General features: G+C 35.5%; 1 protein-coding gene across 1 annotated transcript; it reads left to right on the top strand.

Annotated features, from left to right (window-relative positions):
• The first annotated feature begins 25703 nt into the window (after window positions 1–25703).
• Window positions 25704–69621, top strand: LOC131150908 (magnesium transporter MRS2-2). The gene is made up of 11 exons (XM_058101980.1): window positions 25704–26244; window positions 26375–26404; window positions 27500–27656; window positions 27867–27988; window positions 47070–47144; window positions 52752–52979; window positions 53060–53104; window positions 68438–68482; window positions 68590–68619; window positions 68774–68893; window positions 69003–69621. Exons 1-11 carry the CDS (start codon window positions 25999–26001, stop codon window positions 69087–69089), a joined length of 1185 nt encoding a protein of 394 aa, XP_057957963.1. The 5' UTR covers window positions 25704–25998; the 3' UTR covers window positions 69090–69621.
• The last annotated feature ends 2468 nt before the right edge of the window (window positions 69622–72089 follow it).

Genomic DNA, 72089 nt, shown 5'->3' with positions numbered 1-72089 from the left:
AGGAAGTTGGGTGTGATGATGAATCTCAAGTTTCAAACGGTGAACCTATAGCTCAAGAGAAAGTGGATCATGTGGATAGTATTAAACTGACTGAAGGTGGGGACCAAGGTTTGCATCAGGAGGAATTGGCTCGGAGTTATTCATCCGAGAGGGAGGAAGGTGAAATATCAATTTTAAAGGGCAAAGAAAAAATGTATGAGTTTGATATAAAGTAGAGATGGATTTCCATAAAAAGTTCTGTGAGGAAATCTCAAAGGGTTCTCATCCGACCGCATAAATTAAATTTATGACTGATACAATTTTTTTTTGGAATATTAGGAGGGTGGGCAAGTCTAAAGGCAGGTTAAAGAAGTTAATTAAAAAGTTTAATGTTGATTTGTTTTCTATTTCAGAACCTTTCACGGCTGAGGAGCGGATAGTAATGTTGGGTAATTTTCTGAATTATTACCATTTTATATCTAATGAAAATCAGGGCGGTAAATCGTGGTTGTTTTGGAAGGAAATGAATGCCTTTGAGGTGATTTCAATTATGACTCAGAATATTTCTGGGTGGTTTTTTAAGGACGAACAAAGGATTTTGATGAGTTTTGTCTATGTCAAATGTTCTTATGTTGAAAGAAGAAAGTTATGGCGGCAACTAGAGTAGTGCAATCAGATTTCCCTTCGTTGGTCCTGGGTGATTTTAATGTTATTCAAACAGATACCAAAAGAATTGATGGAAATCTAAGACCACTTTTACCTATGATGGAGTTTAATGACTGTTTACATCATTGTGGTCTCTTAAATTTATCAAACACAGACTCACGTATGTCGTGGTGCAATGGCCATGAAGGGATGGCTCGTAGTTGGCCTAAGCTTGATCGAGTTCTTATGAGTAATGTCTTTTCTAACCTATATGATTCGGCTCAATTTAAATATCTGAGTTGAAAATCCTCAGATCATATTCCTATGGTGGTTTATACAAATACATCATTCTCTCAGTATAACCCTACCCTATTTCGGTTCCTAAATATGTGGAGCTCGCATGATATGTTTTTGTCATGCGTTAAAGATGCCTAAATTAGGAATGACTCGGCCACGAGTCTTTTGAAACTTGTTATTCATCTTAAGAGAACTAAAGTTGTTTTACGTGCATGGAATAAAAATGTCTTTGGGAGAGTGGGAGAAAACCTAAAATCTCATGAGGAAATGATGGAATATCTAGAAAATCAGTTGCAAGCAGGTTTTTCTGAGGATGTCAAAGCCGATTACTTGACTACTAAGTTGGAGATTCAGGTGCGGGAGAATTGGGAAGCATCTCGCCTAGGACAAATTGCAAAAAAATAAAATAGTTGGTTGAGGGGGGATCAAAACTCTAAATTCTTCCATTTAGTTATCAATCAGAGAAGGAATAAGGGTCGTATAGACCATATGGTTCTGAATGACAGGAGGATATTGGAGGGTGTGGAAGCAATTCATAATGAAGTAGCTGTTTTTTTTTCTCAGAAATTTCTTTCGGAGTCTTCAGTGGTTGAACCATGTGATCTCTCCGAGTTAATTCAAAGGCAAATTTTAGATGTTGATAATAATTTCCTCTGCGCCGAACCGACAGAAGAAGAAGTTAAAAGAGCGATGTTCTCTATTCCCAAAGAAAGTAGTTCGGGACTAGATGGATTTGGCTTTGAATTTTATAAATCTTGCTGGGACATTGTAAAAAAAGATGTCTTGGATGCGGCAAAGGATTTTTTTCAGGGCACTACTCTTTCCAATTTTTTTTCCTCTTCATTTATTGTTTTAATTCCAAAGGTGGATAATCCTTCTAACTTTGATAAATTCTGGCCTATTAGTTTATGCTCTATGGCTTATAAAATTATTTCCAAGATTATTGTTTTTAGACTAACTGAGATTGTTGATAAGTTGGTCTCGCATGAACAAGGCGCTTTTATTTCTGGACGTAGTATTTTTGAAAATATTACGCTTGCTCAAGAAATGGTTCATTCTTTGCACAAAAGAATTGCTGGTGGCAATGCGATGGTAAAACTCGATATGGCTAAAGCTTATGATAGAGTGAAATGGAATTTTCTTCTGGAGGTTCTTAAAGCTTTTGGTTTCTCTAAGAAGTTGTGCAAGCTAATAAAAAATTGTGTGGAGTCCCTGTGGTTTTTTATTATGATGAACGGAACCTTTAAAGTGTTTTTTGCATCTACGAGAGGCTTGCGATAAGGAGATGCACTCTCTCCTTATTTATTCGTCATAGGAAGAACTATGAGACAGGTCGTATTGGTCAATTTAATCATCCGATTGGGGCCCCATTGGTTTCGCATTTGCTATATGCATATGCGGATGATATTCTTATTTTTGCAAATGGTGGGAAAATGTTTATTATAAATTTGGTTTATGCTCTAGAAATGTATGAGAAGTCGTTGGGTCAAAAAATCAGTAAGACAAAGTCAGCGTTATTCCTTTCAAAATTCATCACTTTTACTCGGAAACCTGGTTTATTGAGAATCACAGGTTTCATGGAAGGTAAATTTTCAATTACATATTTGGGTGCGCCTTTGATTTCTGGAAAATTGTCTTCCAGGACATTGGAGCCTCTTCTGGAGAAGATTAGAAAGAAAATTGCAGGGTGGAAATCTAAGTTGCTCTCACAAGGCAGAAGATTTATTTTATTAAGACATGTGTTGTCTAGCATGCCTATTCATTTGATGTCTGTTATTAAGGTTTCGCAGGTCACATATTCTCACATTAACTCTCTTCTTACTAATTTTTTTATGGAGAGAGGTCAAAGGTAAAAGGAAGATTCATTGGCGCTCTTGGGAGAAAATTTGTAAACCTACCTCGGAAGGGGGTATGGGCCTGAGAGATCTTAAGGAAGTGTAGAAATCTCTTCTCATGAAATTTGTCTTCTGATTGCTCACTTCTAACAATCTATGGGTAAGTTTTTTCAAAGCTAAATATTGTAGAAATGATCATTTATTAATAAGAAAGGAGAGACCAAATGACTCTTGGTTCTAGAAATTAATTATGACCACCATTTTGGAAGTTATGAATGATGTTAAAATTTAGGTGAGAGGTGGGAACTCTTCTTTTTGGTTCAATAGGTGGCTATCATTAGACCCGTTATCTGTGAGCACTAAGGATATTGTGAACAAGAAACTGTGTATTAAAGATTGTTGGCTGAATAATGATTGGAACTTTGATTTATTATTGGAATTGGTTGGTGCCGATAAAATAATGAAAATTTTGCATCAGGTGTTAGCTGGTAAAAGTGAGCAGGATATTTTCGTTTGGAAGCCTACCCCTGATCTAAAAAAATGACTTGGGAGGCACTGAGGAGTAGAAGTGATAATTTAGTGTGGAATAACTGGTTTTGACATTCTTTATTACCCAGAAGAATCTCAATGTGTTTATGAAGAGTCTGGTTTAGATGTTTGGTTGTAGATGATAGAATCCAGACCAAAGGAATATCGATGGTTTCGACTTATGATTGCTGTGTACAGAGAAGTTAGGAAAACATTGATCATATTCTTTCTTTAGGCGAGGTGGCTTCAGAGGTTTGGCATCGGGCCAGTGTGGTGTTGGGGATTCCTTTCCAACGATCCCTTCCCTGAAAAAAAACAGAATGGCAAATTGGTTCCACTATGCTCAAAAATTGTCTATTAAAGGTATTTTAATCAGGCTAATTCCGTGTTTAATTACGTGGTGCCTTTGTAATCAAAGATGTAAAGCGAGAATGGAAGGAGTTTCTCAAAGTGCATATCAGATGTGGAGAAGTGTTCAATTCTGGGTTAGTTTTATAGCTGAGGGCACCACTTCTTTTCAAAAATTGAAGAATTCAGACATTATGATTTTAAACGAGTTTCAAATTAAGCATCAAGGAGTTTATGACAGGCCTGGAAAATTTTTTTCGTGGGTTAAACCTCCAGTAGGGTGGATAAAACTTAATTGTGATGGGAGCTGTAGGGGCAATCCGGATACTTCAGGAGGGGGAGAAATTATTCGAGATTGTCATGGCATGGCAAAAGTGGCTTTTTCAAGATATTTTGGTAATGGTACGAATAATAGTGCAGAATTAAAAGCAATCAAGGAAGGAATTCATTTGTGAAAACGATTGCATTAGTTTAATGTGATTATTAAAAGTGAATTACGAATTGTAGTTGATTGGCTTCGGAAGGTAGATGTACTTTATAGTATCTTTAGGATTTTTGGGAGGAGCTCGTGGTGGAGCTAGAAGGAGTGAATGTCATGGTGACACGTCAATATAAGGAAGACAATAGTGCAACTGATTTTCTTACTAAAGAAGGAGAAATGGGAAACAATGTAATCTACGAAGAACAACGCATTCTACCACTGTAATAACTCGAAAAAAATTAGAAGGGTTCTCGTCAATGAACACTGGGGATTCGTCGATGAGGATATAAAAGGAGCTCGTCGACGAGGACAGGTTTCGTTGACGAGAAAATACTAAGAGAGGTTTTTGGGCAGTCTAAAATTCGTCGACAAGGGAGGAAGTTCGTCGACGAAATTTCTTAAGGACTCGTCGACGAGATGATGTGTCTCATTGACGAATCTGGGGTTATAAATAGTGAAAACTTGGATTTGTCAGCAAAAAATTAGCGTAAATCTTCCTCTCTCTCTCTCTCTCTCTCTCTCTCTCTCTCTCTCTAAAACATCTCCCACTCCTTCTCTCTTCGATTCTGGGTCTGTTTCTCGCCAGATTGAAGATCTAAGGCCACCACGACGCTCTTAGCAAAGCTCTCTGCAAGTCTGCTGGAGCTAATTGTCAGTGGTGTTAGTTTGGATATCATCCCAAACTCAGGGTAAGGTGTTTTATTTAGAATATGCTTTCCCTGTAATTATAGAAAATGCTGTTTACAGGAAAATACTAATGTTTTGTTCTGGGGAATGTCGTTTTCAAGGTATTGAATGGAGAACCCTGCGGGTGTAGGGCCAGAGTTCAGTAGGAGTTTTTAGAAACAAGGTAAGGAAAATATGCTATGCTAGGGGTTTTACAATATTAACAGAGATTTTATATATATCAATTTATTCTCCAATATTTATAGAATAAGAGTTTTCAAAGCTTGTGTGGCCTGTGTAGATATTTATTTGATATGGAACCTATATAGTTTTTTTACAGCATATCATACTATACAGTATTTATAGATAAAGATTGATGCTATCACAATATATTTCAGGACAATTTATTATAAATGTTTATTCAGATCAGTATACATATATAGAAGTTTATTTAGATTAGTATATTACAGTTTATTCAGAATCAATACATTACAGTTTTTATACAGATCAGTTTATACAGTAATTACAGTATGCCATGTTTTCCTAAATGCCATAACATTCAAAGTATACAGACAGATTATACAGAATAGCATCAAGATGCTACAGATATACAGACATTACAGTATTTACAGTACAAAATTATAGTGTTATGGTTATTTTGGAAACATGATAAAAACAGTAAAAGAGTATATATGAAAATATATAGTATCAGATCCCTGTGAAAAGATTACAGACAGATACAGATACATAATACAAAGCACGGTACCGTTGCTAATATAGATAGAGTGTAACCACATATCTTAGATAGTGTGTGGGTATCGTCAATTGTGTTTGGAGAGTATGCAGCTCCCCAGTTTGTTGGGTTGAGGGGGCCAATTTGATGAGGTAGCAGCCAATCCCGTACCTAGGAGAGTATCCAGTTTGGTCGGGCTGAGGTAGTGTAGAGTATAGTGACTTATCTGGAGGGCCGACCAGATTAAGTCCCGCCTACAAGCCGCACAACCCTGTCATGACATGAGGGGTCAAATCATGACATACAGAGTTCCAGGGATAAAGCATAGTTATGTATATGTATACAGTTTTACAATATTTGATAAATATAGTATGATATTAGTAGTATGAAAAGTAGAAAACTCAGATGATACAGTTATGTTTTAAACTGCGAAAAATGTAAGATATGCTTTACAAATTTATCCTTTATTACAGCTCATATGTTATTTAAAGTATATGTAACTTAATCGCCACACACTAGTAATAGCATATTTCCACTTACTAAGTGTCGTCTCACCCTATTATTCTAACATTTTTCAGGTGAGCCAGTTAGGCGAGCAGATCAGGCTCGCGGATAGAGATTTCTTGGTTACCCTTGTTATAGGGTAAGATGGTGTAGAGTTTTGTATTTTTGAGATAGATTTTACTAGGGAGAGATGTATTTTGTGACTATGTGATGGAAATACTGAGTTCTGGTATTGTATGTTATATGAGGTTGTGTAATTTATGTTTTCACTGCGTAAGTATGATTATTGTTTACAAGATTACCCCGGTGCCTTCCATGGCTCGAGTTTCATAGCAGGGGTTATCAGAATAGTTCATATGTGAAAAAAAAAATGATTTAATTTTGAGGTCGTTACAACCACATTATCTGAAAGGTATTCTTCGAATTGATAGGTGGGGTCTCACTTCCGTTCGTCGTTAGTTTAACCCTCGAGTTTTGTTGGTAAATTTTGATTTTTTTTATAATTGTTTTTGTGTCTCTATCTTCTTTGATAGCTTTGTTTAATTTTGTTATCCTGGTTTGGTTGGTTGTTGGTGTTGTTTCTGGGAGGGTTTTATTTTATTTTTCTGTAATCTCCCTTTTGCTTATCTTGTAACCACGGTATTCCTCCGCCAAAAGTGAGAGTTTATTAATAAATAAATGGAGGTGCCGCCCTCTTTTAGTAAAAAATTTTAAAAAATTAAAAAAATTAAAAAAATTAAAAAAATTAAAAAAAAAAAGACTTTTGTCATGATTCATTCATGATTACTTTCTTTAACCATCTCCGTCATTAAGCTCTTCCAGATGTGAGATTTTATCACTCTCTTTTTCTACACAATTTGTCATCTAGTGGTCTCATTTCTTGTTTTTTTCCTTATCACAACAACATTGTTTTTAAAATCTCTATTTCTCACTTTAACTTATGTTTTTCTTGTTTTCACTAATTTCAACTTGCCTACTTGTTAAAAAGACAACTTGATTTTCCTATGTTTTTTTGTTGTTCGTATTTTTATACTTTTGAATTTGCTTTATGAAAGTTGGATTTTTGTAGGTTAGGTGTATGTTTTATTTTTTGTTTTTTATATGTTTGAAACTATTATTAGAAGATTGGATAAATAGACATGATTTCCTATGTGAAGTTTATAGATAAAAATCACTTACAAGAAGTAAAGTTAGAAATTTTTTATTTAGACATACTAAACCTCATAAGGGAGATACTCATCAATTTTTTTAACACAACAACTAAATTATTTGTGAATATTATCAACTTGGCGTTGACTTTATTATATGGTTATTTCATACCCTAATTCATAGCAACTAATCATCATCTATTAAAAAAACAAAAAATTTAAAGTGCAACGAAAAAAAAATATTATATTTGAATAGCATTATATATAAAGTTATGTGAATGAATAATTACATATGAAAATTACATCTTCAATTTTTTTTTCCCTAGGAAAAGTTTGCTCCAATTAGGCATTTGCTGTTTAGATTTTTATATGATTTATTAATGCATAAAACCAAGTTATTAGGTAGAAATGATCAATTATAACTTTCTTTTCTAAATAATTGGACCAAAAACTTACATTCAAGATGAACAATACAATCTTTTGAAAGTTGTTACTTCTAAAATAATTTAACATACCGCGTAATGATCATAAGTTCAACAACTATTAGAGAGACCTATTTTTTAACATTATGCACAACAATATATAATTTTAAGTTAGTAGAAGGTGCCATTGTTAGGACACATTTTGTACCAACTTCTTACTAAGCCTAATGACCTAGAAGAAACAAGAAAATAAAGTTTATTAGCTTATACATGACCTCATCGAAGATGCTAAAGATGAAAAAGAGACTTAGAAGAAATTGTAGATGAAGCAAATGGAAGAGATTAGGAAACTCAAACATGAAGATAGTTGAGCTCAAACAACCAGCCAACTTGTTGGCCTTATAAGACTTAACATCTTGTTTTGATGCTAACAAACAAGTAGAACTTAACATGCTTTGTTTAGTGATGTCTTTTCAAGACTCAATGATGAATGCAAGGTTAAAGAATTCATGAAAGCTTGTACTTCAAAGAATGATGATTATATCAAACTTAAGGCATGAATTAAAACTTGAAAATCATGAGAGCATTGATATTAAAGAAAAAGCTTCAAGAATGAAAGCTTAAGTGATTAACATGGAAAGCTCAAAGATCAATGAAGCTCAAAATCTAAAGCAATATTGAAAGATCAAGAGAGATAAATCTTGAAAGCTCACATCAAATTCAGGATCATTGAAGTTCAGCAATAAAGAGAACTCAAAGCAAAGAAGAGTCAAATGAGTCTTTAGGATAAGCTTTGTAAGTACTTCAAGAATGATTCAAGTATAAATTTTCATTTTAAAGCTCATTAAGAACAAGAAACTAAGAAACCAATTTTCGAATACCTTAAAATATATTTTCTTAAATTAAAAAAATAAAGGTCTCAAATGAGAAGAAGTTTTTAAAGTCAAATTTAGTTTTCTGGAAGCCAAGCAACTGCCCAATTCAAGCAGATGACTGCTCATTTTAGAATTTAAAATATGGTAGACAATAGGGTCCCAAGCGACTACCAGGAACCTGCCAGGCGTTGGGTGGTCAAGCCAGGCACCTACTTGTGCTTTGGAAGGTGACTGCCTACCTTCTAAGTTTCAAGTTTGAACTATGACAGGCAACAGCCCAATCATGGTAGGCAACTGTCACTCGAACAGTATGTTTAAAACTTCAATGGGAAATTTTTTTAAATTTGGTTTCTAGGGCACTACTCTTGTTGAAAACTTGGTACATATTCCAAGTAAACTTGGGAAACAAGTTAGATACTTTGCTACTTCTATAAATACACCCAAGTTCAATTGATTTAACAACCAAGAATTAAATTCAGCATTCAGTCTCTCTCAATTGTTTTCAAAATTCTCAAAGGCTCTCTCACTCTTAACTTGCACAAATTGAGGATTTGCTGATTCCAAATTATCAATCTTGTGCTAAAAGTTCTAATTCTTTCATCCATTGAAAGAACCATTCGGTGATATACTTTTAAAGCATCAATCTGAATTTCATATTTTGAATTACATTGAAGTATATAGTTTTGAAATTGTACTAATCTGCTCTTTGTGAGAGTATACTTGTTCGCAACTTGTATCTTGTGGTTCTTGTATTTATTTGACATTCCAAGGTGTTTGGATTGTTGGCTAAGCGTGGGATATCGCTTAGAGAGGCGGGCTCTAGCCTAATTGAAGAAGTGACCGAGTAAGGGGATATCGCTTGGAGAGGTGGGCTCTAGCCTATTAAAAGAGTATGTAAATGGTGTTATTTTGCCCAGTAAAGGAACTGGTTTTAGTGAATCCTTTGGTGGTTTTCCAAATGCGAGAACGTAAGCTGGGTATAAGTCGAACCTCGTAAAAGTCGTGGTCACACTCTCTCTTTCCCTTGCTCTTTACTTTCAGCACATATAAATTGCATGGATGATTTAATTTCTTAATCATATATACTACGTAAAATTGGAAATTAAATAAACTTAAAGTCTAATTTTGATTTGGATTGCGGAAACCGAAAGGGAGTAAGTTGGTTAATCCATACTCTGTGGAAACCATAAGGGAGTACGTTAATTGGTTAACATCCCAAAGATAAATTAATTAAGAGTTTATTTGAATTATGAATTTTGGATAGAGTGTGAATGTTTTTTTAAAAATCATTTTGAGAAAGCAAATTCATTACCACAGGGCTTGAATCAAACTTTCATACTTACAGGGCTGCAAACAAACAAAAGCTAAATCTTATATCTTCGTTTAGATATTGTGGTTGATTGGAAAATTGATTGGTTTGGCCGATTGATTGGTTACTTGATTGTTTAAATACTTGTGTTGTGGATGTGAATTGAATTTTGTTTTAAGTATTCATTATGTATTTGATAAATCAACAAGAAGTCAAGAATTTGTTGAAGAAAATTAAAAGAAATTTTTAAATCCAATTCACCCCCCTCTTGGGACTACACCTTAGTTTTCACAACTTTGCAGTTGGTCCTATCTCGTTTACAAATCCTGCACACGACAACCATCAATATAAAAGATTATTTCGAGACCAAATTAGCTCGAACAACCATCCAACTTTACAGCTGGTCCTGTCTTGATTACAGATCCTGAACACGACAACCATCAATATAAAAGATTATTTCGAGACCAAGTTAACAAATTTAACCAACCAAAATAAGATTCAAGGTTAGGTCAGACGCATAATATGTATTAGGCAATGAAAGTGTGGAAGAGAAAACATGACCAATATGATTAATTTTCATATAAGAACCATTGGTTGTGTGAATGATAGGTGCAGAGGTGGGAGAGATCGGAGAGGAAAGTAAAAAGAAATCAAAAGTCATGTGATTACAGCAAGCAGAATCAAAGAACCAAGATGTGAATGAGATGGTAGCCAAAGCAGAAGAATTATTAGATAACATAACCTATTTGAGAACACTTTCTAAATATTTTAGAGAAAAAGAAGATTGGGAGTTTGAAGATTCTGAAGATTTAGCAACAGTAGCAACAAATGAAATTGAAGACCTGGAGTTATTCCGTGGTCGAGGTTGATGCCCCCTAGGTTTAGGAGGTCGATTAGGGCAATTATCAACAATATGACCAAGACGATGGCAATATCAACATTTGATTGTAGGACATTTAGAAAGCACATGGCTCTTTTAATAGCAATTCCTACAAAACTTATGACCGGATGTAATAGGAGACTGACCATCGACTAAGGTTGAGGAGTAGTGGCCAAAACAACATCAAGGGTATGAGACATCATTATGCCAAGATGGGTTTCCTAAGAAATGATCATAGATATGACACTATCCAAAGCAAGAAAAGGATGTCGACGCAGCAAGGAAGCACAAATTGGTTCATATTCACAATGCAAGGCCATAAGAAATTGAATGATATGCATTTGATCAATAGTTATCTAGGATTGAGCTAGCTAATTCCAAATAGGCTAAACCTGTGCCAAGAAATCATTGATTGATTGTCCAAATTCCTACTTCAAATTGTGTAGAAGAATCCAAAGTTAATATTGATTAGCAAGACCAGTAGTAGTATATTGATGAGCAAGAAAATCCCAGATCTCATTGGTTGTATCAAATTGCTCAAATTGAATATGAATTGATGAGATTGAAGTGTTCCGAAGCCAAGTAATGACTTGATGATTCTTACTCTCCCAATCATCAATTCATTCAAGAAATTTATCCTAAGACTCCCCTTCCTTTCGTATTGGTGTACCAAGTTCACCAGTAGTAATTCACCAAAGTTTTTGTCCAATAAGAAAACTATGCATGCTTTGAGCCCAGAGATTATAGTTAGATCCATTAAGAATGGTGTGAGTAGGTTGAGAAAACTCTGCTTTTTCCATGGTGGCAAGTTGTGCAAAAGAGTGATAAATAGGAGGTTAGGTACCACTGGAGCAATTAGATTAGAATTCACAATCCGATGTGAACAGGCCTTCAGTGCAGTGGCCAGACAAGGCTAGAAAAAAAAATCACTAGGGCTCTGATACCATATTAAGTCAAGAAGAATAGGAGAAAAATGGATGTATATTATCACTGTAGAAGAGGTATTTATATTTAAGGAGACTATATAAAGAAAGAAAGAATCACTATACAATCTAATCAAATCCTCATAATCACTCCTATAATTAAGACTTATCAAATCCCCACAATTACTCCTATAATTAAGGCTAACACATCATAATTTCAGTTCACCAAATTAACCGAAATAAAATTCAATCGGACGAGGATTATGGTATACCCTTTAGTTCAGTTTAGTTTATTTAAGGGATATAGTTAACCGAAATTTTTTAATGAACTTGGTTAATTCACCGAATTTATCGACCAACCAATTGCACAACTTAATAAAATTGTTTATTTATTCATTAAAAGAGGTCGTGTTATGTATCTAAGTTCCTAAAGTGTGGTAACATATCTTAATAACTAACGATAAAGATAAATATTTTTCTATTTTAATATATATTGTGTAATTTAAAAAACGATAAAATAGAATTAGCTAATTATTGTAATTTTGGACCTAAAATTAAACAGCAAGGATCTAGTCTCGAATTTCCATAATTTTCAATAATTTTACTTTTAATTTGAAAACAAAATGGCTAGCAAGTATGTCACAATTGTTTGTAACAAGAAATTAATGAATTGAATTAGTAAAATGAGATGCCATATTTATATTAAAAATTCAATAATGATAAACTAATGCTTGCATTAGCTGGTTAGCAAAATTAAGAATCATCCGTAATCATGTTCTTTTGGTGTGATCTTAATTCGTAGAAGGAATTAAAAATGTCAGCTTTGTATCTTGGCAAATAAAAAATGTACAAGTGGAATGCTTTTCATAGCTATACATGCATTCATTGTTGAATTAAAAATGTTAGTCTCCGTATCTTTGCAATTAAAAAATGTACACGAGGAATGATTATTATAGCAACACGTGCATTCACTAGTCATCGGTTAGATACCTAAATATTATAGTGTCAATAAAATTCATAAAAAAAAAATTATGTGTTCATTTTGTTAACTTTAATGTATTCCCAAAAGGGGGCTGAATTGGATATTAAAAAATTTTCTCCTAGGTTAAACGTCTAGTAGCAGTAATACACAACTTAGGGTCTTTCTAATCATATACTAATTGCGCAGATAAAGATATGCAAAAATTAAATCATGCGCAACATTCACAGTCTAATGAAAATAACATACATGTGCAGTAAATAAATTGCGAAATTATAAAGTAGACACATGATATGTTATCGGGGTTCGGTCAATACTGCTTACGTCCCCGCCTTGGCTCACAAGCACAAAGATTCAACTAAGGGCTCACTTCAAGGGTAGAGCAACACCGTATACAACCAGGTCAATTAACAGGACTGACCTCAACCTATAACTACACCTTACTAGGATGGTGCACTTAACTTTCCTAAACAGGTTTAAATCAATCCAGGACTTTTACTAAGGCAAATCTCCCTCTTCAGGCCCACACTTGGAATATAATAATCAATATAAATTTGACGTATAAGTAAAGTGCTTCTTAACAAGCAAACATGTACAACAATTCAACACAATATAATCAATGCACACCAATAATGTAAGAACTATAAGCTCAATAGTGTATATGTGCAATCAACACAAAAAGTAAAGATTATCTCAAATTTAAGCACAAAAGTGTATCTACAAGCTAATCTTTGAAACTATGTTTAGATAAAAATCTCAATCACAATTTTAGGATTTCAAAGATTTGTACCAAGAGTAATATGAATATCTCAAAAATATTTTTTCAATATCAAAGCACAAAGAGATATTCAAATCTAAGCTTGTAAAATGATTTTTGCACACACAAAAATATGAGCTAAGGTGTCTTGCAATATGAGTGCGAAGACCCACAAGCTCTAAGTTTTCCCACTCAAAAGATTTATTAAATTAAATCTGGAGGGAAACTAAACTCAACCCTAAATCCAAAAATCAACAATGTAATGAACAAATGAGGGTTTCTACCAATAACACACAATAAATAACACACTTACAAAACTAGATTTCTCAAAGGAATGGTAGTATATGAGTGTATATGGCTTGTATGAGAAAATAGGGTTTAGGAAATTTCAGAAGATTTTTTGCTTAATCAATGTGCTAATTACCTCTTAATTAGAGCAAATGAGCCCCTATATATAGAATAGGTTAAAATTATAACCGTTAGGGATATATAGGGTATTATTAAATTAGAGCAACCGCACAATCACTTAGGAAAAATCCTCATATTCTTACAAATAATATATATATATATATATATATATATATATATATATATATATATACACACATGCAAATCGGGGTAACTTGGGACCAAAAACTAAACCAAATCTCAAGTTTGAAAGGGCTTCGGGCGACCGAACTTGTGCATTGAAAACGCCTCTGTTGATCAAACAGATGAAAAGTCAAAATGTTTACTGTGGCTTAGGTGACCGAACTTTTTTGAACTAAACGTCCACGGTCGACCAAACCCGAGTCTTGATTTTTCCCAGCATCCTCGGTCGCCCCGAACTTTAAGTTCATTTTGAACTCGGGAGACCGAATGTGCAAGTTCGGCGGATCGAACTTATGCCCAGGCAACCAAACTTCGAACAGATTGGAAATTGCCTTTGACTAAGCCACCCGAACCATTTTTCAGGCACTCGAACTTCAGAAATTACTTTTCTTCATGTGTCTGTTTAGGCGACCGAACCTATGTGGCTTGGTCGACTGAAATTTTCGGGTTGGTGAATTTTTACCGCGAGTTAATTAGGGTAAATCATAGTTTTTTTTGTTAAACTCATTTAAAATATTTTTAATAATTCCCCTGATGTCCCCAACGGTCATAATTTTTTGCATATCTATAAATATGGGTTCATTTGCAAAATTAAGAGATGATTAGGGATTTAATTAGAAAATATTTTTTCTGAATTTTTTTGTGAGCCCTTCTTCATACTCCAATCCAAAATACTCCTCCTCTACTTATTCCTTTGCAAATCTTGTTGAGTGAGATTATCTTGAGAGTACCTACAATCCCCTACACAAGCTATACTCTTTTTGTTTTGATTAAGTGTTGATTTTCTTGTGAAAGTAAGCTATAAATTTTTCCCATTGATTTTAATCCATAAATTCATTTGTCAGGAAAATTTTGAGAGCCTGTGAGTCTTTGCACTATTATTGCAAGACTCTTGAGCTTGTATTGTGTTCTTATAGAAAACATTTTTTGCAAGCTTGGATTTGCTAATATCTATTGTGCTTATATTTTAAGAATTTTGAGATATTTAATCACATTATTCAAAAACTTTGAAACCCTATCTTTGGTTGATATATGTTGGTATATTATTTCAAATATAGATTGACAATACACTCTTACACTTGATTGCTTAGTGACATTACATTAAATGGTATTGCACATATTTGCACTGAACTTATAGTTCTTATCTGATTTATGTGCATTGATTATACTGTACTGAATCGGTACATAATCTGTGTTATTTTTTGCTCTTATACTTCTATTTTGATAAACAAAGAAGGAAGGAGGAAAAACATAAAGGGGCAACACAGCAAAACTCGTTGACGAGAGCCCTGTATTTGTTGACAAGGGTATAGTAGAGGTTCGTCGACTAAGGCTCTGAAGCTCGTTGACGAATAATTACCGAGAGCAGGAAATTTCAAACTTTTTGCATCGTCAACGAGAGCCCTACATTCGTCGACGAAGGTTCTTCTTGGTCTCGTCGACGAAGCCCTGTGTTCGTCGATGAGGGGCGCTTGGGCTATAGCAATTTTCTAAAATTTTGAATTTTTTGAACGTTGGGTGGTTGGACAAACAAGGGGAAACCTCTGAGGAAACTCTATATATGTCATTTGGGCATATTTTGAGAGTTGTATTGTGTACATTTTGATTCTCTCAGTGAAATTTGTGTGTCATTGCTTCTGTGGATGTAGGTTTTGTCGAACCATGTAAATCTTTGTGTTGATCTTGTTCTGGTTGTGTAACGACCCAGAAAAATAATAATATTTAAATATTAAGAGAGAAAGAGAGAAAGAGAGAGAGAGAGAGAGAGAGAGAGAGAGAGAGAGAGAGAGAGAGAGAGAGAGAGATGAAAGCAAAAATAGAAGGAAGCTGCCAAGCTTTGTCGACGAACACAGGGTTTCGTCAACGAAGGCTTTAAGAATTTCGTCAACGAGAAAATATCGAGAGGGATTCTGAGGCAGCCTGAATTTCGTCTACGAATACAGGGTCTCGTTGACGAAATTTGTGAAGGACTCATCAACGAATACAGGGTATCGTCGACGAAGTCCCCTGTTATATATATACGGAATCTAAGATTCATTTCATTTTTAAGAAACCTCTCTCTCTCCTCTCTCTCTCTCTCTCTACGACTCTCTCTCCCTTCTCTCTTCGTTTCCGGTCCCACCAATCGCCGGATCGACGATCCGAGGCTACCACGACGCTCCTGGTAGAATTCCCTATAAGTTTGCTGGAGCAGATCGTTGAGAAAACATAGTTGGATTTCATCCCAAATTTTAGGTAAGATCTTTTATTAAGTTTTTGGCTTTATGGTAGTTATAAAAAATGACGTGGGCGGAAAAATAATAATATCTGGGATATTGTGTTTTCAGGAGGTTGATCTAGGAATCCTGCGGGTATAGAGCCAGATTTTTATAGGGGCTTTTCAAAGTTGAGGTAAGGGAAATATGCTATGCTAGGAATTTTCATAAAGTATTCAAAGATTTTATAGATATAGATCCACATCATTTTATTATTTAATTTATACAGAATATGAATTAAATGCTTGTGTGGCCTGAGTAGATTTTAATGAGATAAAGAATTTATATAGTTTTTGTGATGTATCATACCATACTAAGTACATAATTAATAACTGTATATACAGTTTATGTAGCTTTTCCAGTATGTGGGCTTACACAGAATACACAAATATAGATTTATATTCACAGAGAAATATACATACAAATACATGTATATAGTATTATTCAGAACAGTATTTATATCACAGCTTATATAGAACTGTAAATACAAAGTTTAATATGTCATGTTTCCTATTATCATAACATACAGAGTATAGATACAAAACATATAGACAGAGATACAGACAAATATACATATATATATATATATATATATATATATATATATGTATATATATATATATATATATATATATATAGAGGTAGCATCAAGATGCTACGGATACAGTATACAGAAATTACAGAATATACAGAATAGAAAGATAGAGTTATGGTAATTTTGGAAACATAACGGAAAACTGTTAAAGAGTATATATGTATATATGTATATAGTATCAAATCCCTGAGGAAAGTTACACAGACAGACACAGATTACAGAGCACGGTACCGTTGCTAGATACAGATAGAGTGCAACCACATATCTCAGATAGTATGTGGGTACCGTCAGCCGTGCTCAGAGAGTATGCAGCTCCCCAGTACACTCGATTGAGGGGGCCAGTTTGACGAGGTAGTAGCCAGTCCCGAGCTTAGGAGAGGATGCAGTTTGGCCGAGCTGAGGTAGTGTAGAGTATGATGACTTATCTAGAGGGCCGACCAAATAGAGTCCCGCCTACGGGCCGCATAACCCTGTCATGAGGGTCAAATCATGACGTACGAAGTCCTAGGGATAAAAGCACAGTTATATATATTTACAGTTTTACAGTATATGATAAGTATAGTATGATATATTATCAGTATGAAAAGTAGAAAATACAGACGATACAGTGTATTTTAAATTGAGAAAGATAGATATGTTTGAAAGATATGTTTTACAGATTGTTGCATTACAGTTCAGTTGCTATATTTTAAAATACCTTTAACTTAGTTGCCACATACTAGTGATAGCATATTTCCACTTAGTGAACGTTGACTCACCCCTTTATTCTAAAATTTTTCCGGTGAGCCAGATAGGCGAGCAGATCAAGCTCGCGGATAGAAAGAGTGTTTGGTCACCCTAGTTATAGGGTGAGTTTTTGGCAGAATTATGTATGTTTTTGGAATAAATGATACTGGCGTGGCATTTTTGTATAGTCTGTATATTCTAGAATCTGGTATTGTACAGTTTATGTATAAATGGTTTCATGATATATGTTTCCGCTGCGTAGGAATGTTTACTGTATATATATATATATATAAAATGATAAGAATTTTGAGGTCGTTACAGGTTGTGTGTGTTATTTATATTCACTTGTTGTTGTTTATTCCGCTGTGCACTTCATTATATGATACATATCACAACAAATTGGTATCAGAGCGATTGTTGTTATGGCATCGGGATCGTCTTCTGCAAGATTTGACATTGTCAAATTTGATGGAACCGAAAATTTTGGTTTATGGCAGAGGAGAGTGAAAAATATTCTAGTACAACAAGGAATGGCTAAAGCATTGCTTGATACTCAACTGTAAGGAATGGATGAGGCAACATGGGTAGATTTGAAAGCAAAGGTAGCGTCTACAATATGCTTGTGGTTGGCTGACGAAGTTCTCTATTGGGAGATGGAGGAGGATTCTACAGCGGCTATCTGGTAAAAGTTAGAAAGTTGGTATATGTCTAAATCCCTCAATAACAAACTTTTTCTTAAGCAGCATTTATATTGACTTAAGATGGTAGAAGGATCTGGTCTAGATCAACACATTAATGCGTTTAATCAAATCATGAGTGATCTTATGAGAGTTGATGTGAAGTTTGATGAGGATGATGATGTTGTTAAATTCTTTTCCCTTAACTCATACCTACGAAAATCTTGTGACCACTCTTATGTGGGGAAAAGAAACACTTGATTTGGAAGAGGTAACAAGTGCTTTGTTAAATTTTCATTAAAATTTAAAATATGTGATGAAGGAGAAGGACTTGTGGTAAAGGGTTGTAATGAGCGAGGCAAAGGAAAGTTTAAAAATGGGTCTAATTAGGAAATCTCGGAATCAATCCAAGAAGAAGAAAGAAATTCAGTGTTATAAATGCGGTAAAAAGGGGATGTGAAACCGAAGTGTTCGTATTGGAAGAAAGGAAGTGCTAATAAGCATGAGGGGATTTCTAAATCTATGAATGTTGTTCAAGAAGAGGATTCAGCTGATGGTGATGTTCTATCAGTTTCAGTGGAGTCGGATAATCTAACGGACTCTTAGATACTTGACTCAACATATTCATATCACATGACTCCAAACAAGGAGTGGTTTAGCACTTACAGGTTAGTAAATTTTGGAACAGTTCTTATATGTAATGATGCTTCTTGCAAGATCGTTAGCATAGGAAATGTAAAGATAAAAATGTTTGATGGTACTGTAAGAACATTATGCAATGTAAGACATATACCTGAGTTGAGAAAGAGTTTAATATCTCTTGGCACTTTGGATTGTAATGACTACAATTACAAGTCCAAAGGTGGAGTCTTGACAGTATGGAAAGATAATCTGACTATGATGAAAGGGCAGAAAATGGATGGGAATATTTACACGTTGTTGGGAACTCCCGTTGTAGGTGGAGTTGCAACCGTGGATGTTGAATCAAATGAGACTATCTTGTGGCATATGCACCTTGGACATATGGGAAAACATGGCATGAAAGAACTACACAAGAGAAAATTGTTGAAAGGTTTAAAATCATGTCAGTTGAAATTCTACATATTTGTGTTCTTGGAAAACAGAACACGGAAAAATTCAGTTCAACTACTCACAAAACGAAAGGAATTCTTGGCTCTATACATTCAAATGTTTGGAACACAGTAAGAGTTACATCAAATGGTGGACATGTGTACTATGTAAGTTTCATTAATGATTATTCAAGGAAGGTTTGGGTTTACTTCATGCGTCACAAATCTAGTATGTTTGCCAAGTTTAAGATTTGGAAAGCTGAAGTGGAAAACTTGACAGGGAGGTGAATCAAATACTTAAGGTCGGATAATGGGATCGAGTATGCTGATTCTCGGTTTATGGAGTTTTGTGCTAAATAGGGCATCAAGAGACATTTTACAATTCGCCGAACACCTCAGCAAAATGGTATGGCAGAACAGATGAACCGAACTCTTACTGATAGGGCTCGGTGTCTTAGATTGAATGCAAGGCTACCGAAGAACTTCTGGGCTGAGGCAATTAATATGACTTATTTTTTGGTTAACCAATCACGAAGGGCATCACTAGTGGGTAAAGTGGCGGAAGAGGTTTGGACGGGAAATGTCGTAAACTACTATGAATTGAAGGTATTCGAGTGTCCATCATATGTCCATGTGTCTAGTAAGGAGAGGTCTAAGCTTGACCCAATGTCTTGTCATTGCATCTTCTTGGGATATCCAGAGGGTGTGAAGGGGTATAAGTTGTGGGACTCAGTGGCAAACAAGGTGGTGATCAATAGAGATGTAGTCTTTGAAGAAAAGGCTATGATGAAGCGTACTCAAGAGTTTGATGAATAGAAATAGGAGCCAGAAAACTGGGGCAGAGATGAACATATCGTGCAGGTGGAGTTGGAAGCTCAGGGCAATGGAAATGATCATGGTCCTGTGGTTGCAGGGAGTTCTAGCTTGGGAAACCAGCAAGTCGATGATATTCCTATAAGGAGATCCGGAAGTGCTATCAGGCCTCCATCAAGGTATGATTTTGATGAATTAGTATCTTATGTTTTCCTTACTTGTTGCAATGATCTAACTTCTTTTCAAGAGGCAGTGCACGACTAGGAGAAATATAGGTGGATGGGAGCAATGATTGAAGAAATGGAATCACTACATAAGAACAAAACTTGGGAGTTAGTGGAGCTTCTAGATGGGAAGAGACCAATTAGGTGCAAATGGGTGTACAGGAAGAAGGAGGCAATATCAGAAAAGGAAGGTGAGAAGTTCAAGGCATGGTTGGTGGCAAAAGGATACTCACAAAAGAAGGGGATAGATTATGATGAGATCTTTTCTCCAGTGGTCTGACATACTTCTATTAGAGTTGTGTTGGGGTCAATAGCTCATTTCGATCTTTGTTTGGAACAAATGGATGTGAAGACGACATTTCTTCACGGTGATTTGGAGGAACAAATCTACATGGTACAGCTAGAGGGATTCATTGAACCAGGAAAAGAAAATTTTTTTTGCAGATTGGAGAAATATCTTTATGGGCTGAAACAGTCTCCAAGGCAATGGTATAAACGATTTGATTCGTACATGATGAAGATTGACTACAAACTGTGTGAGTACAATTGCTGCGTATATGTGAATAAACTTGATTATGACTCACTTATTTTCTTGTTATTGTATGTCGATGATATGTTAATAGCTGCAAGAGATTTAACTGAGGTGAATAAGTTAAAGGACCTATTGCATAAGGAATTTGACATGAAGGATCTTGGTTCAGCCAAGAAAATACTTGGGATGGAGATTTGCTGAGACGGGACTGCAGAGAGATTATGGCTATCTCAGGGCGGTTATGTGTAAAAGGTGGTAGAGAGGTTTAGCATGGCTGATGCAAGACCGGTGTGTACACCTCTAGCGAATCATTTCAAGTTGTCTACTACAGATTGCCCAAGTTCAGATGAGGAAACCCGAGACATGTCAAAGGTCCCTTATGTTAGTGTTGAGGGGAGTTTAATGTATGCCAAGATATGTACGAGACCAGATTTGGTGCATGCGGTAAGTGTGGTGAGTAAGTTCCTCTCTAAACCAGGAAAGCAACATTGGGAAGCTATAAAATGGATACTCAGATACTTGCGGGGTACATTGGGATATGACATCATGTTTGGCAAGCAATAGGGTTGTCCTTCAGTAATGAGGTTTGTTTATGCAGATTATGCTGGAGATATGGATGATAGAAGGTCTACAATGAGATATGTGTTTATCCTTGTAAGAGGACCGGTATGTTGGAGATCCATGGTATAGTCTCTGGTTGCATTGTCCATGACTGAGGCGGAGTATATTGCAGTTGTCGAAGTTGCAAAGGAGGCCTTATGACTTACTGATTTAGTTAGAGAGTTGGGGTTACAACAAGATAGTGTGGTGCTGCATTGTGATAGTCAGAGTGCCATTTACTTGACGAAGAATCAAATATACCATGCTAGGACCTAGCGGGTTCCATAGAGTTTGGGAATTGATTGCTTCGGGTGAACTTGTGTTGGAGAAAGTTCACACATTTGATAATGCAATAGATATTCTAACCAAATCAGTTACTTTAGAAAAGTTCAAGCATTGCTTGGACTTACTCCATGTCTCTAAGTGATAGAAGGGAGACATACCCAACCAAGAGTTTTTAAGTTCAAAGTGAAGTAGTTTATATTTTTGAGATTCTCCTAATGGGCGTATAATCGCCAAGGTGGAGAGTGGCTCTTATACTCTGTTTTGATAAGCAAAGAATGAAGAAGGAAAAACATGAAGCAGCAGCACAACAGGACTCGTCGATGAGAGCCCTATATTCGTCAACGAGGGTACAACAGAGGTTCTTTGAAAAAGGCTCTGAAGCTCGTCGACGAATAATTACCGAAAGTAGGAAATTACAAACTTCTGGCATTGTCGACGAAAGCCCTGCATTCGTTAATGAAGGTTCTTCTTGGTCTCGTTGACGAAGCCCTATGTTCGTCGACGATGGGCGCTTGGGCTACAACAATTTTTTAAATTTTTGAATTTTTTAAATGTTGGGTGGTTGGGAAAACGCGGGGTGGGGGGGGGGGGGGAAACCTCCGAGGAAACTATATATATGTCATCTAGGCATATTTTGAGAGATAGAGTGATCATTATTGAAGTGCATTGTGTACATTTTGATTTCCTTAGTGAAATTTGTGTGTCATTGCTTCCGTGGATGTAGGTTTGCCGAACCATGTAAATCTTTGTGTTGATCTTGTTCTGTTTGTGCGTTGTTTACATTCATTTGTTGTTGTTTATTCCGCTGTGCATCTTCATTATATGATCTATATCACAATAGTCTGCTTAGTTGAGAAACATTTGAATTGTACGAAAAATTTCATACTCATTGATTGTATTCTAGGCGTGACCTGAGGGGGTTTGATTTAACCCGTAAGGATCGGTAGGGTATTCTCCACCCCGTAAGGAGAACTTGTAAAGGTTGACGTCAACCCTAAGAATTTGACCTGGTTGTAAACGGTGCCGTTCCACTCGTTAAGTGAGTAATAGTGGTAATCCTCTGGCTTGCGAGTTGAGGTGGGGACATAGACAGTATTGGCCAAACCCCGATAACATATCGTGTGTCTACTTTATAATTCAACAATTTATTTACTGCACTTGTATGTTATTTTCATTTGATTATGAATGCTGCGCATAATTTAATTTCTACATATCATTATTTGCGCAATTAGTATATGATTATAAAAACCCTAGGTTACGTAATACTGTTGATTTGGATAAACCTAAGAGGAGAAATTTTTAAATACCCAATTCACCCCCCTCTTGGGAATACACAAATTCCAAAACTCAACCCATTAATCATCCAAACCAATTAAATAATAAATTATAAGCCCAAAAAGGCTAATACCGTTGTTTCACTCCGCTCTACTTCTGCCATCAGCTTGCTTTCTCTATACACGTGTTCCACTCGATATAAGCCACATATTACAATAATCTATATTATGAGTTTCTTTTTTCTCTAAAATTTGGGAAATTTTTTCTTTCCCTCTTAAAATTTTTTAGCACTTGCATTTGCATTTGCTTTTGTTATGCACATGAGAGTTTGAAGTCTTAGAATTGATGAATATAATTCCAATCCTACATATGACAAACCATCTCATAGTTCTTATTTATGATGCAATACAATGACAAGGGAGCACTCTCCCTGCAGGCAGTAGTGGCAGCTTTGATTAATGTTGATCAATGTATGAAATGTATACATAGTGAAGAGACTTGGTGATTATGAATAAGAACTAAATGCTCTTGTTATTATCCTACTAAACATGATTAAAAATTAAAAATATCAAAGTGTAAAATTAATTTTTTGTTCATTGATATGGTACATTTTTTATTTTTCTTTCTTCCTAAATAACCAAATATAAAAAGGGGATTATTCTAAATTTTATTTTTCTTTGCCTAATATTTTTTAAGTTGCAAATGACATTTTAGTGTTTGGGGTTGAGGTTCGGTAAATTTAATAAAGATTTTAGAATTTACAAAATATTTGAATTGTATCTCCATTGCAAATTAATATAAATTTTCACAATTATCATTGATATGAACCTACATTTTTGTGTTGTTTCATTTCTATTTTAAATTCATGAATATGAATATATATCATATTCTTGAAGTTCCACAAATTTAATAAAGAATTAAGAAATTTTAAAATATTTGAATTGCACAAAATGTGTGGGACTGTTGGGCTATTTGCCAAAGAATAAACTAACAATCATGTACATAACACCTATATCGTGGACATCTTTTCTCCTTGAAATTCTATTTATGTATGTGTAGCACAGATAGGAGTTTAAAGTATTCGACACATGAGAAAATGTTCATTGATTCTAGTGCTGAAACTTAATATATTAGGAAATTGGTCTTAAAAATATTTTTATGTTGTTTTCGTAAGATTTCCCAACAAAAAAATTACATGGAGTGAATTCCCACAAAAGAAAAATAAAAATAAATAATTTGAGTTCTTATATCCTATGGCATTCTCAAATTATATGCGAACGGTTAGGTTCATGTGAGTGTAGGGCCCACCCACATGTCTAGCTCGATACTAAACAAGACATAAGAGCCAGTGCACTAAACATTGCCATATTTGGAGTAAATTCACCTTGATTCCATTAAGTTCAATGTCTAAATTTTTGTTCTCTTCATATTTTACATACATCAATTACATTTTGTTCATTAAGAAACCCTGTTATTAATAATTATCAATTTTAATTTTTAAATATACTATTTTGTCATTTTCTTCTTAGCAAATTTAGTTTCAAATGACTATTATATATATGTATGTATGTATGTATGTATGTATGTATGTATGTATATATAGTGTTAATATATTATGACCTCCTTGTTTATGTAATTAATTTTTTATAATGTTTCCAAATATGCAATTATGATTTAAAGCCAAATTCACCATTTTTCTTGATTTTTAGTTGTCAACATGTTTGCAAAAGATTTGTTTAACTCAAGCAACTATTTTTGAATATTAATAAATTACATTATTTTTAATTATCTACCCAACAATTGAGATTCATACTAACGTCAAAACTTGGTCTTGATGGATTTTAATTAGTAGCTTAAATTTACAAAAAGCTTGACTTGATTTAGTTAGCTTTGACTATTTGATTTTTGAGTGGTATTTCAAAAAATATATCGATAATCTATTTGAACATGATTAATTAAGGGTAAACTTGGTTTTTTCTTACCCCAATCATACAAATATAAAAAAAAAAGTTTCACATTTGGTTTGAATGTCAAGTTGATTTGATTTCAAAATAGAAAGGTCAATTTTCATTAATAATAATAATAATAATAATAATAATAATAATAATAATAATAAGGGCAAAAGACATTCACCTCCTTTTAGTTTTGGCAAAAAGACATTTACCTCTCTTATTGTTTCAAAAATATCACAGGCTTCTCATAAAAAAATTTGTCTTTTTATAAAATATAAGAATATGTTTGTGTCTTTTTAACAAATATCAGTGGAGGTTTGTGAGATTTTTGAAATCTCAAGAGAAATTCCTAAAATTTTAAAATCTCAAGAGGAGATGATTGTCATTTTGCTAAAGGTCAGAAGTCGATTAGTGAGAGAGAGGAAGTGGCCAACTCTGGATCTAGCCTATGCATATTGGTTAAAGAACTCTTCAATAGTTTGTTTTAGTTTAACTTTACTAAACAAAACTTAAAGAGTGATTTCGCCAAGTTAAGCTATTCTTAACCCAAAAAAAAAATAAAAAAAAACATATTAAGCAACTTGCAATACTAACATTTCTAGATAAAGCTAAAATGTTTAAAACTCAACATATTTAAATGAGCTCGTATAGAAGTTTCTAAAAACTACGAATTAATTATATTCTAAACACTGCGAGAAAACATAACCAATCACATTCCTCCAATTTATTAAAAAAATTACAAAATATTTATTTTCATAGAACTTTCATATATAGTGTGTGTGATAAAAAGGAAAAATTTACTCGGAGAAGGCGAGTAGTTCACGTACGCCGCCAATGCGCAGGTTAAAACACTACCACCGCCCACCGTCCCCTTCCTTCCTAAACCTCTGTTGCCGTCTCTCCCTTCCTCTCTCTCTCTTCAGCCATGTAATCCTATTTTCAGAATCGAGCGGTGGTGTTGTTTTGGAATCTGATTCCGTATCAATAATTTCGTACGCATCACAAACTCATATCGCTGAATGCAAAAAGATTTTAACAGGATTATAGGTTTTTGGGATTTGGAGGATTGGGCATGTGATTTGTGATGGTTGGAGATGGGTCGGGAGGGATACATTGTGCCTGTGGATCCACTACAGGCGGCTCTGAAGAAGAAGACAGCGTCGTCCAGGAGTTGGGTGATGTTGGACTGTACAGGGCAGGGGACGATGTTGGATGTGGACAAGTACGCTATCATGCACCGGGTTCAGATTCACGCTCGGGATCTTCGGATTCTCGACCCCCTCTTATCCTACCCTTCCACTATATTGGGTCGTGAGAAGGCCATCGTTTTGAACTTGGAGGTATATTTTTGTTTGATTTTTTTTTTTTTGGTTTATTCGGGCCCGCTGTTCGTGGGTTAATTTTGTTCTTGGTTTTTATTTTCATGATACTGAACGCTTTTTGATATTTTTTTGCTGTTGTGTTTCTCAGCACATCAAGGCAATAATCACTGCTGAGGAGGTGAGATTTATTATTGATTATTTCGTTTATTATTTATTGTTGAAGTTTTATGGCATTTGAAGTTGAAATGTATAATCTTTGCAGTTTATCTATCAACCTCATTAGCCTTAGAGGTTTTTTTTTTGTTAAGTAATAATTACACTAAGCATAGCTTGATATGTTAAGAAGCAGCAACAATATCATTAAGTTAAATAAGAGAACTAAATCAGTAATCACAGAGGGAACGAATAGTAAATGGTGGTGAGATAGCTGGATGCCATTTTAGGCTTGGGCCAGGATATTAGGATAGCTTTAGGCATTTGGATTATTAGTAAATTTTACTATATGTGGCTTTGGGGCTGTGTTGCTTTTCATAGCCAACATTAATGTCACATTTGGTTTACGATATAAAATTTAATCCAAAAATGAAAAAAAATAAAGAAATCAAGTTATAGTTCAATTCTATTCTGTCCTTACGTACCAAACTTATAGTTAGTTAGTTTGTTTTTTATTTTTTATTTTTTTTGAGGGGAGGCGCTTGTTGGGGAGGGAAGGGAAGCAGAAGCACAACATGGCGGTGAAAGTTGGGTTTTTTTTATATTGTAAAATCATGGCTCCAATGCAATACAGAAAAGCCCAAAAACAGGTGAACTAGCTTATTGCCCAATGGTTCCCCTTCTTGTGAGTGCTTTTGGGCAGTCTGTTTTGTCAAAGGTTAAGAAGTTCCCTGCATTCTCATTGAACTTGAATAGTACCTACATTTTGTGAATGTAATATATCTCAATTGCTCAAAGCTTGCACTATTCTTGTTTGGGAATTCTTCTACTTCAACTATTTTGGCATTTGGTTTGGATCTTTCTTATAATTCATTGGCTGTAGTATATACACCTTGCTATTGATGGATAAATATTACCACAGTCTCCCCCCCCCTCCCAACACAAAAAAAAGGTCTCCATTAAGCAACCTCTCGCTGACAGTGGCATTTTCCCTTATCAACTATGTCATTTCGCCCTTTCTTCCTCATAGAAAGGAAGAGCCGAAGTAGTTGTTACTAAAATTTAAGTTTGGATTAGTTTACCAAATTTTGATTTTGATTTTGATTTTGTTATTGTATAGGTACTGCTTCGAGATCCACTGGATGAAAATGTTATCCCTGTTGTTGAGGAACTCCGAAGGCGATTGCCTCCTGTAAATGTTGGCATTTACCCAGGCCAAGGCAATGGAAAGGAGCCCCTAAGCAGGCAAAATGATGCCGAAGCAGCTGATGAGGATGGTAAGTTATAACTATTTAATGAGCACATCACATTAAAAGAAAGGTAAATTCAATTTACAGTATTGAGAGGACCATTTTTTATTGACTTTTAGAATTTGACTGTCATTTCCTTTTTAATTCCATGATTTTAGAAGAGGATATACTCACTTTGTGTTTTTTTGGCTATCCATTGATGTTTGAATGATTTGAAAATTGAAATATGTGATACAGAGTCTCCATTTGAATTCCGAGCCCTGGAGGTAGCTCTGGAAGCTATTTGTAGTTTTCTTGCAGCACGGACAATGGAACTGGAGACTGCTGCCTATCCGGCTTTAGACGAGCTTACCTCCAAGGTGAATGCTACTTTTTTCCCCAATAGTTTCATGTTGCAGTTGTTGACTTGTTCTATAATTGAATTCTCCCCCAAAATATGCTTCTGTCATATTGCTGGAGTTGATATGCTGCTTAATGTAATTGAGGGGTTAGATAGTCAGCACTCAATTGTTGGCAGACGAGTTCCTAATTTGAGCATAGTTTGGAAGATAATGTACTGTGATTGATTTTTAGATTTTGTTCAGCACAAGAGTGTTTTCTGTTTGTTATACCTGTGCTTTTATACATGGTTTGCTCCTATTAAAATGCCATGGACCCAACTTGTTGGGTGTTTCCTAGCTTCTACATGATTGCTAATAGATGACTTTTTCTATGGATATATAAACAGGGAAGTTTTATTCTGTTAATCACAACACATTCTAAATCCTTGCAAATCTGTCACTGTACTTTCTAAAAATTATTGCAATTTAGTCCAATAGTTCCATCAATTTTGCAGGTGAATTATAACAATTTAGAATGTACAGTGGCTGCATTAAATAAAATTTATGGTGACCAAGATAGGAAATTTAAAAAAGTGTAGCGACCAAAGATGAATTTAACTCTCTTAGTGTCTGACATGATTTTTTTTTATTCTCCTTTTTATTTTTTTGTTATTTTTTTCCATTTTTCAGTTTTTTTTTTTTTTTTGGGGGGGAGGAGTCAAAATTGAATTATTATTCTTGTGCCTTCTTTATTCACTTGCATGCTTAAACAGAGTCTTTGGATTCTGGAAATACTGTTAAAGTATTGATAATTTTTTCATTCATTTCCTAGTTTCCTCCTCATATGGCAGAGATTTTTTAGGTTTGAATAGCTTTGTCTCCCCTTTGGAGATCACTTCCTTGTGGAAAAAATCTCTTTGGAGGCTTTGGTAAAGTAGATATTGTGGTTTTGTACTTGCTTGTGGGTTATTTGGGTAGAGAGAGATGCTCAATTTTTTTTTATTTTTATTGATGGTGTCCTTTATGAGAATGGAGATTTATTACATTTTATTTCTTGCCTCTTTTCAGATTTGATTATAATGAAATTTGGAGGTGTTCCATTGAGCACTATCATGTTAGACTTGACTTTATTATACTATTCTCTTTCATTCTTCCCATACGTCTTGTAATTTAAGATTAGTTTTGGAGAGTGTTCTTTGGGGGAAATCCCGGACAATGGGTATAGAAATTTTTAGAGATTCTTATGATAGTTATATCTTGTCCTTCTCTAGATTATAGTTGGAGATGAAGCTGTCAAATTGGAAGTCCTTGCTCTTTCAAAAGGCATGTAGGAAACTATATCTCATATTTCTCTAGATCACTAATTAGAGGTGAAGGCATCAATTGGAATTCTTTGCTCTTTTGAAGGTCACGTGGGAAGTCAATGTTGTGTGCATGAAAGATTTTATAAAAGGCAAAGTGTTGATTGTGAATCTGGTTTGATGACTTGTGTGAAATTGTATGTTTTGGCACTTTGGAATTCTTGTGAGAGAAGTTTGGGATATCTATTTTTCTTTAGGGGGGGATTTTGCCAGTGGATATCTAGTGAGTTTATTAAGATATTCTTCTTTTGGCTTGACTTATTTCGTTGGTCATCCTTGCCCTCCTTGACCCTCTATAGATATTTTGGGTTAGGATGGATTTGCTTTGAACTTCTATTATCACTTTATTTATATTTTCTAGTGAAAATTTTGTTCCATCGCAAATTACATTTATCTTGTTATGAAACTTTAAAGTTTCGTTATTGACTGTGTATTGATTTTTAAGTTTTTAAAAGGCATGTTTATATGTTATGTTTTGTTTGTTTTCAGATCCATTGTTTCTCAAGGTCCTTTTGTTTATGATTAGCAATCATGTGCCACAATTTAGTAGTAAACCATTTCACTAGGCCTTTAATCTTTGCTCTACTTTAAATTATTCTATTGTAAGATATTTGGTTGTTTTTTTTTTCTTGTGGCTATCTGTTTTCATTAGTATACTTTATATTCTTTTTATCCATTCCACTCGATTTGAGGCTATCCTTTTTTTGAAATTAAAATTTGTTAGATCTTTCATTTTAAATGCCTTATGATTTTCTTGTTCTTCCTCTTGCCCTATATGCACCTTGGATTATAAAATCAATCAATTAGGGCCTTGAACTTTTGTCATGTATCAAACAAGACCTTCTTAAAATTTAACAACTTAAGCATGCAAGTCAACGCCTGTGAATAGCATGAGACTTAACTATTAATAAAAAGATAGACCAACCCTCATATTTCTTCTTATAAGCTGCTATATTCATATATTGCTTGAATGAATTGAAGAAGATAAAATAAAGGTAAATTACAATAGAGGGGACTAAACTTTTAACTGTTCCTGTTTTGAGGACTGGTCTTTTATTTTTCTCACTGGATGGATTACACTTTAAAATTTTTCCCATCATTGGGACCATCATCACACAATTGATAAAGACTTAACCGAAATCCAATGTGGGCGAAAGTTTAGACCCTGAAATGGGAATGTGGTATAAGTTTTATTCCTACAGCGAAAAATGGAATAGAAGTTTAGTTCTTGAAGTGGAAATGTGGTAAAATGGTAGTCTCGACTAGTATAACAACTTCTTGTTGATGTGTCATCCACATCAAATTTCCATTAGGTCTCTTTTACTTGTGATGGTAGTTCCTACAATTGCAAAATTTCCAAAGTTTAATCCTTGTGATGGGAAAAATGAAAGATCAGTCCCCACAACAGGAATGAGAAAAAAAGTTTAGTCTCCTCTGGTGTAGTTGATCCATAAAACAATGTATACAACTGGTTTTGAGAGTGAAAATAGTGTTAAATATGTCTTTTCATGGTTAGTCAAGTGAAATGTGATTTATAGGAGTAGACTTGTCACCTTGCACTTGAACAATTTAACGATGTCTCTGAATGAAAGGTTCCATGCTTCTATTTCATATGTCCCAAAAGTTCAGGTCCTAGTAGATCGTTGTTAAAACCCAATGGCCAATTGGAGTAGTGACAATCAATTTGCTGATGGAGATCTTCCCTTGTTTTGTTGGAAGTAAGTGCCTGTAGATAGATTGCAGCAATCAGTTGAAGATCTTTAAGCCTGGAGTATCTTTGGGTGAAAAGTTATGGGCTTCAAGATATTTATTTCCCATAAGATACTGAATTCCACATTGAGCCTAGGCTACACTGGGTGGTAATCTACCTCCAATCCTTTAATCCTTTCCCAAACCTTCTAGGATTCAAACCTAACAAGTCTCAAGCTCATCTAGAGCTTTAACCACTTGATGGACAAGAGGTTTTCTCGCTGTGGAAAAGATGCTTTGGTGGGGAATCGAGATGATGAATATATGATAGGGTGGTGTGGGTTGAAGTGATGGAAGCATCGTGGGACCTGGGTAGTGATTTTTAATTGGAACATGATGCTTGTTAACAATGGCCTACTGAACCAAAAGACCTGAGATGTGGTGGTTGATTCTTGGTCCATTTATTAGAGGCCTAAATTTGTTGGCATATTCAAGAATGTTGCTGGCGCTGGTTGCGGTAAAAAATGGGCTTTTCCACAATAAAATTGCCGGAATCGGCTATCCCTAGCTGGGGGAAGAAAGAATTTTGCTAACTGAATATTTGAGGGGTTCAGCCCAAAATCAGGAACATATCTTCTTCAAATTTGAAGTGAAGACCTAACAATGCCCTGTCGCATGATGTTTGTATCGTCTGCTGCTGCTTTTTCTTGTTTTTACATTGTCTCTTTGCTTGGGTTCTTTCCAATAACTTGTTTGGAATTATGGTGAAAAAAATTGGTGTGCCTGGCTCTTTGGAGGGATTTTGTGCCATTATGTAGGGGTTTTGGTATGGGTGGGCCTTGGGTCAATGTTATGATTGCTCCTTGGTGACCAGTTAGTCATGGGTTTGAGTCCACGGAAACAGCCTCTGGGTAAAAGCAGGGTAAGGCTGCATACACTGACAACCCTCCCCCTATCCTTGCAAAGTGGGGTGCCTTCTGGACTGGGGACGCCCTTTTATGTTTATGGGCTTTGGTAAGTGGAAAGAGTGGAAAGCTTTGTAGCACTGTGCTGTTCTGGCTATTATTCGGTTGGAAAGGAATACTAGAATCTTTAAGGGCATAGGCTCATAGCCACTTCCAGTAGCATGCTTTGGAGCAGAGTGGTGTTCATTCCACCTGTTTGGTGCTCGGCAAATGGATTCTTTTGTCATGTTTCTTTTGGAAGATTTGCTATGGGTTGATTGGTTAGCTGTTTTGTTTTGTAATGGGAGGATATCTTGTTCTCCCTGTTTTTTTTTTTCTTTTCTTTGTACTCCTTTCTTTCTCTAATATAATTCCTTTTTTATCCCCCCAAAAAAAAAAACTGAATGGGATTGGGCTGCAGATGGGTTGCGTGGATATGTGCTCAATGTTGTTAAAAATGTTCATCTGGGCCTGAGGATTTGTTGTTTGGTTTTCTTACCATGTGAAAGCACTTTGGGTCAAGATATCTTGGTCATAAATGGGCTGGGAAGATATAGGTTAGGAAGTATGAGCAAAATGAGTACAAGCAGTTGAAGATTAATGAAATTTAGCCCAAGATGGTCCGCCCGTCCTTATCTGCTGCTGTAATAGTTAATTTGTTGTGGATTATGGTAACTGGGAAGGTCTGAGTCAACGGAAAATATGATTGTGCTTTCTAAACTTTAAGCTGTTCCACTGACAAAGATTTTTTTATACTTGCATCAACATTAGCAGGGAAATCTGCACCTAAAAGTCCCAGGAATTATAGATGTACTGGCTGATTGTTGAGATCTTTTGTCAGGTGGGGATTTTTTGTTGGATGAGGCTGCAGTTGTGCAGAATATAACTGGTGATAGTGATGTAGATTTTCATAAGGATGTTGATACAGGGGTATGCCCTCGAAGGTAATCTGTCTAAGAGCGAGACAGAATAGCTGAAGGTTGCTGTTGAATGATCTTCGGGATAATGAATTTGTTTGCTGTCCTGATTCTTCTACTGCTTCCTTGGATAAATTGGTTTTTTTTTGGTTTGTTGAGGAAGGGCAGAATGTGGAAAGGAATGGTGTGTAGCAAGTGGCTCTTGGAGGCATACAGATGGATGATTATGCTTCAAATGGTTCTTCATCTTTAAATCAGCATGGTTTTGATACAATGAAGAATGCTGCAGAAAGAGTTCAAAGTCTTTTGAAAAGGAGGTTAACTTATTTCATCATCCTTCTCGTAATGCTGATCTTAATCCTGATTTAATTCCTGTCTCATCTCTCCTACTTGTAAGCTGATTGAGTGAGTTTATAGGTGCTCTCGCTGGTGGTGTTAACTCCAGCAAAGGAAATTTGCTTGTAGCCAAGGGGGTTGACAGCAATTTGGATGATCTACAGTGTGGAAGGGATTCAGGTTTGGTCAGATATGGGTAGAGGGGCACAATTGGGACCTACATGGGTTTGATGGAAAGGATGTATTAGGTTTGAGTCCTACAAGATAAGAGTGGTGACTCCTAGGACTTTGAGAGGAAAATAAGAGGGTGGTTTCATTATGAGAGTTCTTAGTTGGAACATTAGGATTAGGGATCTCGAGGTTCTATCATCATGCATTGCAAAGTTAAGGGTTTTGTAAGTTGTCCCCAAAGGCCCAAATAATGGTATGTTTCAAGAAACAATTTTAGAGAATGATATTTGTTTGTTAGTATTATGTGAAATTTTAGATTGAAGAACTGGATATGGCTGGCCTTGAGTGGTTCTTTGGGTGGTATGCTTCTCATTTGCAATACTAGGTTCACTTACGTATTTTTTCAAATAGCACTTGGGTCCAGTAATAGGGTGATAGGCTTACTGGATTGTATTCTGTGTTACCCCTTTCGGATGTGAAGGTGAGGTGTTAATTGTGGTTTACATTGGTCTGTGGACTTAATAGCCCAAAGTTCAGGAGTACCTTTAGGAAGAGTGTTTTTATTTTTATTATTATTTTTTTGGGGGTGTACTATCTCTGTTCACTCCCCCACCCCCCCGGGTCTCTGTTAGCCCTTTGGATGTGAAGGTGAGGTGTTAATTGTGGTTTACATTGTTTTTATTTTTAATATTTTTTTTTTTGGGTGTACGGTCTCTGTTAGCCCTTTGGATGTGAAGGTGAGGTGTTAATTGTGGTTTACATTGGTTTGTGGACTTAATAGCCCAAAGTTGAGGAGTACCTTTAGGAAGAGTGTTTTTATTTTTTTTTATATCTTTTTTTGGGGTGTACAGTCTCTGTTCACTCTCCCCCCCCCCCCCGGCGGGGGTTCTCAAATCTAAAGTTGATTATAACTTCTGTTGATAAGTTCAGTTAATTAATAGAATTATTTCCTGCGTGAGAAAGCTTGCTTATTTTATTTGAGATTGGGATTTGTGTTGCATCCCTTTTTATTTAATGCACAATTTACTTGGTTGTTGGCCATAGATTAGTTGGCTTTTGGATTGATAGGTTTGTATCCACTGTAAAGTGATGGAATGCTTTTCCTAGTTTATCCCAGAAGGTTTTCCCTAGATTCTAGTTAAAAGTCGGTGGGATGAGGGATAGTGGGGGGTTCGTTTTATAAAAAAAAAAAAAAAAAAAAAAAAAAAGTGAAAGAAAGTATCCAATACCAACACTCTATCTAAGAAGTGTGGTTGCACTGACTGATTTGTACACCTAGCCTGGTCCAAACCCATCCTACTCTCCGCAACACTTTTCGGGTCGGACACAGGGGGGTAGCATGCTCTCTGCAACACTTCTCGGTTCTTGCTAGCTAGCTATGGTACCGTGCTCAAAACATACCTAGTCCATCAGGGTTCTGATATCATATAGTATATTTCATATAATAAAACTGTAACATATCTCATTTTCATATTTTTGCGTAAAATCTGTCATATCATAATTTCTAATTGCTGTCATAAATATTTGATCACGGCATAAAGCCGGCTGAAACTGAACTGTCACGGCACTAGATTTGTTGATCTATCACGACATTAGGCCGGCTGAAACAGAACTATCAGGGCACTAGGCCGGCTGAAATTGAACTATCACGACACTAGGCTGGCTGATCTGTCATATTATACTGAACAATATTATAATTTTTTGTAAGGTTTGTAACATTTTCTGAAAATCATTATCTAGCTGCATATGTTCTGCATAATCATAAAATATTCTGACATGCTTATCTATTCCATATAATATTCACACTCAGGCCACTCGATTTGAGTATTATTCAAAAATATACTATCTGCCTGGGAAAAATATGTTTCGTTGAAAAATAATATTAAATATGCTTCTAAGGTTTACTCAACTCAAAATGCCTATTTTCCCAAAAATATACAATAATTCATGAATGCTATTTCTAAATGCTTGAAATCCCAAAAGAATCATAAATATAATTTCTGTAAGCAAATCTTGCATTTTAATCGGTAATTTTCTAAAAATACCTAACATAATCTATCCCCTTACCTGATTCCTGAAGAAAAGCCTGTAGGGATCCTAAAACCGTGCCTACAGCGTATGCACAAAACCTTGTATTCATAAACCCTAATTTAATCAACTCAACCCAGAATAATAGTCATTTTAACATTCCTAGGCCCACACACTCTCAATGACTAACTAAACTTTAAAAATATTTTCCTTACCCTAGTTTTGGAGTGGTGTCTAAAATGCCTAATTCACAAGACCGCTCCGGTGAAACTACGGGGAATTGCCGCCGGGATCCCGAAATCACGTTTATCCTTCGATTCGGGCTGAAATCGGGCCAAAAATTGAGGAGAGAAAGATGGCTGCAGCCTAGAGAGAGAGAGAGAGAAGAGGGTTTAATTTTTTTCTAACAAAATGAACTTAAACCCTTTATATAGGCTGCTGGCGCAGAGGAAACCATCGACGGTTTGGCCTTTTAACCAAACCATTTCTACTGTTTTTCCTTTTTACTGAGCCTTGGTAACTAAAACCGTCGACGGTTTTCTAAGCTCCACCAAAACCGTCGACGGTTTGGCCTTGCACCAAATCATTTCTCCTTTTCGTATTTATTATTATTATTATTATCATTTTCCGCGTCTTTACAAATGGGGTGAAGGAGGTCTTGTCTTGAAGTTAGGTTTTGAGATTTGAGAGGGCCTGTGATGGTGTTGGCTGGGTTTTTTTTTTGCATAAAGTTTTTGATTGCAAACGCTTCATCTGAGGTAGAGAAAATAGATTTGATGCTGTTTCTCGTCTGCAGTTGTTTTCTGTTATTGTTAACAAGCAGCCCCTAGCTTGACCTAGCCTTAATTTAAATCCCCCAAAGGTGTTAGGCAAAGCAGTTCTTCTTCTTTGTTTCTTTTCACAATTCACTCATGGTGGTTGATGATTGAAGTAAGATACTTGGTAGAGCGGTAGAGGAGTTGATAAGGTCGAGTACGAGAAGTTAGGGCGGGGAATTATCTACCTTGTCTTTATAGCATGTGGATGACACTATCCTCTTTTCTACTGATATGGCTAATTTCTTGAATGTGTGGGTAATTTGCAGGTCTTTGAAGAGGTTCTGGGGTTTGAGTTTAATTTGTCAAAAGTGGGGTTTTAGGAATTACTGTAGATCATGCAACTCTTTCTTGCTACACTTTAGTGGCTGGTTGTAGTATTTTGAATTAGCTTGTTACTTGCCTAATGTGTCACTAGGCCTTTTAGGGGTAATCTTACAACATCCTTTTGGAATATAGTGTATGAGAAGGCCTTGAGGAGGTTGGGAAGTTGGATTACCCTCATTCAAGCTTTTGTCTTTTTATTTTGTTGAAATGTTTATCTTTGTTTGGAATTCGCATTCAAGTGGCTTGTAAATTAGAAAAGTTAAATGAGGGATTTCTTATGGTCTAGGGGTAAGTGATGGGGAGTTGAGGGCATCTGTCTGGGTAACACGGCATCCTAAAACATTTCCTTGGTGGGGAAATGGTTATGACAATTTCTTTTATAATGTTACTCCCTTTGGCATAAGCTTTTCTTAATAGTAGCATGGGCTTTAACAAAATGGGTAGCATATTTTCTAAGAGGAAATGTCATATTTGGGTGCCCTTAGACATTTTGTTTTTCAGATCACTTAGCTCTTTATTTTTCATTTTTTTAAAAATGGAATATTGAATATTATTATATTAACAGAAAAACAATGTATGATACAAGGAGAAAACCATGTTCTCCAAAGAACAAGAAGTAAAAAGCTTACTCAATTACAAAAGAGCTGCCAACCAATCTCTTTGGAGGTCTGACATCAACAACCCCCAGAAAAACCTAAATGAATGAGCCCCAAAAGTGGCAAGAAACAATTCTGTCCATAACAAGTGAGGGGAAGTTGTGCGATCCTTGAACAACACACTTCCATAAGGCCTTTCCTTTGTTGATTTTGACAATACCCCAATATCTCACTTCCAAGAAATCCCCCACAACCCAAGGTTGGGAAGTTGGATTACCCTCATTCAAGCTTGTTTCTCTTTATTTTGTTGAAATGTTTATCTTTGTTTGGAATTCCCATTCAAGTGGCTTGTAAATTAGAAAAGTTAAATGAGGGATTTCTTACGGTCTAGGGTAAGTGATGGGGAGTAGAGGGCATCTCTCTGGGTAACATGGTGTCCTAAAACATTTTCTTGGTGGGGAAATGGTTATAACAATTTCTTTTAGGATGTTACTCTCTTTGGCATAAGCTTTTCTTAATAGTAGCATAGGCTTTAATAAAATGGCTAGGATATTTTCTAAGAGGAAATGTCATATTTGGAAGCCCTTAGACATTTTGTTTCTCAGATCACTTAGCTCTTTATTTTTCATTTAAAAAAAAAGTGGAATATTGAATAATATTATATTAACAGAAACACAATGTACGATACAAGGAGAACACCATGTTCTCCAAAAAACAACAAAACAAAAGCTTAATCAATTACAAAAGAGCTGCCGATCAATCTCTTTGAAGGTTTGACAGCAACAACCCAGAAAAACCCAAATGAATGAGCTCAAAAAGAGGCAAGAAACAATTCTGTCCACAAGCAGCGAGGGGAAGCTGTGCAATTCTTGAACTGCACACTTCCATACGGCCTTTCCTTTGTTGATTTTGCCAAAACCCCAGTATTTCACTTCCAAGAAATCCTCCACAACCCAAGAAGCCCCGCAAGCTTCAACAAAACAAGAGAAGAGAGCATTCCAAAGAAGGTTTGCCACTTGACAGAAAAAGGAAGAGGTGTGCATTTGTTTCATTGGATTCACAGAACATGGTACACATTTCAGGGCTGAGGTGTGCATTTTTTTTCCTCATGTGCATTATAGAATTGGGGATGGGGAGAGACTAGAGATTTCATTTTTTTTTTGGGGGGGGGGGGGGGGGGGGCGGGGGTTTGCTGGTTTGGGGCATTTTTTTTTGTTTTTTTGAACTTTCTCCTGCTTTTCTTTGTTCTCTACTCTTCATAATGCTTCAATGCTGATTTTTTGCCTACATAAAGCAATGAAATTTCCATTTTGGTAGGGTTTTGAGTGAAAGGGAGGCTGATGGCTTGGTTCTCTTGTTGAATGTGCTGGGTTCTTTTCGATGTTCTTTGGGGAGGGTAGAAGGACTTGGGCATTGGATGCTTTGGGGAATTTTCTTGCAAATCTATCTTCACTCATTTGACTTATGCTCTTAATGCACCTCCTTTCATTTTCATTCTTTTGTTAGGAAACTGAGATTCTCTCCAAGATAAGGGCTTCTACTTGGACTGCCATTCTTAATATGATTAATGCTAATGACTTGCTTTAGTGAAGAAAACCAAATGAAGCATTTTCTCCTGAAATGTGTGTTCTATGTTACTAGAATGGAGGGATTTGTTTGCATTTGTTTTTACCTTGTCCATTCTATTGGAGTATGTGGAATAATATATTTGTTGTTATTGGGGGGTTTTGGGTTTGCTGTCCCTTCTTCAATGGTTATGGCTTTATACCTTCATTTGTCCAAGTGTTTTGGGAAGAAAGGAGAAACATTGTCTTTGGATGTGTATATTTCAGTTAAGTAGTGCACTTGGATGGAACATAATGCTCACATTTTATATGGTTTTGTCACTCAAGTTGCTTTCGTTTGGAGTAAATGGTGTTCTTCTCTTCACTTTGGTGCTCCACATTTCATTTTTTGAGAGGGATTCCTTAGGTGGATATGCAAACGGTTGGTGAGCTTTTTTTTTTGAATTACTTTTATGTTGTCAAGCTATTTTGTTTTTCTTTCTTTGTTTGTGGCTAGGAGGCTCCCTTTCTTCTATTAATAAATTTATTAGGGTTCGTTTGGTATCATTGCCTGTAAACCAGAAACCAGAAGCCAAAAAACTAATAAGCTGACGACTTGTTTGCTTAGATTCTGAAAACTGAAACTAGTTAAAAGCTTGATTGAATGCATGTTCATTTTTAGCCTCGATAAGATGACAATTAATAAAAATGATTAGAATAAGAAAATTTTTAAAATATATTATAATAAAAAAACAAAAAGGATTAGTTAAAATATAGTTTTTTTTCCTGAATGATTTTTATTTTTTTAAACTTTAGAAACTTAAGGATATTTAAATGCAAATTTAAATTAAATTTTTCTTCATTAAAATAATTGTTTACAAAATGATTCACAAAAGTTAATTCCGGATATTAGAGGATTGTGGCAGTTGTGGCAGCAGGTTGCCACAATAGTTGAAAACTAGAAAATCTGGTTTCTAGTTGCTGCCAAAACAGCTACAAACTTGCAATAAAAAATGAAAACTAGCAATGCAGACAAACTGGTTGCAAATTGTTTCTTGACTTTACCACAATGAAACTAGAAAACAGAACTAATATCAAATAGCTCATTAGCTTACAATAAATAAATAAAAGAGATGTAGTGAGCAAAGTTGATGTGGTGGTTTGAGAGTAATCGTATTTTAAAATTATAAATTGGAGGCCGTGGGTAGAGCATGTTTGGGTTTGGCCCAAACATCTCTAATGGCACCTTCTGGTTTCTGTTGCCTATGTTTAAACCATCTCGATTGTTTTCTCTCATCTCTACATCTTTAGATCTTGTTTTTCTTTCTCTGTTTGTGGCTTGGAGGCTCCCTCTCATCTAGTATTAAATTTCTTAGGGTTCGTTTGGTGTCACTGCCCGAAAACTAGAAAAACCAGAAGCAAAAAAAAAAAAAAAAGCTGACAACTTGTATGCTTAAATTCTGAAAACTGAAATTAATTAGAAGCTGAAATTGAATTCATTTCATTTTTATCCTCGATAAAATGACAATTAATTAAAATGATTAGAATAAAATATGCAAAAGAAGAAAATTTAAAATCTATTGTAATAAAAAAAGAATTAATTACAAAATTTTATTTTTTTCCCTGGATATTTTATATTTTTTTATTTTTAAAAATTAAGAAACTTTTGGATATTTAAAGTGAATTTGAATTTAGTTTTTCTTCATTAAAATAAGTGTTATTAGAGCCTTTAGAGGATTGTGGCTGTTGGTTGTCATAATATTTGAAAACTAGAAAATCTGGTTTCTAGTTGTTGCCAAATGAGCTGCAAACCAGCAATAGAAACTGAAAACTAGCAATGCATACAAACTGGTTGCAATTTGTTTCTTAACTTTACTACAATGAAACTAGAAAACAGGAAACAATACCAAACAGTTCATTGGTTTACAATAAATAAAAGAAATGTTGTGAACAAAGTAGATGCAGTGGTCTGAAAGTAATCCAATTTTAAAATTTGAAGGCTGTGGGTAGAGCATGTTTGGGTTTGGTCCAAACATCTCTACTGGTACCTCTTGGTTTCTGTCGCATATTTTTAAACCATCTTGACTGTTTTCTCTCATCTTTAAATCTTGTTTAGTTGGTGCTAAGGACAAATTTTGGTTTTGACAGAAATGTCAAGGGTTGCAATTTATGGAAATTTCTGCAGAAATTTCACTTTCAAGTTAAAGTAGCCCTGGAAAGTTAACAAAATAATGGAAATTATGAATGAAAACATGGTTTGGAAACCTGGACTGGACTGGCCGGCAGCTGCTTACCGGTCACTAAGCAGTCCAGTCAACCACCTAAAACTGGAAATCCTGCGAACCGGAGTGAACCCAACTGGAACTGGGTTGGTCCAACTGGGTCACACTTGGTGAACTGGACGGGTTGACCCAGTTCTTTTTAATATAAAAAAAAGAAACAATTTTGAAGCTGCTGGGTGTTGAACCCATGATCTCCTGCATGGAGGGAAGAAGTGCAGCTCCTCTGAGCCAGTAACATTGTTGTGTTCAGTTCCTCAACAAAAGATATCTCATCTACTTTTACACGTGCATCTTACATTATATATAAAATATAATATATTATATACTACACAGATTTCAAGAATATCTTGGCTTTTCGAAGCTAATTATCCCAAATGAAAGCTCAAAAAATAAAAGAAAAGAAAAACGAAATTGATTATCCAATAAAAAAGAAGAAAATTTGTCTACTATAGTTGGTGTTTCCTTTTTATAACACAGAAAAATTATAAATCTTATTTAGAATAGTAATTTTTTATTATAATTAGTTACTAGATGATTATTAATCTATGACCACATGCTTGCGACATTATTTTTTATTTTGATGTAAAAGTTCATCGTAATATTGTATTATTATATATTTTTATATCTATAGTGTTGATATCACTTAACTCCACCTGTGATGCACTTAATGTCCTAATTTTTTCACACACAGCCGGTTCCAAGCCCGGGTTAAGGAGGAGGGTTGCGTTAGGTAGCTGACAGCCAGCGTAAAATTTGTCAGATCACTATGAAATGAATCCTTATCGAATATTTGCTGGGGCGTCCCCTACGAGTGATGCGTTGCACTTGAACCACCCGGGTGTAGCGAAAAGCGGGTGAGGGTGGGCTAGGTCGTCGCCTCGAAGCGACGCGCAGTGTCGGCGCCTAGGTACGGTGTCAAATATGCGAGGGTTCCTGCATCATTCTGGACGTGGGCAGGTAAAGACGTTAGTTCAAGAAACTAGGATTAGATTAGCAACTTGGAATATAGGGACACTTACAGGTAAAAGCATGGAAATTGTGGATACAATGATTAGAAGAAGAATTAATATAATTTGCCTTCAAGAAACTAAATGGGTGGGGGAGAAAGTTAGAGAAATCGATAAATCAGGATTTAAACTTTAGTATACTTGAAAAGAAAAACATAAGAATGAAGTAGGCATTATTATAGACAAAAACTTAAAAGATAGCGTTGTGGATGTAACGAGAGTAAGGGATAGAATTATAAAAATCAAGATGGTATTAGGACAAGAGATAATAAATATCATTAGTGGTTATGCCCCTCAAGTTGGCTTAGCAGAAAATCTTAAGAGACAATTTTGGGAAGATATGGATAGTATTATACAAGGCATACCAGGGACTGAGAAAATATTTATAGGAGGAGATCTGAATGGACACATTGGAAGAGATAATAAAAATTATGAGAGAATACATAGAGGATATGGATATGGAAACAAAAATGAGTCAGGGGAGATGATCTTAGACTTTGTTATGTCATATGATTTGAGTATAATGAATACTTGCTTTAAGAAGAGAGAAGAACACTTAATAACCTTTAAAAGTGGACAAAATAGAAGTCAAATAGATGTTTTTTTTAACTAGGAGGGTAGATCGTTTATCATGCAAGGATTGTAAAGTTATTCCAGATGAAAGCCTAACCACACAACATAGAGTCTTAGTGTTAGATACATGTATTAAAAAATGGAAGAAAAAGGATAAAATAAATCAGTGTAAGAGAACTAGATGGTGGAACCTAAAAGGAAAAAATATAATAAAATTTAAAGATAAAATGATCAAAGATGTGAATTGGACCTTAGAGGATGATATAAATACAAATACTCTTTGGAATAGATTAGCTAGTTCTATTAAAAAGATAGCAAAAGAGATTTTAGGTGAATCAAGGGGAAGATTCTCGAATAGCAAAGAAAGTTGGTGGTGGAATAAAGATGTACAAAAAATCATAAAGACAAAAAAAATTTGGAATAAAACATGGCAAAAATGTAGAAATAGAGATAACTTTGAAAAATATAATGAGGCAAGAAAAGATGCAAAAAGGGCCGTTAGTGAAGCTAAAAATGTATGATAGATTAGGTATAAAAGAAGGGGAAAAAAATATATTTAAACTTGCTAAAGTTAGAGAAAGGAAGAGCAAGGACTTACGAAATGTAAAATGCATAAAAAGTGAGGATGATATTGTCTTGGTTAAGGACGAAGATATTAAAGAAAGATGGCGAAGTTACTTTAGTAAGTTGTTTAACGAAAACCAAATAGAAGGCTTAAACTTAGAGTTGTCAAATGAGGAAAAGACTAAAAATATAAGATTTATTCGCAAAATTAGAGTTAACGAAGTTAAGTTTGCACTAAAAAAGATGAAAAATGGGAAAGCTATGGGATCAGATAACATCCCAATTGAAGTTTGGAAATGCTTGGGTGATAATGGAATTATATGGTTAACTAATTTATTTAATACAATTGTAAAAACTAAGAAAATGCCAGATGAATGGAGGAAAAGTACTTGAATACTTATATATAAAAATAAAGGAGATATTCAAAATTGTAATAACTATCGTGGAATTAAACTTATGAGTCATACAATGAAACTATGGGAAAGAGTTGTTGAACAAAGATTAAAGTTAGAAACGAAGATCTCAGAAAATCAATTTGGTTTTATGCTTGGGAGATCTACCACGGAAGCTATTTATCTTTTAAGAAGATTAATGGAAAAGTTTAGGGAAAAGAAGAGGGACTTGCATATGATATTTATTGACCTTGAGAAAGCATATGATAGGATACTTAGGGAAGTTCTATGGTGGGTTTTAGAAAAAAAAAGTATATGTTGTAGGTATACCGATGTCATTAAGGATATGTACGATGGAGTAATGACTAGTGTAAGGACTATAGATGGAGAAATTAGAGAATTTCCAATTACCATAGGTGTACATCAAGGATCTGCTTTGAGTCCTTATTTTTTTGCTTTAGTGATGGACCAATTGACTAAGAGTATTCAAAAGGAGGTTCCATGGTGTATGTTGTTTGCAGATGATATTGTATTAATTGACGAAACTAGGGATGGAGTAGAGGTTGAGTTAGAATTATGGAGAGAAGTTTTGGAATCTAGAGGCTTTAAGATAAGTAAAAATAAAACAGAATATATGAAATGTAATTTTAGTAATGATAGGAGGAATATTGGAGACAAAGTTAAACTTGATGATGATGAAATAAATAGCACTTGCAGATTTTGATACCTTGGATCTATTATGCAAGTTGAAGGAGAAATTGAAGATGATGTAATGCATAGAGTTAAAGCAGGTTGGGTAAAATGGATAAGTGCTTCAAGTGTGCTATGTGATCGTAGAATACCCTTAAAATTAAAAGGGAAGTTTTATAGGACAACTATAAGACCAGCTATGCTATATGGATCGGAATGTTGGGTGAGGAAGAAACATAATATCAAAAAAGTAAAAGTTGCCGAGATGAGGATGCTTAGATGGATGAGTGGTATAATATTGAAAGATAAATTAAGGAATGAACATATTCGTGGTAAGTTAGGTGTAGCTCCTATAGAAGATAAGATAAGGGAGGGACAACTCAGATGGTATGGACACTTGCAACATAGGCCTTATAGTGCACCTGTGAGGAAGAGTGACTTAGTTACTGTGGGGGGCAGTAGAAGGGGTAGGGGTAGACCTAAAATAACTTGAGAGGAGATAGTGAGTAAGAATTTAATATCCTTGAATCTATCAAAAGAAAGGGTCCATGATCGCATAAATTTGCGGAAAAGGATTCATATAGCCGACCCCACTTAGTGAGACTAAGGCTTGGTTTTTGTTGTTTGTTTGTTTGTTGTAGTGTTGATATCACTTGTTCTACCACTAGTTTGACCCGTCAATTCAACTGGTCCAATTGACCTAGTGGCTTCACTAGGTTGGCCGCTAGTCTGGGTTTGAAAACCATGAAAGAAACTTTGGTACTCCAAATATTGCTATTTGTTCTTCACTTTCTCTTCTAAAATTTTGAAATTTCATTCAATATATCCCAATGCAATAAAAGACCTATTTATAAGGAAAATTAAAGAAAAATTATAGTTGAACTCATCTAGTTATCATGTTGTTCTGGAATCATTATTCTCAAAGCATCAACATAGAAAATCAATAAACCTCTTATTGTCCTTGTTGGGTTACTTTTGTTGCACTTTGGGGAGCGGGATTGGGCTTTGGAGTCGTGGATGTTTTTGGAAACTTCTGTTGCAAGTCTTTTTTTGTTTTCACTGATTTTGGCTCATGTTCCTAATGCTAGTCCTTTTCTCCTACATTCATTTATTTGGGAAGTTGGGAACTAAAACTCCCTTTAATATAAAGACTGCAACTTGGAGTGTGCTCTTTAATGGGATCAATACTAATGATTTGCTTTAGGGGAGGACCAAATATAGCAATTTTTGTTGATGTAGAGTGTTCTCTTATCAGGCTGGATGACTCGTTTGCATCTTTTTTCTGCATGCTCCTTTCTTGTGGTATCTGGAATTATTTGTTTGGTATCATTGGGGAGCATCTGAGTTTATCCATCTTCTCTGTATATCTATGTCTCTTACCTTCACCCAATTTTAGGGGTTTTATGAAGGAGAGAAAAGCTCTTTGCAGTGTGCTGTTTTTTGAAATTCTTTGATGTATTTGGTTGGTGTGATACTAGAATTTTCAAGGTTACTATTAGTTCTGCAACTTTGGTTTAGAGTATGTTTATTTTTTTGGGCAAATAACATCGACCTCACCTGAGGTTTGGCAAAAAGATAATAACCTCCCCTAAGGTTTCAAAAATTTGAGGGACCTCCCCTGAGGTTTTAAGAATTCTAAGGACCTTCCCTGAACTTTGCCAAAAAGACACAAATCTCCCATTGTATTTTGCAAAAGGACAAGTATTTTGAGGAGAGGTTTGTATCTTTTTCCCATATCTCAGGGGAGATCTGTGGTATTTTGAAACCTCTAGGGACGTCTGTGACATTTTTTGAAACCTTAGGGGAGGTCTGTGTCTTTTTACCAAACCTTAGGAGAGATGAATGTCTTTTGCCCTATTTTTTATTTGTTTATTTTTTGTTGCTTTGCCCCATGAATGGATTTTTAGAGGGTTTTCTTTGACCGATTTGCAAAGACATTGGGGGTGCTTTGTTTCATTGACCTTGTCTTGTTATTTTCCATTTTGATTTTTTATGTTCATGTTTGCTTGGATGATGCCGTATCCTCCTCTTTGTATCTTTTTTCTTTCTTCTCTTAATAAAATTCTTTGTTCATCAAGAACAAAAATAAATAAGCATAATTTTATAATAAAGGCCTAGCTACTTGCACAGTTTTAGTCTTCATTGGTACATCTATTTTCCTTTCTCCTAGTAGTATCCTATGCACACTTAACACTCTAGAAGCGCTTCCTAGTTTAATCATCGTGCATTTATTCTATGAATTATGTCCTCCTCGGCATTTCCATTTAGCTGTTTATGAAATGTAAAATTTTTGAAGGCTCAGAGCTCGTTTTGTTTAAGCTAAAGAACATGATCTTGATATCTGTGTTTCTCTGGGTGTTGGCTAGTAAAATTTATGAAGGCTCAAAGCTCGTTTTGTTTAAGCTGAAGAACATGATCTTGATATTTGTGTTTCTCTGGGTGTTGGCTATTAGCCTATTAATCACTTTAGAGAAGTTTTACGTATTGAATCACCAATTGTTTTTTTTAAAGTTTATTTATTTTAGTTATGCATTAGTGTGATCGCATAAATTGGCGGAAAATGATTCATATAGCCGACCCCACCTAGTGGAACTTAAGGCTTGGTTTTGTTGTTGTTGTTGTATTAGTGTGGTTGCTTCCCACTTATCCATTTTTTATTCCTTGTTTTGGACTATTTCACTTTTGTATTAATCGCTTATCTTATTTACATGGACTTTCTATTTCAAGCTGATTAAAATTATCTTGCTTTATAGAAAAAAATAGCTGTTTTTTGAGATGTTTTGTCATTCTTTATCTATTGATCCATTTCCATATCTTGACTCTTGTACACACCCAACATTTTTATCCTCACCAAAGCCTTGTGAACAACTGCTGTGATAAGCAGATTAGTAGCCGTAACTTGGATCGGGTTCGTAAATTGAAGAGTGCAATGACAAGGCTGACTGCTCGTGTTCAAAAGGTATGGTTAGCTTTTGATGGATTGTGCAAAATATTGCGTCACCAAATTTGTTATTTTTATATGCATCATATCTACATGCGCATATGCGGCTTTTCCAATTCACATGTCATCATGTCATATTTCTGGCCTTTTATATATTGGCATGTTTTAAACTTCTAATCATGAAACGACATGTTTTTCCTCTGCAAAATTTTGACATATTAGACATGCATTTGATGCAACTCAAATAATTTTTATTTTCTATGCCAAACTTTAGTGTTCATCTTCTCTTATTTTCAATCCCTGTAAGAAAAGTAAGTACATCAAGATCTTTCTAAAATAAATGTTTTTTCTTTTGTGCACTTTGCTTATTTATTTATTGAGTAAGAAAGATTTATTAAAACAGAAAGGGACAATGTGCAAAGTCAGGTGTTTTAAGATAATGCTGCTTGAAAGTTATCGTCTGTGGCAATTTTCCAGTTATGGAGGAAAGCTTTGGAATTGTAAAGGAAAGGGAAGCAATGAAGATTTTTGCCCCAATCTTGTATAAATCAAAATCTGAATGGGCCTTTTTTAGACTTTGAAATCCATGAGAGCGAAATTAAGGAACCTGGGCTCGATTTAAAAGGAAATGGGCTTCAATTATAAGGAATAAAGTCAGATGAGCCAAGTTCTTTTGGAGCCCTGCTCAAGTGGGGTTGTAGAAGTCAGGCTAAATCCAGTGGAGGACATTCAACCTTGTTGTATTTGCTGCAGAAATGACCCAAGCAGGTTCGACTGCGTACTCCAGTCAAAGCAGATTGGGGGTGGTTCGCCAGACTAAACATCGAGAACTGAATGATGGCTATTAGTAAATTCTATTAATCCAGGGAAGGTAGGATCATATGGATGCAAATGATTGATGCGTGAATTACACAATACCAATTTAAAATAGGACAATTTTTAAACTTGATTGTTTTGGTCATGGTAATGAAAAATCTGATCATGACAGTGGCAGTGATGACACCAATGATGGTGATGGTGATAATGTTCCTGCAAGTTGTTACAACTCTAATTTGAGCCCGAATATCACGGTATTGGTTGGTGGATTTTTTTTTTCCCCTCTAAATATTTCACAATTCTTAAAAGTGTGAGAAAATTTGCTACTGTAGCGCAGCACAAGCATTGATAACCAAATTGGCAACTCTTATAGGCATCACCAAATATAAGTCTTTACAAATGGCAATTCAACAACACTTCTTAGTATTTAGACGTTTACAAGTGACATAATGGAAGGTGTCTTTTTATTGTTGGGGTTGGGGGTGATTGGGTCAACTGGTTTCTCCAAAGAGCAGACCTGCACAAAGGAGAATGATGAGGCAAATGATGGTTCTAAGGAGGATTAGAAGGTCATTGATTGCAAGAAAGTTCAGGCTAAACTCAGTTTGATAACAGGGATGGGGCTAACTTCACTGGCAGGGAGGTGCAGAGCTTGGTAGTTTCTTTGATTTTCATAAGTTTATGATCTTGCAAAGAAGAAAATGACTAGTAGGCAAATGCAAAACTAAAAGGTAAAATGCGAATCATTTTTGTGAAACTCATTTCTGATATTGAGGATAGCAAAGATGATGTTTATTCCTCATTTCCTTTTCTGACGATTTGTTAATTGAGCAGCTAAGAAGAGCAGAAGGGGAGAATTGTTATCCTAATTCTGTGATGGAAGGGTAAATGATGGCCATTGCGTTCTACAGTGACCAAGTTGAAGGACTTGAGCGAACAGGGGAGCTGAGTTAGTTGCTACTTCAACGACACAACTCAGTGTTAATAATGGGGAGAACAAGGTGGAGAGGTGATGTCAAATTCAGGGGGAGATCTACTGAATTGCATAATAATTCTTTTTCTGGTTCCTTTGTACCCACTTATTTACCCATGTTTAATATTCCCTAATTCTGGGGCTGTGTTGTCTGGTGCTTATTTGAATAATATGGATGAAAACCATTCCATTTTCCTCTTGTGGAACTTAATATTTATTTTGATGTGTGATGGGGAGCTTGTAGTTCAGAGGAAAGTCCTAATGGTTGACCTACCAGTCCTTTTTGGATGACGTGGGCCATAGGCTGGTGAGTCCTTAAGGTGAGGAAGCTTGGGTAGCAAAGGGCGCAGGGAGGCGAGGGTAGAGGGTCTAGGAAGTGGAGTATGAACTTGTTTGGGTTGTCCTCTTTTGAAGGTTGAGAGAATATAGGTTTCTACTAATGTTTTAAAATGACGGTTCTTTCTTGCAATGTGCGTTATTTGGGAATAGGGAGAAGAGCAAGGTGATTGAGGAATTGTTGGATAGAGATTCTCTAGATATCTTGCCATTTCAAGAATCTAAGTTGGAGGATGTGGAGTCGAGGTTTGAGGTGGGGGCCTTTTTCTTTCAGGATCATATGTAGGGTCTTTTTCTTTGCTTGTTCTTATAGAGGTGAATGTTTGGGGAGTGGTGCATCATATTTTTATATGTCCCACCTAGTCTAATTAAGTCAGTGTTTTTTGGAAAGGTTGTTTAGTATTTTCTTATTTTTATAGTTTTTTTTTTAAAATATATATATGAGGAAAAGCTTGAAGGATGGGCCTTTATCCTTTCTGTTGTGGCATTAGGTTGTTCGGTTGTCTTGTGGGATTCTGTGTTTGTTAGGATTCAGGATTGTGTGCAGGGTCTTTATCTTTCCTTGTTCTTTAGAGGTGAATGTTTGGGGAATGGTCCATCATGTATTTTTGTGGTCCTACTTAGTCTACTTTGAGAGTCTTTTTTGGATGATTTTTTTTAGTCTTTTTGATTATTGTTGTCTGAGGTGGTGTTTGGGTGGAGATTTGTGTCATTGGAATCTTGTGTGAAAAATTAAGTGGCCATGGGTTCACAGTGTTGACTTCTTTTATCAAGATGGTCTATGTACCATTTTTCTTTCTAATGACTACTTCATTCAGATGTCATGGGGGATGCCTTGGTTTTCAATCACATTTATAGGTTTCTTTTCAATAATGAGTTGGAAGAGATTTTTCCTTGTGTCAGTTAGGAAGTCTTGCGCAGGCCTATTTCCAGTCATTATAATCTACTTTAGATTCTAATCCAGTGAAAGAGTTTTAACTCCATTTATGTTTGAGAACATCTGGCCAGCAGATTATTACTATGTATTTTTGGGGGGTGGGCGGTGTTTATTGTCGAGACTTGGTGGAAAGTATGCAAGCCTAGGGTTAGGAGGGTTTTAGTCGTATGAAGACATTTGGGTTTATTAAGGAAAAACCGAAGACCTAGAACAAAAGGAGGTTTCAGGAGGTATTAAGGAGGGTGGGATTGGTATTTACAAGAGTTAAGGGCATTTGACGAGTTAAAGGTCTGGGCTGATCGATGATGAGGATAGGGCTAGAAAAGTTTGTTTGATGAATGATTTGGGAGGGATTCCCCAATAGTCTAGAATCAAATGGGTCAAGGAAAGTGATTTCAATTCTAGGTTGTTTCATATGGTTGCTGATGGGAGAACAAGGAATTTGTGTGTCAGAGTAGATTTAAGCATTGTAATTAGAGATCAGAGGTAAATAGGAGAGGAGATTGCTAACTTCATAGGAAGTTGAACGTTTAGGAAGTTCAGGTTAGGTAGATAATTGAGATTTTGGCACTGTATTCTTGGATCAGTTGGCTTCTGGGATCTAGTGCTGAAGTGTTTGGATAAGCATTTTGAAGGCAGGAAGTGGGCTTCTGTTTCCTTGAGGAGGTCATAGCATGCTGATTTCCTTCCTTATGATCTCTCTTCTGCTTCCTGTTGGTGTGCGCCAGGGGTTGGAGAAGATGATGAGAGACATTTGGTGGTCTGCTTTGGAAGATTATAAGAGAAATCACTTCATTGGGAACTGGTTAGGAGGCCTAAGTCTGGAGGTTGGGTCTTGAGAATTCTGTCTATAAACATTTCTTTAGCAGGGAAATTGTTGGGGAGATTTCTTTCAGAAATAAACTCCCTTTGGTGCAGGTTGTAAAGTGCAATATGGTCTTCACTTCATAATGGGTGGGATGCTAAGGGGTTTATGCTAATTGTTTGAGTCCTCGGAAATTTAGTCTTATTTTACAACATTCATTAGCAGAAGGATCCATTTAAACGTATTAAGCAATAATAAGTGCTTCTCCTTCAAAATGTGCACTGTATAGGTTGAGGGCAGCTGATTTCCTAAGCTGTAGAATTATTTCTCCAGGAACTGAGGGTTCTTATTGTTTCAGAGTTTCAGCAGGATGCTTAGCCATAGGCTCAAAGCAGAGACTGTGTGCATCTGTTTTGTTCTGTATGAACGATTTCCAAAGCAGTTGAACAATTTTATTCAGATCACTATGCTTCATTAGAGGTTTTTGACCAAGGATTGTGGGACTTGCCTTCTGATTTAACAAATGAGTTCTGACAAACAGGAAGTGAAATTAAAAGTTGTAACTTGGGGATGAAGTTTAGCTATACGCTTTGCTACCAATGTAAGATTTAGGTCTTTTATAGTCATTTCCCCAAAGATTTAGGAGCTCATAGCTTATTTTAACTAAATTAATTTAAAATCAAATTTTAATGAAATTATTTGAACCAACCTAGCAAGTGGAATTTTTTAGTTATGCCTATTAGAATTTTTGCAACTTTGATAGTTTGAACAGATGACAACTATCAACCGACCCTCTTGGCTAGGGGAGAGGAAAAATGAGTTTTAAATTTCAATTGTGTTTTCTAATTTTTATTTTCAACTGTTACATACTCTCTAATTTGTAGAGGTGAGCATTCGGTCGGTTCGGTGAATTCGGTTAATTAACCGAAGTAACTGAAAAATTTTGGTTAAAAAACCTCATTAACCGAACCGACCGAAATTCCATATTTAATCAAACTCAAAATGATCGAAGTGAATTTCGGTTAAACGATTTTAACCAATTTAATATTTTAATATATATAAAATAAAATAATAAAAATAATATACATAAAATTTTAATATATATAATATATTAAAAATAGAAAAAATTTTAGTATATATATATATAATATATAAAATATTTTAATATATAATATATAAAATATTTTAATATATAATATATATAATTATTTATTATTAATTTATACTATTTGGTTAATTCAGTTAACTGAATTAACCGAACCCAAAAACCGAACCGAAAGCTGAAAGCCGAAATTCAACAAAAATGAAAACCAAACCGAACTGAATAAATTTTTAACCAAACCGAACCTACCGAATTTACTCGGTTAATTTGGTTTTAACTGAATTATGCTCACCCCTACTAACTTGCACGGTGATATTTACTCCTTAGAGGTCTTTTAAAGAAAAAAAAGTTAAGTCGTGATCTTTTCTGATATACGTTTTAACCACTAGACAGAATATTTGGTGTTTGTGTACTTTGTTATTATTTTATATGCCTTTGTATTATACCAAATTATTGATGTGAGGGGAAATATACATTAGGAAATACCATACTATAATCCTGATGTTATTACTGTCAGCACTAGTTCTCATTATACCTTCATTTTGGACATGAGTTGTGCTTAATGCATTAGATGTGATAAAACTGTTTCTTTCCTCTCACAACCACAACAAAAAGAGTAAGTTCTGTTTTGTGCGTATAAACATTGTGAACTGTAGGTGAGGGATGAGCTTGAACAACTTCTTGACGACGATGATGATATGGCTGATCTTTACTTGTCAAGAAAGTTAGCCACTGCATTTTCACCTGTCAGTGGGTCAGGTGCTGTGAATTGGTTTCCTGCCTCCCCTACCTTAGGTTCAAAGATATCAAGAGCAAGCAGAGCAAGTGTTGCAACTGTTCGTGGTGATGAGAATGATGTTGAGGAGCTTGAAATGCTGCTGGAGGTAATAGTTCTGATCTGTTAATCAGTTGCCATATTTACTCCATGCTTAAAGTCTGAAATGGGAAGTGTTACATTGTGCAGGCTTACTTTATGCAAGTTGACAGTACGTTGAACAAATTAACCACGGTATGTACTGTATTTTTGCCAATAATTGAACATAGCCATATATCTCAGCCACTCAAAATCGTCTAGGTGAAGTATTTTTTGCCAATCAACTTTATCTATGCTATTTCTTCAATTATACCACAGAAACTTTCTTTTCCTAGCCTTAGACGACATTCTTTTTCTTGCTCTTTTTGTGTCCATCTAGTTCCAAATAACTCTTGAATCGAGGCAAGTAGTCATTGGTCTTCCTTGCATGTGTCAAACCTTTTTGAGCACTTCATTCTCCTTTCAGTTGGCTATTACTAGCCTCCCATGAATGAATTCAATTTATTCAATGTTTTGCTCATATATTCAACACTCTTCTTGTATTGCCTCTCATCTATGCCATGAAGTTGATGAGAAACAATTTATGGCAGCTCCTTCATTGTCTAATATTGTATAGAAGAAGAGCTGGTTGGATTTGTAATTATAATTTTTTACAGTTCAAAGATCAACTCTATTTTTTTTAATGCAAAAGTTTTTCTAATAAGGAGCAAAAGAAATTTTATGAATAGAGATATGAATATAGACTAAATGAAGACAAGGTATCCTCCTGACTAACAAAAGCCAAAAGGAAAAAAAGAGAACACACTAATTAACATAACTCGTTTGAATTTCTTCAATTCCCCAATTTTGGCCCGAGCACTTTTGCTACACTCAAGAAGGCATGACTATGGGTTGAAGTAAGCAGATGTCCCACCCTAATTTCCTTTCAATGGGATGCATTTAGGTTGCTTATATGGGGGTAGGAAAAGGGATAGAATTTTTATTTTGCCTTATTTGGGTTTGGGGTAGGGTTATAGTCTCCCTGTCATGATTATCTTCATATATGCATTTATAAACATGTTGAGAAGTGTGATTCAAATAAAATAATATTTTTTGGACATGGAATTTGCAACTCCTACTTGGGTCTTTAACCAAAAAAATATTTAGAGAGTTCAATTGTAGTTTTTTCAATGCCTTGTTAGAGGGCTGGAGAAAAAAGAAGGTGGGCCAAGAGGGTAGAGAGCCCCCCTCACCCCCCTCCCCCCTTTTTTCCTCCAGATTTCTAAAGGGTGGAAGGTACTGTAGTGCTGCTTTGAACATCCACAGTGGCTGGCATCTCACCATTATCTCCTCTCTCTCTCCACCCCTTTCCCCCAATCCCACCACCCCCCCCACCCCCCACAAAGCCACTCCCTAAAGGTTTCAATTAGTCTTGACACTTCACCTACAATGGCTGTCATGTTTCTTTCAACATTTTAAATTGCGGTCACAGGTAATGTCACGTAACAACTGCAGGTGTTGTGGGATGTGGAAGAAGAGGATGTCATAACGGGAAGCGGTCGCAGTGGTCATGAATTTTTTTGATGCATGCACAACCATGTCAAAATTGAAGAATAATGATGGAATCCTTTAAAATATGATTTGTGATGAATTTTGACTGCTTTTATTCAACCTACAAACACTTTTCAATAGCAAACATGATTTTTATATTAATTTAAATGCACTATTTACATAAGAAAGTCATATTTTTTAATACTATGCACTACTTTAACGAGTAAAAAATTTAGAAATGTAATTGGAATTGACAGCCAATTAATTAGAGACATAAAATGAGTAGACACACACACACACACACACACATACACATACAGAATGATGTGGAGGCCTTTGATAGGTATCAGGCAATTTAGGCCCATTAAGAAAATTATTATAAATAGATAATAGTCTTCCTACATTGTAATCATTGTATTTAATACTTAACATATTATTTTGTATTTTTTAGCAAATTTAATTTTTCAATTTTAGTACTCAAAATAACAATAACTAAACATAGCAATTTAGGCCATTAGGGATTACGCAATTTAGGCCCATTATGCAAATTAATTAGTCAAGCTATATGCAATATTAAGCATAGTAAATCAGCAATTAAGCATCAACTATTTAGAATTTAAGATATTTAAAAAATGAAAATATAAGTAGCTACATTAACAAAGTAAATTTTAAAAACATTAGTTAATGAGAATTTTATATTAATTATCTAAAATAAATAAGAACTAATCTTTGGTATTAAGCTTCAGTTTTCAGCTGCTGAACTTGCTTAAGCCAAAAAAAAAAAAAAGAAAGTGGGTTGGGGGGTGGGTTAAATAAATTAAACATGCTGACAGTGGACACTGGATAAACCCATGTACTCACGAAGAGCAGCAGCTGCTCTTGTAGGAAAAATGAGGATTCCGGCCACCTCTTCACACCCACTTTGGATCCACCCAAATTCCAAGTTTCAAAATTGATTTCCTACTCAGATCTTACCCAAGTCATTTTCCAAACAACAAAAAATTTCCTCTGAAATGGATAAATTTCTGATAAACGGGGAAGCACAAATACAACCTTTGGACGGCAATTTCAAGTTTAAACTTCTATTTTTGCAGCCGTAGATCGCTGGATCCAAACTGTATGAGCTTGGGAAACAGATAAATGCAGCAGACGGCAGAAAAATTGGGAAGAAATGAAGTGTTTTTGAGTATAAAGGCTGCTGGTAGGTACATTTGATGTAAAGAGGCATAACAGCCTGTTATGGAAGCGTAATGCCCGTTATGGCCCGTCATGGAAGCACAATGGCTGTTACACGTGTGAATTTTCTCCACACCGGTATAGCGGTCCAAAATGGTACTGGGGCCTTGATTTTCCATTACCTGTAATGTAATGGTCGCTATTTAAAACCATGGTTTCTTTCCGAACACAAGATTTCCTCGTTCTAACTGCCCATTAACCCAAACTATGCTTTTGCTTGAAACTCCTACCATAACTCCAAGATCTTTCTGTGATTTGCTTTTTTAATCCATGGGAAAAAACTGTCAAGCTTGGCCTTTCCTTGTCCTGGCTTGGGTATCTTTTGACTCTTTTGGGTTGTTATGTAATGGTTGTGGCAACTATTTAAACCCATGGTCTTTGGGCGGGGAAGGAGTTCTCCTTGGGGTGGATTGAGCTGGGGTTTCCGTGTCGCAGCTCAACTCTTGACATCCCTGGTCTTGAACTTTGTCTTCACCAAGATGTAAATGATAGCTAGAGAGAGTGCGGTTATGTCTTGCCTTTTCTGTCTACTCAGTTGTACTTAGTTCTGGGAGGAACTGAAATGACAAGGAGTTTCAATTTTGTTTCATTTTTTCAGTTGGTTTACCATTTTAATTTATTTTTGCCAACCTGATGGTTACAAGCTTAGGGTTACAATGTAAGCTTAGAAAATTTGGATTATATTTAAAATTTTTAGCTTGATGGCATTTGGATACCTGGAATCGGCCCATGAATGGTAATTAAAATGACCATTTCTCATACCGCTTGTTTGGGTTGTGGGAATCCTATACCAATTCTGGTAACTGATTCCTGTTTTTTGGTTATTTTGGTTCCAGCCAGAAAGGTTTGAATGAGGAATCTGTCCTACCGAAAACAAAAGACCTCGCTAATCTTCCTAATTTGTCTTCTTACATTTTTCAGTTCCAATTTGACCTAGGTGGAATCCCTTGCTATTTGATCAGTCTCCATTTTACAAACCTTTCTCCCTTCCCCCTCCTTGAAGCAGACCAAGAACTCCAGCAGCGATGAGGCGTCAGCATGAGGCGAGACGTCGTCATTGATGTTGCATGTGGTATGTTTTCTCCACTATTTCAGCACTCCTTACTGGCAGTAATTGGATGGTATTGGTCTGTGTGCTTGATTGTTTGGTCTTCCATTGGTTTTTTCTTATCTTATATAGTTTTTTTTTTCCCCTTATCCATGTAGAATAAAAAAAATGCATATGTAGAATAAACATATGAACTACATGGATAAATAATCCCAAACAAAATGCCCTTGAATCTGAAATGGAACATTGCATGGGAAACTGTGTTGTTCTTTCGTTTTCAAGCACAAACCGAAAGCCACCTTACTATTTCTGTTGAAACTTATGTAATTTGTTTTATTGTTGGGTATTTCATGGTAATTAAGACTTTCAGCAAAATTGGTGGGATGCTAGATCTAGGGAAAATGTTACTTAGTGAAGCCCCTTGAAATTTTTATGACATTTCTCAATTCTTTTTCCACATTTGAGATATAGAATTGTAGGAGGGAGGAGATTTGTTTCTAGGAGGCTTATTGGTTGGGGTTGCTTTTTATTTGAGCTTTTCCCATTCATTTTTTCTTGTCTAGTCTCCATGATGCTCCTATCTTTTTCATTTTTCCTCATGAGATTATTCGGAATTTAAATGAGAGGGATGCTAATGATTGGATTTGTTGGATGCCCTGGCTTCTTTTTTGTTCTCTTTGGGAGAACCTGGAAGGAGTTAGGTTTTCAATGCCGGGGATTAATCTTGCAAGTCTTTCTTCACTTATTTGACTTGTGTTCTTTGCGATTTTCCTTCTTTTTGGTTTTTTTAATTTTTTAAAATTGCTTTCTTTGAAGCCCAACGTCTCCAAAGTTAAGGCTTTCACACATATTGAATCCAACACCACCTAGCTTGTTCGGGGCATTATGTTTGCCTGTGACCGGTTGTCTTGTGCGTTTGGGATGGGTTTCCATTATGTAAATGCTAGTGTAGGCTTATTTTCTAGTATTTGTTTCTCTATATGCCAAATAAGGCAGTATGACTCCTCGGTCACTTTGATGTTTCCTTATGCCAGGATGAGAATTGCATGTAAAGCTCTTTTAGGGGAGGGTGAGTGTTCATTAGTCTCGCAAAACTCACTAGCTATTTTCAACGTGTTTAGCCTACTCGCCTCCCTTGCTAAACACACAATTTTAACGGAGGTGTTATTAATGAATTGCGTTGCTTCAATGTTTTCTGCTTGCTTGCCACTGCTTTCATAATTGCTTATTGCTTCTGCTGCTATTTGATTGAATGCTAATGAAAAGTGTTTTGTGGATGAATTGTGGTAAACGATAGGCTGGCTAGTTAAGCAAGAGTACTTTAGCTAGCGCTGCACGGTCCTTTCATAAAGGTGTGATAATAGTCGGTCCGTGACACCTGGTATCAGAGCTCAGTGAATTGCTACGTGAATTCAGTTACCTTTGTTGTGGGATTGGGATAGCTTTGGTAAGTGACCATGACACCAACCAATGTTGTGAGAATCAACGTGCTAGAAGCATAGGTTGAGACAATAGCCAACAATGTGGCTGCAGAGGTGGCCCAACTGAGGGAACTCGTTGATGAAGTGACGGGATCACAAAAGCATCAAGCAAGTTTGATAGGTGAAATGTCAGAGGACTTTCTCCATACTATGGAAACTTTGCAATCACGGATAGCTGATCTGGATGTAAAGATGAATCCGATGGTTCTCCAACACTCGAGTTAGCAAGAACAAGGAACCAGAACCCAGGATAGGTGAAAGTGGATACTGCGACCATGTACTTGGTTGGTGACGCCAAACTGTGGTGACGTACCAAGTATAATGAAATTGAAACTGGATGCTGTGTAGTGTATAATTAGGCAGACTTGAAGAGAGAACTCAAGGCCTAGTTCTTTCTTGAGAACGGCGAGTATAATGCTAGGAAAAAGTTGAGAGACCTCAAGCATAGTGGGTCAATCAGGGAATACGTGAAACAATTTTCTGCTTTTATGTTAGATGTTTGGGACATGTCGGAAAAGGATAAGCTATTCTATTTTCTTAAGGGATTGAAACTGTTGGCGAGAATTGAACTTCATAGGCAAAGAGTTCAAGACTTGTCTATCGCGCAAGCTGTCGTAGAATGCTTGACCTACTACGCTGGCGATAACACCGCTTTGTCCAAAGAGTTTGGCGGAGGGGGAAACAGTGGAAAGTCTTTCAAGAAGGGCAAACCCAAAAGTGGGGGAGCTGACTATAAGGCCTTAACTTCAGAGGAAGCTTCATTGTCTCGAGGGTTCAACACGCCCAATGAAAAGGGAAAAATTTCGTGCTACTTGTGTGGAGGCCCTCCAGAGTTATAAAGTGCCCGCACAAGGGATCCCTCAATGCCTTACAAGTTTCCACTTTGAGACAAGTGGTGGAAAGCGTTGAGGAAGAGGAGGATACCCCGAGGGTGGGAGCAATGTCTCAGGTGAGTGCATTGGAAAAGCAGGTGAAAGCTTCAAAAGTTACACAAGCAAAATGATATATGTTTGTGGACTTGAGGATTAATGGGAAGAGTACCCGCGCTATGGTTGATATCGGGGCTACTCATAATTTTGTTTCGTAATTGGAAGCATGGAGACTCAACTTATCCTTAGAGAAGGATGCAGGACGCATGAAAGCAGTGAACTCTGTAGCCTAGCCTACTTTGAGAGTAGCCAAGCAAGTGAATGTGAAGCTTGGATTGTGGGAAGGTCATGTGAATTTCACAGCGGTGCCGTTGGATGAATTTCCAGTCATTTTAGGAATGAAATTCCTAAAGGAGACGAAGGCAGTGCTGATGCCTTCTACTGGTTCCCTATGTCTAGCTACAGTGGTGGTAAATAAAGAAGTAGGCCAAGAGCGGGTGCCAACGACCATTCAAGCGGTGTTGGATGAGTACAAGGAGGTGATGTTGGATAAGCTGCCTCATAACTTGCATCCATGACGGGCTGTGGAGCATGGGATTGAGTTGTTGCCAAGAGTGAAACATCCTGCTAAGGGGCCATATCGGATGGTGCCTCCAGAGCTAGCAGAACAGGGGAAACAACTTGATGAGTTGTTGGAAGCGGGATGTGTTCGCCTTTCCAAAGCACCGTTCGGAGCATCGGTGTTGTTTTAGAGGAAACATAAAGAGCATCTACGAAAGGTATTCGACAGGTTGAGGGGAAACAGTCTGTATGTGAAGAAAAAGAAATGCTCTTTTGCTCAGCGGAGCAATAAATTCCTTGTTCATGTGATTAAGAAAGGTCATACCGGAGGGATATGGAGAAGGTATGGGCGATTCAAGAATGGAAGATCCCCATGATAGGGAAGGAGTTGCGTTCCTTTCTTTGCCTTACCAACTATTATAGGAAGTTCGTAGAGGGGTATTCACGAAGAATGGCCCCAATGACAAAATTCCTGAAGCAGAGGTATTATTGGCCGCACATGCGTGACGATGTGGTTGATTATACCCGAGCTTGTCTCACTTGCCAACAAGACAAGGTGGAGTGGAAGAAGAGTGCAGGACTGTTGGAGCCCCTACTAGTACCATCCAAATTGTGCGAAAGTGTCTCACTGGACTTCATCACCAACCTGCCTAGATTGGGAGATGCAGGGTCTATACTTGTGGTTATAGACAGGTTTTCGAAGTATGGTACGTTCATAGCTACACCAAAATACTGTTTAGCAGAGGAGACGACACAATTATTCGTTACGAATGTTGTGAAATATTGGGGTGTTCCCCAAGACATTGTTTGTGATCGAGACTCAATGTTCACTGATAAATTCTTGATAGAACTTTTCAGAATCCTTGGTTCACATCTTGACATCTCTTCGAGTTATCACTGACAAACAGACGGACAGACAGAGAGATTCAATGGGCTATTAGAAGAGTACTTGTGCCATTTTGTCAATGGCAACCAGAAGAATTGAGTGCAACTACTTGTTGTGGCTCAATTCTGTTTCAGTGCCCAAAGGAGCTCAACAACCAACAAGAACCTTTTTGAGCTTGTTATAGGCTAGTAGCCGCTGTTACCTCACACAGTGGATGAGTTGTACAGAAGAAAGAGTCCCAAGGTGTACATCTTCACTAGAGAATGGAGACAGAATGCAGAGATTGCCCGAGCCTATCTGGAGAAAGCTTCTAAACAGATGAAGAAGTGGGCATATCAGGGGGGAAGACCGCAGCACTTCAACTGGATGAAAGTGCATCATGTGTTTCACGTGAGCTACCTTAAGCCGTTCAACGTCGACACTAACGATCTGAGCAGAAGTTAGTCAAACAGAGTAGAGTTGGAGACAGTGCAACCTGACAGACGTGAAGTTGAAGATATTTTTGTAGACAGAGAGTTCATATCCTCTAGGAAGGAGCGGCGAGAGTTCTTAGTGAAGGGGAATGGCCTTGGTGATGAAGAAATCAACTGGATTTCTGTGGAAGATATGCAACCGTTAGTAGACAAAGTTGAAGTGTACTTAGTGTGAAAGTCTACAAGGACGTCGATCGCATAAGTGGGGGAGTGTCACGAGCCTAGCTTGTTCAAGGCATTATGCTTGCTGGTGACTGCTTGTCTCGTGTGTTTGAGATGGGTTTCCATCATGTAAATGCTAGTGTAGGCTTATTTTCTAGTATTTGTTTCTCTGTATGCCAAATAAGGCAGTATGACTCCTCGGTCACTATGATGTTTCCTAGTGCTAGGATGAGAATTGCATGTAAAGCTCTTTTAGGGGAGGGTGAGTGTTCATCATTCTTGCAAAACTCACTAGCTATTGTCAACGTGTTTAGCCTACTTGCCTCCCTTGCTAAACACACAATGTCAACGTAGGTGTTATTAATGAATTGCGTTGCTTCAATATTTACTGCTTACTTGCCTCTGCTTTCATAATTGCTTACTGCTTCCGCTGATTGAGTGCTAATGAAAGTGTTTCTTGGATGAATTGTGGTAAACGATAGGTAGGCTAGTTAATTAAGAGTGCTTTAGCTAGCGCCGCACGGTCCTTTCACAAAGGTGTGAAAATAGTCGGCCGGTGACAAAGCCCAACGTCTCCAAAGTGAAGGCTTTCACTCACGCTGAATCCAATTCCACCTATGTTGAACTTAGTTCATAATTTTTTCATGCACAACAAATCCCAAGCTTGGTTAGAGGGTTGTATTAGGTAGCTAATAGCCAACGTAAAACTTGTTAGATTTAATATGATGTAAATTGTTAGCTATTATTTGATGGAGCGCCATGTTGTATTTACGAAAAATGTAGCGAACAATAAGCAATAGTGGGCAAGGTTCTCATATTGAAGCCACATGCCACTTTGGAGCCTAAATACGTTGTCAAATATGCGAGGGTTCCCACTTCATTCTAAACATGAGTGAGTAAAGAAGCTAGTCGGGAGATTATGGTTAGATTAGCAACTTGGAATATAGGGATACTTATTAGGTAGCTAATAGCCAATGTAAAAATTGTTAGATTTATATGATGAGAATTGTTTGCTATTATTTGTTGGAGTGGCATGTTGTACTTACGAAAAATGTAGCGAACAGGAAGAAATAGTGGGTGAGGTTGTCATCTTGAAGCTACATTCCATGCTGGAGCCTAAATACATTGTCAAATGTGCGAGGGTTCCCACTTTCATTCTAAACAAGGATGAGTAAAGAAGCTAGTTGGGAGATTAGGGTTAGATTAGCAACTTGGAATATATGGACACTTGTTTTGTTAAAAAATGGAGGTAGTTGATGTAATGATTCGGGGAAAACTAACCTGATTTTCCCCTTGAAGAAACTAGGGTAGGGGAAAAAGCTAGAGAAATTGAAAAATTGGGATTTAAACTTTGGTACAAAAGGAAATAAAAACATAAAAATGGGGTAGATGTTTAGATGCAAAAGATAGTGTTGTAGATTTTAAAGAGCAGAGGATAGAATAATTAAAAAGTTGGTCTTTGGACATGAGGTAATAAATGTCATTAGTTCTTATATGCCTCAAATGGGCTTATAGTTTGCTATGTCATATGATCTTATAAAATTGAATACATGTTTTAAGAAGAACGAAGATCACTTAATAACTTTCAAGACTAGAAAAATAAAAATCAAATAATTTTTTTTCTTAACTATGAGGGTAGATTGATTATCATATGGGGATTGTAAAGCTATTTTAAGGGAAATTTTAATGACACAACATAAAATATTTGTTTTAGATATATGATTAGGAAATGGAAAATAAAAGGTAATGTAGATCAATGTAAGAGATCTAGGTGGTGGAATCTAAATGGAGTAAATATAATAAAATTTAAAAATAAAATTATAAAAGAAGCAATTGGACAATAGGCGTTGATGTGGACATAGACACTCTTTGAACACGTTGGCTAGCTTTATTAAAGAGATGGAAAAAGAGGTTTTAAGTGAATCTAAATGAAGATGCATGACTAGTAAATGACTTGGTGGTTGGGATCAAGACGTCTAGAATGAAGTTAAGAGAAAATGTGGTTTAAGGCATGGCAACAGTGTAGTAATACTGAAAGCTTTGAATAGTTAAAAGAGCAAGAAAAGATAATTTTTTTTTTTTTTTAATGCGGTTTAACTTAAAAAGCATATAGTAATTCATATTCTTGAGTAGACAATAAAGCAGGGGAAAAAATATATTTGAACTTGTTGGAGCTAGAGAAAGAAAGAACCAAGATTAGGTAATAGAAAATGTATAAAAAATGAGGATGATATTGTTTTCGACTTTTAGTTAAGGAAGAAGATGTAGAAGAAAGATGGTGATTGTCTTAATAATTGTTTTGATGAAGTAGAAATCTTAAACTTAGACTTGAAAAATGAGGAAAATGCTAAAATTTTTAGATATTCAAAAAATTAAAATTTATGAAGTTGGGTATACAACTAAACATTAAATAAAATGAAAAACAAAAAATGTGTAGGACTGGATGACATCCCCATAGAAGTTTGGAAATGCTTAGAAGAAAGTAGAATAATATGGGTTAATATATTTTACAAAATTTTAAGGACTAAGAATATGTCGGACAAAGGGAGGAAATTTATTTTAATACCTATATACAAAAACAAAAGAGATACTCAAAATTGTAATAACCACTGTGGAATTTAAACTTATGAATCATACAATAAAGTTTAGGGAAAGGTTAATTAACAAAGACGAAGGTTAGGAATGAGGGTTATAAAAATCAGTTTGATTTTTTACTTGGGAGATCACCTACAGGAGCTATATATTTAGTAAGTAAATTGGTAGAAAATTAAAACCTATGAGTGATACAATAAAGTTTAAGGAAAGGGTAACTAACAAAGATGAAGGTTAGGAATGAGGGTTCTAAAAGATCAGTTTGATATTTTGCTTGGGAGATGAACTACAAAAGCTATATATTTAGTAAGTGGATTGATAGAAAATTTTATGGAAAATATGAAAGGCTTGCAAGTGGTTTTAATTGACCTAAAGAAAGCCTATATGGCAGGGTGTATGCAATAGGTATATGGATGTCATTAAGCATGATCACAAACTTTGACGATTTTGCCTAAATTTTTTGTTGAAATTCCTGATTTTGGAGGGTTTGGAATGAAATCAAGATTCAGTTTCTGGTGTTTTCTTTAAATTGAATAAAAAAATTCATAAATTGAATCCTTTGAAATTTCCATCTTAAATCAAAATTTGAGTCCTTGTCATTGAAGACATGTAGATAGGGTAATGACTATTGTTAGAACTACTTGTGGAAGTGTAGGGAATTTCCAATCACAATAGGTTTACATCAAGGATCTACTACACTTTTGTTTTGGTGATGTGTGAACTTAAACTAACCAAATTGACGTTTCTCGGTTCATGTTGTTAGCGGATGATATCTTTGATTGATGAAACTAAAGATGGAGTAGAATTTAAGTTGGAACAATGGGGGAAAGTTCGAGGTAGAAGTAAGATAGAATACATGATGTGTAACTTTAGTTATTTAGAAGGAATACTGGGGAAAGTATTGAACTTGATGGACTAGGAATACTAACCTGTGGTAGATTTTGATACCTTGGATCTATTATGCATGTTGAAGGAGAAATTGAACAATATGTAATACACAAGAGTTAAAGCAGGTTGGGTAAAAATGGAAAAGTGCTTTGGGCATAATTAAAAGTTATGTGATGTCTATAAAACTAGCTATGTTATATGGATTAGAATGTTGGGCAACTAAGAAGCCATATATCCCAAATGTAAAGTGGCTAAAATGAGAATATTAGGTCAGTGTGTGGTAGAACTCTAAAAGATAAATTAAGGAATAAAAATATTTGTAGTAACTTTGGTGCAGCATCATGATAGAAGGGCAATTAAGATGGTTTGGGCAATGTTACCTAGAATGTGGAACATTTAGGTTCATGGAACAGGAACGTGTTTGTGGGGTGGCACATGCTTTAAAATGTGGAACATTCGGGATATACTATAATAGACATGTTGGTAAAAAATATGTGGTGGCACTCATGTATTTTGGGAGGATGTTGAAGTGTTTCAAAATCTAGAAGAGATTTTCTTTTATAAATAATGAATTATGATGGAATTATAATATGACAGTGTCTACTTTAACTAATAAAAAAAATAGGTTATGTGAAAATATTGAATTAAATAGTTATTAGTTTTAGCTTTTTGGAATGAAAAGCTACCATGTTTCTTTTGTCCAATACGTGGTTCCCTACAGTGTTGGTGTTTTATGGTAACTAATACCAAACCCCATCTAGTGGGGCTTACTGCGTGGTGGTGGTGGTTGTACTCATCCTGCAAGTCTTTAATAAAAATCAATACTAAATGATTTGTTTCAGATGAGAAAGCAAAATAAAGCAGTATCTCCTAATGTGTGCATGATTTGTTTTTGAAGTCAGGAGACTTGCTTGCACTTAGTTTTACATTTTCCTTAAGATATTTAGATTAACTTATTTAGTATTTTCGGTGACTGGTGGGTTTTTCCTTCGGAGAGTTTCTATCCCTTGTGAATTGTGATTCATGAAGGAGAGGAAGGCTCTTTGGCATTGCTGATTTTGCAGCTATTTAGTGTATTTGTTTGGACTGCAATGCTAGAATCTTCAAGGGTTCTTAATCTCCAGCTGGTTTGGTTTGGAGCAAAATGATCTTTTATGCCCTGCTTTGGTGCTTTGCCAATTTCTTTTTCAAGAGGAGTTTCTTTTTGCGACATATAGAGGAATTGGAGAGTTTTGCTTCATTATTTTTGTGACATTCCTTTTTTGTATGGCAATGTTATATTTTGTTTTGTCAAGCTTCGGATGTCTTGGCTTCCACATTGTATCTTCTCTCTTTCATCCCTAGATAAATTTCTTTGTATTTTATTTTTTGGCGGCGACATTATTTTTTTTTCCATATTTTGGTTTTGTTAGCTTTAGGATGCCTTGGCTTCCTCATTTTAACTTCTCTGTTTCATCTCTTAATATTTAGTTAGGCTCTTTTTCCAATCTGTTTATCCTCCTTTTTGCACTCCCCCCCCCCCCCTCCTCTCTCTCTCTCTCTAAATATCTCATTCTGTCTCAAATTAGTACCAGAGCCTAAAATGAATCAAAGCTGTTGGATGTCATTTGCACTCTTCTTCCCCCACACATTGGCAGGTTCCCCATGCCCTGCTTGCACAATGTTACACATGCCTTGATGTGCGAAACCCTACTCTATGCAAGTGCTTCACCAAAAGAAGTCACCACGCACCCAAGTTGCCCTAACCTCTGTCCATGTTTGATATCTCCTGACATGCGTGTGCAATGAAGCATTGAGCACTTCCTGTCAATTTCAATATGCCTCCAAGCTACTTCTTAGCAGAATTTGAGCTGGCTTTGGAGTGTGATCCAAGTTACTCCATAGCCAGACCGAATTTAGTCTGGGACCGCTTGATCTGATATGGGCCTGAAGTTGTGATCCAGAAACCATACTTGTATGTTGAGCTACAAATGGATTTTAGTTGAGACCCTGGTTTGACATGAACCCACACTCTTCTGAAATTCTTTTCTAAACCCTATGCTTATTTTTTGTTGTGAAAAAAGAGACAAGAAAAGGAGCTGACAGCAGAAGAAAATAGGAGAAAGCAGAAAAAAAAATTGGCAAAAAAGAGGATTGGAAAAAATTGGATGACAGACTTACATATGATATATTTGGAGCCATCTCGTCGTATGGTCTGGTTTGCAAAGTTGAATTCCAAGTATGATGCTTTCATGACAATATATTACTAGGAAGCAAATTGCCACTAGGGAGAAAATTTAGAAAGTAAGTGGACTCTGACAGCGGTTTAGGAGAAAATGTATGCTGCTGCTGTAGGCTAGAAGCAAATGGGTGATTCCACTATTTCCAGACTTTCTTCAATTGTTCATGTACTATGACCCTATCCAGCAGTTATTGAGCGGACTCTTCACCATCTATACTGACTTTGGTTCTTAAGGATCTTCTTGATTGTTTGAGGTTGATGCATTGAAGGAAGCCATTTCCGCAAAGCTTGAGGAACATGATAAATCAAACTCGGGAACCTTTCCTCTGATTTGCAAAATGAAAAGTTTCTCAATTATTAATTTTATCATCCTAGATTGTTTGAAAGACGCTAGGATGACTGAGTAATTTCTATTAACATATTTGTTGCTCTCTTCGGGGAAAATTGCTTCTTAATTGCTCCATGCCTCAATATAAGTATCCTTCGCTATTTCAAAATTTGTGCTCCAGTTCATTTGACTAGGGAAGAATTTTGGAAGAGAAAAGCGTAGCATGCAGAATTTTGGGCATATTTCTATTTAGTTTTTTGCTGGGGGAATCATTGTAACTTGTTTTATTTTCTTCTTGGAAATCAAGTTATGGATCCTCCTTTTGCTATTCAATTTATTGGGGTTATTGCTTTGTGGAGCTATTTGTTTCCAACTTGGTTTTTACCTCCTAAACTTTACATATAGACTATTACTCAGGTTATGTTTGGTTTACGGAATGCCTATTCCCAAGTATATAGATTGGTATCAGTAGATTAATTAATTAGTTATACAAAAAATTTTGTTGTTACTATAAAGCAAATAAAAATGTGAAACGTTTTATGAGCCCATAGTAAGGAATAGATAAGAAATAATTATTCCCAAATTTCATCAACGGAATATCTATTCCTTTCTTAAAACATGTTGAATGAAATAATTAGGAATATACAAGGAATAACTATTCCTTTGATTCCCAAAATTTAAATTATATTCGATCTTATTCCAAGGAATAATTATTTCACCGAACCAAACAAGGTCTCAAATGTTTTTTGCTGCATTTCTAGGACCCCTGGTGAAGATTTAAAAATTGTTGTTCTGATACTGCTGATCCATCCACAGAACCTGGAAGTAGTTTTGTAGTGTCAGAGAGACTAAAATAACCCTTTCTGGAATGGCCCAGATGATCAAACTTGCAATGTCAACTTTTTTTTTTTTTGGTGATTACTGCTTTTTTCTCCCTTTCATGTAATCATCATCATCTCCTTGATTTCTTCTTTTCCTTCGTCTTCATCTTCATCTTCGTCTTCATCTTTATCTTCATCTTCATCTTCACCTTCATCATCTTCTTCTTCTTCTTCTTCTTCTACTTCTACATGGTCTCTTTATGTTTCTGTGTATCCTGCTATGCGCCAGGTTGGCCATACATGAGCAATAATGTCTGTGAATTCAACCATCCGGATCAGTCTAGCGTTGTTACAGTTATGGAAAATAAAATGTATGTCTTTGTCATTTTTGTGCCAATTTCAAACTGTACAACAAGCTTAAATTTTTTGCAGCTGCGAGAATATATTGATGATACTGAAGATTATATTAATATTCAGGTAACCTGCTAGAAATCAGAAAACTTGAATTTAATTGGTAAATTTGGTTTGTTTAAGCTTTTTAGTGGTCTTCAGTTGAACCTAAACATATATATCCACTATTGCAGCTTGATAATCATAGAAATCAGCTGATTCAGGTGCTGTATCTTCTCTATATTACGCATTATAATACTCTTTAAATTTTTAATTTTTCTTTTCTTTTCTTTATATGTTGTTATTGCATAATCTATTGTGAAAAAGTAATACATCGGTTATGGTTTGTTTTAATTGTCTTCCATGTTATGAATGCAGTTGGAGCTCTTTCTTAGTTCTGGAACTGTTTGTTTATCTATTTATTCTCTGGTGGCTGGAATATTTGGCATGAACATACCATATACCTGGAATGAGAATCATGGTTTTATGTTCAAATGGGTATGTGAGATATTTTAGCTGTTAATAAGCTGATAATGTTTGTACATCAGTGGACCTATATTTTTTTATCCAGAACCACTTACTAATCTTATGTTTTTGATGCGGCCAGGTGGTCCTCGTCACAGGAATAGTTTGTGCCCTTGTTTTCATTATAATCATTTCCTATGCTCGCCACAAGGGTCTCATTGGATCTTGAAATCAAAGAATCAAGTAGGGCGTACAGTGTGCCATTACTGTGCTGATCTTTTGAGCACTCACGACTTCTGTATAAATAAATAAGGTTGCTAGGATTCCTTGCCAAATGTAAGTGAAGCTGCTGTAATCCTCAACGGGAATAGTCTGGTTCCTTGGTTTTTTGAACTGCATCTCCTCTCTCTCGGCCAGGGCCAAGGTGAAACTTTGAACTGGAGAACGGTCACAGGAGCAATGTTCTGATATCAAATCAAGGTCATAGCAACCATACAAATTGTCAACAACTTCATTAACCCCATTTATATAAAACACAGATGTAAACACAGCCACAGCATGTTTAATTTTTTGATTTTAATTTTTTTATTTGTTCTTGTTGTTTTACTATGCTTATGTTTTTGAGTTGAACAAGGCCGACATAAGACACATTATACCCATAGTCAGTGATGATTCAATTGTATACTCTGCCATATTTTCCAAATTGGTCAGTGGTCATACGAAATAACTCGAAGAACCCAAAATGAGTTTCTTCAGCCCCATATTTTGTTCTTATACGGCCTTAATTGTTCCTAGTCTCTCTGTTATGCGATCTTTGCCTGATCATGATGGGGTTTTATTTTATCTATGGATTTTCTGAGCCGGAGGGCTAGTGGAAACGCATGTATTCATTGTATTATCCCCCAGTTTCTTTATCAGGGCCAAGTGGAGTCCTCATCTTATTACTGATGGAGGATTAGGATCAGAAAGTGCTTTCTTTGGGCCTCTAACCTACAAGACATCAGAAAGCATTTGGACTCCCCTCTCCAGAGGTATCTATACAGTTTGCTATTCTCATTCCTTTCACTCTGTTTAGAAACGTTCTTCTTGTATACCCTGTATACGGGTAGCTGCCGTAGATGCATTTCCTTATCTGTCGGTGAATGCTTTTTTAAGAAGTTTTTGCTTTGAGAAAATCAATTCGACTGCGTTGCCATTTACAGGCCTGACTTTCAATGAAACAGGTACAGATAAAAGCTAAGCATGTAGACCTGAAAGCATTTATTTTATTCTGAAAGCCCCTCCCCCCCTCTCTCTCTCTCTCTCTCTCTCTCTCTCATATTAATTTATACATTTGCATCCCATTCCCTTTATATGAACAATAACATTTTGCCATGTTCTTGGATTTAAATAAAATGTAATATAAAATTGTATTGAAATTTATTTAAATTCGCTCGTTCAAATTTCAGGTAACAAATCCAGAGTTAATGTCATTGTTTTTGGTTGAAGTTTTGTCATTAATTTATTATTTTTTAATTTAAAGATTATTCTGGTACATTAATTGATTTTTAGTGAGGTATTGTGTTGTATGCCACAATATATTTAGTATATATTTTTAACCGATTATTTAGTATATTTCGCCCCGCCGAAGTTTAATATATGAATTGAAAGTCAATTTTACTGTTTGAACCGTATGTGGATTAAATATTGAATTACAATTTCACGGTAAATCGACCAGCCTGTCTTTAATTGGTCGTATTATTTCAGACTATTTTCTATGTTAGGAGTGTTAGGACTGTTTGTTTCTGTTTTTGTACGGCAAAAAATATTATAAAAGTGTGTTTGTTTAGGGTTTGTTTGGTGTTGTTTTTATTTTTAATTTTCTGTACAGTAAGAAAATAAATTGTGAAAATACTTTTGTTGATTTTGCGGGTTTTTGTTTTGTGTCAATAGTTTTGAATTGCTTGCGAAAAAATTGAAAATCAAAATTTTTGTTTTTAGTTGTTTTGGTAAGTTGTTGACAAAATATTTTAGTGCCCAAAAATAACTTTTTTAGATTAAATTATTTATTTTATTTATAGTTTTTAATTAAAATTAAGGTAAAATGATCATTTGAATTTAAAATATAATTAAAATAATAAGTGCCCATAAAATTTAATAAAAATCATTTACAAAATGTGATTTATATATTTCTATTGTCATTTACAATAAGATTTGTTCTTTTAAAGTGAATTTTGGAATATAATAATTAAGTAAAATTTGTAGTATTTTTTAATTTTTATTATAATATTAAAATTTATATTACTTTGCACACTTTTATTATTTTAATCATATTTTAGTATTGTTATTTGATTTGAGGATAAAAATAACCATTTGTTTAATCAATTTTTTTAATTTGGTTTACTTTTAGAAATATTAGGTAAATAGGTTGTTAATTTTGATTTTTAGTTTTTGTTTCTACAATGACAATAATAACAACCACAAGCCTAAAGTCCTACTAGGTTGGGTTGGTTACATGAATCATTTTTTTTCATTTCACTTGATTGAAAGTACTTTTTACTATTAGATGAAAAGTTATTAAATTCTTGCTCACTATCTCATTTCAAGTTATTCTAACTTTATCCTTACTCCTTTTTACACTAGAAACAATAACTTACTCTTCCTCACAGGTACTTTACTAGGTTTGCGTTTTAAATGCCCAAATTAATAAATTGTTCCTCCCTTATCTTGTCTTCTACTGGTGCTATACCTAAATTATTGCGTATATGTTTGTTTCTTACTTTGTCTTTTATTATACCACTCATTCATCCTAACATTTACATTTCAGTAACTTTTACTTTTTGTACATATTATTTCTTAGTTGTCTAACATTATAAACAATAAAGTATAATTGGTCTTATAGCTAGCTTATAAAACTTTTCTTTTAATTTTAAGAGTATTCTACGATCACAAAACATACCTTGGTGTACCCCATATTACCCAACTCTTTTTAATTCTATGTACTACATCTTCTTCAATTTCCCTTTCTGCGTGTGCAATAGATCCAAGATATCTAAATCTATGAGTATTATTAATCTCTTGATTACCAAGTTTAATATTTTCTTCACTACTCATATTATTGAAATTACATTTTATTTACTGTCTTATTCCTATTTATCCTAAACCCTTTAGACTCTAATGTGCTATCATCAATCAACATGATATTAACCCTTTAGACTCTAATGCGACTCTAAAGTTCTAACTTAGATTC

Source organism: Malania oleifera, chromosome 3 (genome assembly GCF_029873635.1).
Source record: "Malania oleifera isolate guangnan ecotype guangnan chromosome 3, ASM2987363v1, whole genome shotgun sequence".
NCBI classification, from domain to species: domain Eukaryota; kingdom Viridiplantae; phylum Streptophyta; class Magnoliopsida; order Santalales; family Ximeniaceae; genus Malania; species Malania oleifera.
Note: the sequence above shows the minus strand (reverse complement) of the source record. Positions and strands in the feature narration are given on the sequence as shown.

Excerpts from the sequence above, each read along its gene's own strand:
- LOC131150908 (XM_058101980.1), top strand. The coding sequence starts at position 25,999 with ATGGGTCGGGAGGGATACATTGTGCCTGTGGATCCACTACAGGCGGCT. Across the intron at positions 68,620-68,773 it reads ATAGAAATCAGCTGATTCAG|TTGGAGCTCTTTCTTAGTTC; the intron begins GTGCTGTATCTT and ends TTATGAATGCAG. Across the intron at positions 68,894-69,002 it reads ATGGTTTTATGTTCAAATGG|GTGGTCCTCGTCACAGGAAT; the intron begins GTATGTGAGATA and ends TGATGCGGCCAG.